Raw genomic sequence first — 71,116 nt, 5'->3', positions numbered from 1 at the left:
GGCATCGACCAGAGGTTAGCATAATAACTCTAGATCACACGTCTTCAGCACCATCATTGGTGAGGTAGTAGCATCCATATACTAGCTCATCGCCTACAAAACTCAACAAAAGCAAAAGTGAGTACAAAGAGTGCAAGTCTTACACATAATACATATATAGGCCAAGGAGGATGCAAGTGAATAATCAAGGATAGGCTACATGGTTATCACAACTAGCATGAAGCAAGCTTGATCAATGACATGAAAGAAGCAACTACAATGATCATAGTAAAAAAGTAATCCTTAAGAACGATAAGTAAGCAGTTGTACATCATCATCCATCATATTCCTCATTTACCACATACACGCCATGAAATTCTTCATGGCAACCCATACCAACATATACCACAATCCCAATCGAGTGACTCTATGATTGATGTCTAATGAATAGTAAGCGTGCTCATAACTGATAGAACGACTATTCGAATAGTTTTTAAACATTGTAGATGAGTACATGTTTACCAACACGATATGAGTCCAACCTCTTGTCTCTCATGACAACCTTTCTTAAACCCACTACTATGCTTTTTAAGACGTCGCCTAGGCATCTAGGCGAGCCGTGCTTCTGGGCGTCGGTATCACCTAGACAAAAGAAGGGAGAACAGAGGGAAGGAGGGAGCACGAAGAAGAGAGGAATAGTAGGAGCGTAACCAGGGAGCCAATAGATGGTGTGGCTCTCCCTCCACCTTACCAAACCCATCCTCGTCAGCTCTGGCATGATGGCCAGCTCAGCTCTGTCCCCCTCCCCCCTGCTCAATTGTGGTGGCGGCAATTTGGAAGGTGGTGGCAGCGGTGCTTCATCTGGATAGGAGGTAGGGGAAGGGGACGATTCATGGCTGGTGGAGATGCTTGGGGGCGATAGGGCTCGTCACTCACGATGGGGCTAGGGGGGTTGAGGACTTAGGAGGTGGTGTGAAGTAGAGGGCGTCAAGAGACGGACACATGAGGGGGGAGGGAGGGGTGCTTTATGGGTTGTTGACATTGATTGCACTTTAGTATGCTAGTGGGCTAACTGCTTGTTGTGGTTATGATCCAATGATGCTCCTATTTTTCCTTTCTTTTCTCTATTATATATGTGTGAATATGGCGTCCGTCTCGCCCGCCTTACTGGCTCGCCTTAAGCACCCATTGTCACGTCTTGCCTTAATGCCTTAAGAACACTACCCGTCACAACCATTTGAACATATGCCTAACAATGCCGAGGTTACCTAGCTCCCACGAGATAGCCCCACACGCTACCCGGTTCCCCGCGGGTGCCTCTATGCCTCGCCACAACTCTTTTTTTCCATCTATTCCTCACACATACCCACACATTGTAGGATCACAAGTCAAAGGTCATAATGGCATAAGATAATTGGTTCGTCCGTACCCTATTTGTATATGTGGAAGTATGGTAAGGTGTTTAAGACAATGACATCAACGATTGGTCCTTAATCGACCAAGCGGGCTAATGCATTCAGGAGCGCACCCTCCAACCTTAACCTATCACCCACTCAGTCCACACATCCAATCCATCTCAGCCAAAATCACAATTTCCTTATCAACAATGCTAAACAAGATAAACGGACCTATGCTCGAGAATGATGCTGGAAATCCATTTATCAACTTCTACAGCTAATCTAAGCAAGGCTAAGCAAATAGCGCAGCCATGCTATCATATGACTTCCATTCTACACAAACCCAAGTTGAAAGGTATAAGGTTCATCAAGATAACAAGGCTGGCTACATGCAACAAATAGGTTCTATCCGAACTCATTCTCGACAACCCTAGGCACGTGCAACTACCACATACGTATATAATATCTCCACTTGGCAACCATCCAAAATCCTAACATGGCTATAACTAGAAAATAGTGGTGAAACATGCATAGATCATTGCCTTTATTCTTAGGAGCTTGTTCCTTGATAAACTATTTGGGTTCAACTTTGTTTCTCTCGGGTACATCGGTGTCTTAAAAAAATATGAGAAAGTGCATCACAATTGACATGAATGCAATGTCACAAAAAATGCTCCAAAATGATAGATTATTGAGTTGTGAACACAATGCAATAAGAATCATTATTCATTCAGTTGAAGTTCATTTGCTCATGTTAATTAAGCATGGCGATTAAAGATATCGTAAACATCTATTTCATGTTGGCATGTATTTTGTATAGGTATAGAATGTCAAAGGAAACTAGAAAAATTGGTTTCACAAATTGTAAAAAAATCTTGAATTAAATATGAATTATTCTTGATAAAGAATATTAATTCAATTACAGGCACTCCATAGCTATCTAATGAGTGCACATATTTTTAACAACTTGGTCATAATATAGGGAAACAAAAAAATTGGTTTCATCCAGTTTGAAGCTATATTCATTTTTATGAATTTTAAAATGTTAAGGAAATTTCCAATGTAACAATTAATACTTTCTGATTTTCTAATCAATTCTTGGGTTTCTTTATTTTTTTTTTAAGTCTTTTCTTAGGCCATGTTTATTTTCTGCTTCTGGCTCTGCTTCTGCTGCTGGCAGAAGCCAGAAATCAGAACAAACGGAGTTCTAAAGGAGTGGCTTTTGGAGAATCCAGAAGACTGCTTCTGAGGAAAATAAACTAAAGCTGAAAAACTCGCTGAGAGATGCTTTTCTGAGAAGCTATGTGTTAAGAAACTAAAAATTTATTGTAAAAACCAACAAACTATTTTCAAAAATAACTTTTCAGACAAACTAAAAGTATAATTTTTCAAAAAAAACTTAAAAACAAAAGCTCAAACAAACAAGCCCTTAATACTGAGAAGCTGAGATCCACCTTGACCCGAGTCAAAATGTTGACTCCGGTCAATCGTGAGGGAGCCGGCGGAATCAAGCTCGCCGGCAGCGAAACGACGGCGAGGCTCGAGTCAATACTTGCTCTAGCAGCCCTAGCTAGATATGGCTGAGGCGATGACTGGAGTAGCACAGGCGACGGTAATGGCGGCACGACGGAGCTAGGCTACGGCGGCGGCGGTGCTAGCAGTCGTGGGAAGGAGAGGGGAGGGGCGTGCGAGCTTCTGCATGCTCCCAGGAACTCACCAGCGGTTCACCTTGGGCGGAGGAGGTCCGTGCTGCCCCGGCAACGGAGATGACTTCCGCGGAGGGGAGGCTCAGCGGAGGAAAGAAGACGGTGCGCCGGCTCGCTACAGAAGGGTAGAACGGGAGCTGAGCTCCGATTAGGTGCGTCCAGGTGTGAGATTTCCGCATCCACGGAGGATCGACGGAGAACTCACCGTGCGCGATGGATTTTGGCGGCGGGAAGCCTCTGTGCCTGCCGGCGTCGGGGAAGACGAACCCGAACTCGGCCCACACGGCGGGGCGACGGACAGTGGCTGCGGGAAAGAAGAGAGGGGGATCGTGGCTAGGCCCTGGAGCTAGATCTGGGTGAGGGAGCTGCAGCTGGGGAGGAAATGCGGCTGCTTTGCGTTGGGCTCGGTCGAGAGAGAGGAACTGAGAGAGAGAAAAGAATGGAGCCGGGGAGGGGTTTTGCTAGTGCGGTTTCTTGACGGCGAATGTTGACGGCGTCGTCCTGTTGTGTTGTCAGCGAGAGAGAGGCCGGGACGGCATACGTACGGCGGCCAACGGTGCTCTGCGGCGGGCAGGCGGCCGGCGACGTGTGGTGACCACGCTCTGCACGAAACAGAGAGGAGGAAGAAGGGACTGACCAGTGGGCCCCGCAGTGAATAGTGCTCTTAGACTTTCTGCCGTGCGTACGCCCACACGACATTACATCTTAATATAGCATAAAAGAGGAGCCTAAAACAGTATGTCAACTACTCCAAGATCTTAAGACTTGCTACAGTATAAACAGATAACCAAAGCTTCTAAAAGGTGTGTTTGGTTAAAGACATCCAAATGGATCAAACCTATCGTATGGACCTTATAAAGGATGTGTTTAGTTAAAAACGTCTAGATAGATCGTGTTTATTGTGTTGGTCCATAGCTTGGAACTGTAGGCACGATCCAGGCATGGCCTGACCCAAGACGAGCTAGGCTAGATCGGTACGGCACGAGACCACGAGCTATATCTGGGCTGAGCTTATCGACACAACATGGCCCGACTGAGATGGGTCAACATGAGCACGGCTCGGCCCGGCTAGGCACGGCTCAATCTGTCTATGCACAACATGTCTCGGCTCAGCTAGGTACGATCGGCCTATCCAGGCACGACATGACATGGCCCGCCCGAGCCAGTCGGGAGCCATTATGCATAAGACTGGTCCAGCTAGGCACGAGCGGTACGGGCGGCACGAGAGGGCACGCGGGAGCATGCCCAGTTTAACGGGTTAAACGGGTCGTGTCCCGACCCGTTTAACCCATTAACCTGTTATTTTTTTATTTTCTAACTGTCTTGTTACCGTTTGGGCTCAAAAAAATTTAAAAAAAAATCATCATTTTCACATATAAATAGAGGACCACCATGTCCATCTATTCAACACCAGCAACAATATTTACTCTCTTATTTCCTCCTCTCATTCTTGTCTCAAAGTTCTTTAGAATTTATGATAATTTGGTAAAAGTAGTTTGAATTGTTGCCAAAAATCTAAGAAAATTCAAAACCGACATCCTGATGTCTTGAAGAAATCTTGGTGAATTTTTGCATCGTTGTTTTATCTTGTTTTATTATTTGATTATTTCTAACTCCGAATATTTGAATTTTTTAGTGTCATTCGACATTAATTATGGACGTCGATGATCATGATAATACGTCTATCGATCATGATTTTTTTCTTCAAGAACTCACAGGGGACTACAACCCCTTTGATAGCAGTGCTACAGGTGAAGGACCTGAAGGTGAACCTCCGGTTGGTTCACATGCAGGAGCACATCCATCGTCAAGTTCTACAAGTGCACACATATTAGCAAGCACCGGCTCTAAAAGATCAATAGCTGGTACTTTTGAAGTTTGACAAGACTTTAAAAGGTTCTATAAAGAGGAATATGAGGTAAGTGTTAGGTATGCTATGTGTTATATTTACAAATATGAATTATCTGTAAAGCCCTCAGGTTGAACAGGGCACTTGAAGAGGCATGCCATAAGTTGCAAGCGAAAGAGTGGAGAAGTCATGAAGCAGGCGGTGTTGCAGTACAACCCTAACCACTCTGTTCGTCATTGAGAGTATGACTCCATCAATGCTTGAAAAGAGCTATGTCGCTTCATTGCAAGAACAGATCTACCACTCAACATGGGTGAGTCTGCTACTGAAAGGATCGAATGGCTCAAGAGGGGGGTAAATTGGGCAATTCAAAACTTCTACCAAAAACTAGAATAAATAGCAACCTTAGCCTAAATGAAAAGAAATACGACTACACGAACAAGCTAGGAGAAAGCAACAAAACAAGCAAGCAAAGACACTAAGAAAATGCTGAATTGAAAGCTTGCAATAATGTAAATGCTCATATTAAATAGCTGAATAGTAAAGAAATGGATAAAGAACACAGGATTTTTTTCGATGTATCGAGGAGTTATCACTCTCCCCTAGTCCTCGTTGGAGCATCCACCAAGGATATTGCTCTCCCTTGAGTCACTAAGACTCATGTGCTCCCTCATGATTTCCACTTCTCCATCTCCGGATTGACGGACATCAAACCAAGTACATAGTTCTTCCTGGGGCTCGCACAAAAACTCCAAAAGCTCACCGAGACACCACCAATCACCAAAGACCGGCTGGGTATTGCCAACCACTAAAAGTAACAAGCCAATAGCTTTACTTGACCAAGATCAAACCTAGACTATAGCTAGATACACACTTGCTACTCTCCAAGCCCTAATGATGTCCTTAATCTTCAATTAGTGACTTAGAAATTAACTCAAGTGCTCTCTCTTGCTTCTTGATGACACACAGTGTATGAACTCCTCTGGGAAGCAAGAGTGACAAATGAACCAAGTGGAGGGGTATTTATAGGCTAGAGATCCAAATTATAGTCGCTGCCTAACCACCTACTTTTTCTGTTAACACTGGATGCTCCGGTGAGTATCTCCATGCTCATACCGGACAATCTGATGAGTACAAACTTCCATTTCCATTGTGCCAGCTTTCATTAGTTGTTACTGCTCCCCATGTCAAAGTATCAGAACAGATGCTTCTAGGAATTGGTACAGCTGAAATCTCTGCAGGGGCCTTGTGCAGTAAACAGTCCGATGACATCATCCGGTGAACACCAACCTAACACCAGACCATCCTATGCGTACAAACTAGCTAAATTTGGTCGTTGCAAGTCTCTCTGGAAAATATGCTCCGGTGATGATTTCATTTCCATCACCGAACTATCCGGTGGGTTAAACTTCTTTTGCCCTCAAAATCTTCTCTGGTAGAAAAGCTCCGGTTAAAGGGAATCGAGGACGTTCTAAGAGGGGGGGGGGTGAATTAGGACACTTAAAACTATTGACTTCAAAACTTTCACAAGATAAGCCTATCTTAATTTCTATCTAAATATGCTCTAGGCTTATCTAGTGTGTCTACTTATACCGCTCATAAGGATTGCAAGGTAAATTGCAAGTATGTAAATGCGGAAACGTAAATGAGGTAGAGAGACAAACTCGGCACGAGGGATTTTTATCCCGTGGTATCGGTGGCACACAAGCCACCTCTATCCACGTTGGAGCTCCACAAAGAATATGCTCACGGTCGTCAAGTCTCTTCCGGTCACGGTTCTTGAGATACCAAGTCACCAAGACAAGGTCTCAAGCACAATGAGCCACCAAGCCACCAAGGCGAGGTCCCACCACTAACCTCTCTTCTAGTCACTTGTACGCCGTTTTCACTTCAGAGCTTTAGTCACAAAGATAAGGGCCTTCGCGTCCCCACACAATCCTCTTGTCGCCGCTCCACACCAAGTCGGAGGGTCAACAAATTACCGGTGAGTCACAAAGACTCCAAGGCGTCAGTGTACCTCTCAGTACACTTTTGGATCACTCCTTGATCCACACTCTAAGTTGCAGCACCTAGCAACTCTTCTCTCTAAGCCTATAAGCACTAATCACTCACTAATGGTGTGCTTAATCGTCTTAGATGAACATTTTATGTTCTTGGATGGTTTGGATGTCTTCTTAGGTGTACAAGAGTTTCTCTGGACTCTAACACCTTCAAATTACTGAGTGGAGGGGTATAAATAGGCTCAACTCCGTGAACTAGTCATTGCTCCAACGGTCACATTCTTTTTTAACTCACCGGATGGTCCGGCGTGTGCAACATTACAAGCACCGGACTATCTGGTGTGTACTCTCTAAAAACTAGCCGTTGGACTCTGCTGTCATTTTTGTGAACACCGGAGTATTTTTCATTGTGAACACCGGAACATCCGGTGTGCATACGGTGTCAATCGAGCCATTTTGCAACATCTCTTAAAATAGTCTGGTGAGATCATTTTTGTGAACACCGGATCATTCGATGAGGCATATAGACTTTGTTGCAATTTTTTTTAACACTGGACCATTTTTCTCTGTGAGCACCAGACTATTTTTGTTATGAACACCGGATCATCCGGTGAGGCAAAATTTAGCAGAACAATATTATGTATTTTAGGCATAACTTTTCGCTCCGAACTCCGATTTTAATGATCTTGGGCTCTATAGAAAGCTTGTGAAGTGCTCTACATGATTGTATAAAAATCGACCCTATTTGATCATATCAAAAATTCCTGAAATAAGTCCAATTCTTGCCTCTTTGTTCCGGCTTCAGTGACTTCTCTTTTGTTGCATCAATGAGATCTACTAAAATATATACTTGACAAACATGTTAGTCTCATTGACTATGTTGTCATTAATCACTAAAATCGCATACATGCCCTAAGAGGTCGATGTTTGATATAATCTCTCCCTTTTTGGTGATTGATGACAACACAACTAAAGCAAGAGGCAAATGATAAAAGATACCAATTGTAAAGGAAATGATATCAAATTTTCAAGAGCTCAATGCATTACCTCTTTGCTTGGATGCATGGTAAGAACAAACTATGATACCAATTGTAAGGGCAACCATGTTTTTACCAACATTATGTCCCCCTTTTTGTTGTGGTTGCTATGGAGATAGTTCTTCCTCTTTCTTCATTGTCACTATCTCTCTTTATCGACCAATGCAAGAGTTTCTTCTTCTTCTCCTTTGTCAACTAAATTCTCCCCCTTTGTCAACCCGATCATCTTGCATCTTGCTTATCACTCTTGCATTTTGCTTTGGTCATAAAAATTCTCCCCCTTTGTCAACAATCTCAAAAAAGCTAAAAACACATACTGAACTCAAGGAAAAACGTTAGAGCACATGGGAGAGAGCTTCATGAATCATGATCCGATAAAAGATGGTACCACTTGTAGAAATGCAATTTAAAGGATTATGTGCATACCAATTGAAGATAATGAGCAAATGGATCAAAATTTAAGAAACTCACATAATATGATCTAAACTCTACTTATATGTGTGCATATATATGATGAGAGTAAAACATATGCACAGCTAGACAATATGACAAGTTAGGAAGATTAAGCCATATTATGCATGGAGGTAGCTTAAATGTACGAATGAATTGACAATGATACAAATTGAAACGCTTAAGCATTGCATACCTCCGAGGACTTGTTGATCATTCCATGAGAATACAAAGAATATCACTTGAAATACATGTTAGTCTCAAAATCACAACCCATAAGATATACTCCCCCTAAAAGTGTGCATACAAGTGTTGAATACTTGTAAAAGATATGCACTTGTTATTGATAACAATGGAGAAGTTATCCTATGGATTGGTCCATAGCATATAAGGAATACTAATTTAGGAACTAGTGATTACCAATTGAAGGACTAGTGCCATGAAAGAAACCTATAACTAATAAATCATATAGGTTGCTCATATGATAAGAAGAAAATACAAGCAACCTACCATATAAAAACCTACACTAGGTATTACAATAAATTGAAATAAACACATGCAATCCTAAACAAGGCAAATATACTAATTGAAAGCATTTTATATCTAGTACCTTTCACCTTTGAATGGGGATTTGGGTATAAGATGATAATGATCTTCATCAATGCGCTCAATCTTGTACACTTGGATTTTTGCTTGAATTTTCACTTAATCTTGTGTGCCAAGTCTCCAATTCCCTGAAGACCCGTGAACTTTAAGTCTTCTTTGTAACCCAAACCGATTGGGGCCATTTCATGTTGATGATGACTTCCTTAGCATCCAAATAGTTTGGTTTCACCCCCGATCCTTTATCCCAACCATGTCCAATCTCTTTATATTACGCTCAAAAGATTAAAGAAAAACAACATATACTATTCTAAGTGTCCTTCATCTCTGTTGTGACGCTTAGAACTAAAAGATCCTTAATTTTAGTGCACAAGTCCTTTGATCGTTCACATAATCCTCTTAGGGACCAAGAATACCCAATTATCATTGTGAACTGAATTTTTTATTCCCTTCAAAACAAATTGTTAGTCACAATGATAAGGTTGTCATTAATCACCGAAACACTTACCACTTATCTAGGGACCTAGATGCTACAACTGCATTTGAAAATTATATTAAGTAATCTCATAATCCTAGGTTCACGTATGTTTCTAGACAGACAATTAGTAGGAATATGGTAAAATACTACAATCCGTGTCGTAGCAAGTTTAAATAAATTTTGCAAATATATACGTTTTCAATTATTTTGACCTCGAACATACGGGCAGGTAGGGCTAGAGAGGATTATCTTAGTATGGTTGCTCATTTTGAATAATGATTGGAAATTAGAAAAGAGAATAACATGTTTTTGGTTGATTAACAATGCGCATACCGGTGAAAATATTGCTAAAAAATATCTCAAGTGTTGAAGACTTTGGTCTCACAAATAAAATATTTTCTATCACTTTAGATAATACTGGTACAAATTCTAGAGCAATGGATATTCTTACTCCATTGTTTAGTACCTATGCTGAATCTTTCTTGTTATATCAACGTTATGCTTATCATATTATCAATCTTATAGTAAAATCCAGTTTGAAGAGGTTGTCATAATACCTAGACGATTTTCGTACTTCTATATCTTTTGTTAACTCCTCTAACTAGCGAACTGCAATGTATAAATAGTACTATGTTACAATGGGTATGTGTCCACGTAAGTTTGCTGCGAATATGCCGCTAAGATGGAACTCTACGTTCTTGATGCTAAAAACTATTATACCATATAAGAGCACATTTGGTGTGTTTATTCATATACATTATCATCACATGGGGTCAAACTTTACTTACGAAAGCATATTAGTATATTGCCGAAATGATACTAGAGTTTTTTTAAAAAAAATTTATGATTCAACTGTGAGTTTATTAGGAGTTTATTATCCAACATCTTATTTAGTAGTGTATAATATTATTGAAATTACTACTCATTTAAACTGTTATGAAAATGACAATCTTCTAAGAGATTGTGTAGTTCCTATAAAATCTGAATTCTTAAAGTATTAGCAAGAAATTCTTTTGTTGTATGCCTTTGCATTTATTTTAGATTCTAGAGTTAAAATTGTAGCTTTTTGTAGAGTTCTCGTAATTCTAGGTGATGCTCTTGGCCACGATTATTTCGTTCTAAGTTATTCGAAGTTTATAGTAAATAGTAAATAAAATATGACGAAGTTCGTCTGCAACGACCTCTACTAGCACCTACAACAAGTAAGGAGACGACAACATGGGGGGAAATATTTAGTGTAGGTTCTTCATCAAAAAGTTCATACTCTTCGTCATGATCGTCTACGAGTGCTGGAATTCTAACATCTGAAAAGGAGTTAATTGCCTTCATCGACAACGACGTTATTAGCCATGAACAAGAAACTTCAACATACTGTAATGGTGGCATGAACACAAGATTTATTAACGGTTACCGTATCTACAATTTCTTCTGAGGCTGCCTTCAGTCTTACTAGAAGGATAATCGAAGAGAGAAGAACAAATCTATCAAGTGATATGGTTGAAATACTCACTATGATAAAAGATTGGGAACAAGCTGAAGCATGAATGCAACACACTACAAAAAAACACTGAGCTTGAAGATTCATTCCAAAATTGATATCTAGATGTTGATAAGGACGTGTAATTTCTAATTTTTTGAACTTAGGTTGTACTCTTTTTTCCTTTGTTAAAACGGTTTCTAATGAGACAACCTATCAATAAATCTCATTTTTAAAATTAATTATGTATCCCTATTATTTCAAAGTTTTCTATTTTATTAATGATTTTTCTTTATTTTTTTTAAAACGACCCACCATCCACCTCTCGTATTGGCCTATAAATAACATCTCAAACTCCATGTGATCTCATCAATCACTCATCTCTCTTTTTCTACGTGCTAGCTAGTAGCCACTTGCCCACTTCAAGAAATCAATTCTATATTTCCATTCATGGATCAAGATGTCAAAAACTTGCGTGTATGGTCATGGGTGTGGTAATATTTTGAAAATGTCTTTAGAGAAATTAACGGGGAATATGTAAGATTTGCTAAGTTAACTCGCGTGTATGGTCATGGGTGTGGCAACATTTTAAAAAGGTCTTTAGAGAAATTAACGAGGAACATGTAAGATTTGCTAAGTTTAATATATATACAGCCATGAATTATGTGCTAGATCTTTAAATGGAACAGGACACTTGAGGAAACATATTAAATATTGCAAGTAAAATTCTGGAATTTCTAATGAAATCATGTAATTTTTGAAGGATAGCCATAGGTTGTACTCTTGGAGAGTTGGTTGATGATCCATAGAGTTGATTTTTTGGGTGCTGCCCTCTCCCTCTGGTGCACGAATGCACCAAGTTAACTGATACTAATGTTGTGTTTAGTTCTCTGGATGAGGTTTTATAGAGCTGCATCATATAAGCAGATTGCAAAGCCATATTTATTTTTAAAAAAAGAGTATTAAATTGATTATATTTATCTGAATAGGCTGAACTGAGGTTGATTGTATCTTTGGCCATATGAGCGGATGTAAAAGTTAATATTGTGATCAGTTACTCACATGAATAATTTTGTGATATTGATAAGTGGGTCCGTTTGCATAAGCAGTCAATCCTGAGCGAGGATGATGTTATATATTTGAACCCGTCGGGCCAAGCTGCAACAGTAAATGCAGACAATAAACAATTTTTTTTTAAGATTCTACTCATCCGTTAAATCAGAATTGAGGAGGTGCGGGTAACCAAATACACCCTAGCTGCATGAGCCTATACTACATCTAGCAATGGCAACCGGAAATAGGGATGGATGAACTATTTTATTATTGCTGTGCCACCTTAAGGGAGGGGCACCTACAAGTAGAGATAAAAATGGTAATTCTCGTAATTAAAAATGTCGACTGCTTTAGCTAGAATCAGTAATTTTCGAAAACGGTGTCGGTAAAACGTCATGTAAATGGTATCAATATTGGTAAAATGTTTTGGAAATGATTTATGCCACTCCCGACCATTTAGTCGGTTTTCCCTTTTGTGCCGGTAATTACCAAACTCGTATACATCTGTAACATCTCGGCCTACTTCTGTAACCGAGACTTTCGTGCAACACCGAGGGCAATGGGCTAGCATTCCCGTGCGTGGCACAGAATAGTCACCCAGCTGGGCACGTCACAGAACACTCCTATGTGGCCAGCTCCATAGCTGCAGGGATGGCAACGGATTAGATGCAGGTTCCGTTAAAACCCACCCGTCATAAAACCCGAAAATCAAAATCCGACTTGCATCTGAACCCGACAGAGACCCGAAATCCAGCGGGTACCCATCATATCTTACAACAGAAACACTTATTCACTGAAATGCAGCCAGTAGATTCAGTTCTCCTTGAACAGCAACAGCTGAAGATTGTTCAATGTTTCTATCAAACAAATAAATGATAGCATAAGCTCAGGACTTGTCCAAACTACAAACTACTTTTCAAGTACAAGTGTACAACCCTTACACTCACAGCCACAGAAATGAAACAACGAAACAAGCATGGTTTGCAGCTAGTTGAAGGCCCGTAGAAAATGTCAGGAAGACAAAAATGACATGGGTGACACATGATGTGTTGTAAGACAAGCAGACCACCAATAAAAAATGAGATGTGGCACCATCTGGCCAGCTCCTATGAACCAATCGAACCACTTCTCGTCATGGAATAATGGCATTAACCTTGGACTACTGAAAGTAGAGTAAACAACTCTACTCACTGTCATGCACTAAATGGTTCGGACACTCGCAAATCCAATGGAATGGAGTAGACCTTCTGCTCACTTGTGCGCATTAACAAGTAATCTGGGAAAATTTGGCTGATTTACTATCTACTACTGATTGGGGTGCCTATTCGATTTGTAGTTCTTACTAGAGCTGACAAGCTGCCTGTTGCGCGCAGCACTCACGCGGGCCACGCTGACGCCGCACTCGTAGTCGTAGAGGCTTCGGCTGCAGCTGAGAAGACGACGAGCACCGAGAGCACCGAAAGCTCGATTGGACGGCCGACGACGAGGCCGAAAGGGGCGGCGTGGGCGGCGTGGGCGGCGAGGCCGAAGCGGCGGCGGCGCGGTGAGCCAGCGAATGGGAGAGGTGAACCTTAGATATGAGAACTGGTGGGAGTACACGTGAATTAAGGGTACACGTGGCCACCCATTAGCAAAGTTAAAAACCCACGCCTAACCTGATACTTAGTTTGAATACCCAACCTGTCAAATCCGTTGTTGAAATTTAGCATCTGAGCTTGTATCCACCGAATGTAGAACCTATGGAGACTTAGACCCACAGGTCTAACTACGATTCCTACATAATTGGATCGGATCACGTCTGAGTCAAAAGGAGGAGACTAACGGTCTATTTCCAAAAAACTTTCAAAAAAAAAGGAAAAAACTTATTCTTGAAGAACTCGCCTGCTTGGTGCTCGCCGCCTACACCAACCATAACAACTAGTAATCTCAAATACTCGTGTGTGTATAAACATGTATGCGTGTGTAATATAAGTGTGGAGTGCGTGTAAAATGTGTCGTGGGCCCTTGATGTACCTTAAAAATGACTAGCAATCATAAACACTGCATACACATTAACAATAAGCAGTTGTGGCTATAGTAGATTTGTGAGGGTGCCTCTCAGCGTCAAGGGGTCCAATCCAACTGAGGGTGCCATCCTGTCACGTTTGTCGTCCACTAGTCCCATTTAGCATTTAGCTAGGTTACGACTGGTCATCATACAGTTCTTCCATGGGAAAAGAATGTTGATCAGGACTTATGCATTCACTCCTACGTACCCAAGTCTTCCACTCCTGACTCACCAAGTCACCAGTTATAGGAATACCGTTCTTTCCCTCCAAGTGCTGGTATAATCTGAACTTTGCTTTCCAGAAAAGATTGAAAGTGACTCGTGCCCTCGTGTACGTTTCTTTAATCAACCAGCCCCCCCCCCCCCCCCCAAAAAAAAGAGTGATGAGGTGGGTCCCACCTAAGGTAGCCTGGACCCACCACCCATTTTGTGTAAAACTTTGGTGTGAGCTAAATTTAGTATTTTTTCAGAATTATCGATTCCCGATCGAAAATATTACCGATCCGATAATGCCATTTTTGATTTTTCGATACAGCCAACGCTATATCGTTTTTTGATATTATTACTTTTAATTTCGTTTCTGAGAAAAATATGAAACTAAAAATGATTTTTAGAGTTTTATCATTTCCAACTGTTTTTACCCTTACCTACAGGTCATAAACTCTGATACTGAGGGCACACTGGGAACCCATTCAATTTATGCAGATTATGGATTACTAGCTAAGTGCTCGTGCGTTACAATGAAAATATAAATATTGGATGTAGTAATATCAACTATAAACTCAAGTTATGAAGATATAGATGCGCTATAGGAGCGTCATCGAACGAATATATTGGGAGCGATGTATTAATTTGATTTTATTAGTAAAATGTTTTATATCCGTAGCCGGTAACAAAACGAGGAGGCTGGAGGACGAGAATAAATAGTAAAAATGGATAAATTATTTGAATTTTAGAAATTTTATTAGATAGGAGGAGAGTATGAGAATAGCCATGGTACAAAGATGGACCGGGCTTCTGTTCGGTCCTGTCTCTACCTGGTGATGGAAGTGGAGCCAGACCACCGTCCCAATCCGACAAACTATGTCGCCGCTGCCGGCAGAGTTGGATGGTGAAGTCTCATTGGGTAAGGCTCCTCCATCACTGTTCTCTTCCATCACTGTTCTCATTGGGTGAAGTCTCATTGGGTAAGGCTCCTCCATCACTGTTCTCTTCTTCCTCTTATGTTCTACCATAAATTGCTGGTCCCTGCTCTGCAAGAGAGAGATACTGGGGATTCCCGTAGCAATTACAGCCCTGGGGTTTCTTCTCAATCGCTCATGAGAGCAAGATTAGGGTGGGTAATCTGATAATCTCGCCATCTTGCAGATTGGCCGGCATCATAGTTAGATGCAAGTATTTGCTGGCAGAGCAAAGGAGGTCCAATCAACTCCCAGTGGGTATATTCCGGCCTTTGAGGGAGGGCACAGTTCAATGGGCAAGAGCACTTCTCCCATCTTCTGATGACAAACAACACTAGGTTACAACTCTATTGCATAACAACCTTTTTGCAAAATGAGAATATCACCGAGTTGAGTTTATTTGCAAGGAAAGATTTCCTCCTCCTTGGGTACATTAATATGAATCTTCAAATGTTACAAGCACCATATTTGTTTTGTAAGACAATATCTCCTCTCGGTTACATAGAAATCTAGCATGTTACAAATGCCAAGTTTTGTATAGGATATAAACTACAATATTCTCATGGATTGATAAAAGTTTTCGTAAGTATATGCAAGTTTGAGGTAAAACTGAAGGTCACAGTCATATTGGTGACCCTCCTGTGATAGCATTGAGTAGTCTTGGCACTGGAGGCATGTGGACCTCAAAAAGACCCTCAAGAAACTGTACCACCTGGGCCATGGTTGGTCGATCAAACTCACTATCTTGAATGCACCAACATGCAACTTTGCAAACTCTTTCAACCTCCTCGAGATTCACATCACCATGCAAATTTGCATCCACCAAGCTTCCAATCTCTCCATTGAGAAGCTTGCGTGCAACTTGCACAGGAAAGAAGGCTGAATATTCACCATCCCTAAAGTAGTCTGGACTTGAGTTCCTCTTTCCTGATATGATTTCAAATAAAACCATCCCGTAGCTGTAAACATCGACTTTAGATGTAACAACTGTCCCGCTAATCCATTCAGGCGCAAGATATCCAATAGTTCCTCTCATTGTAGTCATTGCATGGCTAAATTCTCTCCCCAAAACCTTTGCCATTCCAAAATCCGCAATTTTAGGTACAAAAGACGCATCGAGAAGTATGTTCTCTGGCTTGATATCACAATGTATAATGCAATCCCGACAACCAGTGTGCAAGTAGGCTAGGCCTCTGGCAACTCCAATAGCTATTTGGTACCTGAGATTCCAAACCAATACTGTATCATTAGACTTAAATAAATGCACATCAAGGGAGTGATTTGGCATGTATTCATACACAAGTAACCTCCTATCGCCTTCACAACAAAATCCAATCAGTTTGACTAAATTGATGTGCTGGATGATTCCAACTGAATTCACTTCGGCTCTGAATTGCTTCTCTCCTTGATGGGCTCCGTCAAGCCTTTTCACTGCCAAGGTTACCGAGTCACTTAGGTACCCCTTGAATACAGAACCAAAACTGCCTCCCCCTAACTTTTCTGAGAAGTTTTTAGTTGCACGTTGCAAATCAACATATCGAAATGCAATTATCCCAATGCCACCCTGAGCATTTTCCAGTGTGCGAGTAAAGCACTTCCCTTTTCTCCTCCAAATCATCAGACCAAGGATCATCAGACCCAAAGCAGCAGTGCTTGCACCAACGGCAACACCAATGGTAATTCCACTCTTCTTCCTTCCCACACTTGGCACCTCTTTTGCATCGACCTCTTTTGCAGCAAGGCGGATGTAAAGTATCTCCCCATTTCCATCAGAAGAAGCATCAGATTGTTGTTTTACATTGTTCAACTCGCCATTCCAAACAGAGCAGCCTCCTTCCCCGTAGGAATATGCAGTGCAAGAGCAGTTGCCCAAGCAAACCTGTGAGCATTCATCTCCACTTGTAGCAGCCTGCACTTTCTTGGCGTCGTGGGGCAACCTGACGCTTTGCAAGGAGTAGAACTTATCTGTGAGACCTGCCTTGTTTCTGTCACTGCCACAGCCTAATGGAGTATTCCTCATGCACCCATCTCTTCGGTCCCCCAGCTCCCAGTCCTTGGGTGATCTTTTAGAGAAACCCTTCATGCAGTCGCAGATTGGATCCGCATCGTCTTCGCAGATTGTGAAAGGTCCACAGGTTGCATAGACATCGCATTGAACCACAGGCTGCCTGTAATTTATCAACCAGTCCTGGAGGCTGTCCATCCATACACCCACCAGGCCTCGGCCAAAGACATCTATTCCAGTGTGCACGATGGCCGCCTCATTCCGCAATGCATATGTAAAGTAAACCTCTTGCTCATTGTTGACAAATTTGAAAGTTGGCATGACGGCGCCTATCATCTCCGGCGCTAAGCCGAAGTATCGGCCGTTCCAATCCCCGGTGGACCAGTACTCTATGGTTGAGTTCCACAGGAGATGACCAACCCCATTGGGTTCTAGCTCCAGAGAGAACAAACCAGGAGCCTGATCAATCAAATTCTTTCTGGAAACAAGGCGGCGGTTCAGACCAGTGATCTTGTTCCAGCCAATCTTGGCACCGGCGAAAAGGGTGTCCGTTGGGTAGTCAAAGCTCTGCCAGAAGATGTTGGATGAGTTTGAGGAGCTCTGCAGGACGAGGTTGCCATTGTTCAGAAGCACAGCGACGGTGCCGTTGGTTGTGATGTTGGCATGGGTAGACCATATGACGGATTTGGTGGCCTGATCTAGGATGACCAAGTTCCCGTCACTGGAAATTGCAAGCTCAGGTGAAATGGGGTCGATGACCGGGCTATCGCCATTGGCGGTCCAAAGCGGAGTTAGCTTGCGGACCTTGTTGAACCATATGCCGAGGTAAGAGTTGGGATTGGTGTCGGAGGACTTACTGTCCATCTTGAAGAAGCCAAGCGCGAACTTGCTGTTGTTGGAGACGAGCCTGTCGCTGCCGGCGAGCCCATTGCCAGGTGACACCGTGTCCGTGGCGGCAGAGCACGACGGCGTGTGCAGGGAGAGGAGGAGGAGCCCAAGAAGGACGTCGAGGAGGCGCATGATGGACTGAGGGATGAACTAAGGGGGACGAAGCGTGGTGGAGAATTGGATTGGAGGAAAAGGATTGATGCAAACGGGTCCAGTTGTTTAGAAGTGCCACCACTGACGATCAGTCCAGCTCGCAGGTCAACGTGATGCCGTAGTGGGTGCCAACAAATGATATCTTGTCTGAAATATAATCTTCATCGGTCAAACGTCAACGTTTGGGAACGCCAAATGTACAGTAAGAAATGTTGTTTGTTTTATAATATCTACTCCAGCTGTCCACTGGAGAGTATTATCTTAAGTGAACTCTTTTTTAAAACCTTGCAAAATACCGGAACACGCAGAAGAGAAAGTTAATTCCAGGTAGTTTCCAATGGGCACTGATGAAATCAATCTGATGTTCCTTCTCCGAAAATAAAATAAAGCAGTCTGATGTTCCTTCTACACAAGAAAATCAATCTGAAATGCCATGCTGAGTTGCCGACCACAGATTCAGATCACTGTTGAGTCTTGACCAAGCGATGATGTGTCATCATATCGTTGCCTTGCCGCTATAAGAAAAGCCCTTTCACACGGGAAAATACAATGCTCACCAAAAGAGTAGTCCAAAAAGGATGCGGAGGGGAGAACATGGTTGCATGCAGAATGAGGCATGAATGAGAGGGAATAAAAAACGAGTTAAAAAAACAAGTACATGCATAAGAGTGACGCTCAGTGTAGTTTCCTATGTATTTAGGCTGCAATTGCTCGGCTAGCTAGTATAAACATCAAGCAGCCAGATTTCCTATGTAATTTCGTGGGTAAATTACAGCCTATTTAAAGTATAATTGTATTTGCTATACAAATCTTAAGTTTATTTCCAAAAATACAATCGTATTTCTCATACAGTTGCTTTAGCGCTCTAATATATAATTAATAAACTTACATTGGTATAACCTGGACCCACCTTGATCGAGGGTGTAAATCTTCTCCTTTTTTCCCCCATGGGTGTAAATATTTTTTTTCCCAATTCATGGGTGTAACAAGGACAAAGATGGTATCAACATCTCAACCACTCTTTGACTTCGTCTATAATATATAAGTCCTCATATTCTTTTTTTTTTAGTTTTAGTGACAACTTCATATCCGTGAAGAGACAAATTTTAGAAGTAACAATTTTATAGTGTCTAAGTTTAATACCTAGTGTCTACTTTTCAAATGTAATGCTATGACATACGCCTTATATTTAAAAAAATATTAGAAAATATAGAATCCCTTGTATGTAAGGAGACATATTCATTAGTATATTCTTTTTCTGTCACGCACTAATGCACTCTATATATTGCCCATAGGTGTATTCAATACAAGTGTTATTCATAACAGTTGACCGATACATGCTATGCTCTTTAACTGATATAAAGCTGATTGCTGCCTGCGCAATGCATTAGTCCATATGATGGCAACACTTGTCAATTAGTCGAATTTCTACCAAATATTTCGACAGGACCTCTTTCCCCTGTTGGGAAGACTCCTTCGGTCTCTTCTTCATTCGGTTTCGTCTCAGGCACAAGTCCGGTTACTTCACTGGTATCCCCAAAGTAAAGATAAGCAACCCTGTTGTCGAGCTTCAACATCACCTGATGAGCAGCGAACCCTTCGTAACACTTCTGATGTTTAGCAATCCAGATGTCAATTATTTTCTTGCACATTTCATCCTCTTGATGGATCGGTTGGCTGAGAAATTCGTCAATTGGCATCCACTGCAAAAGGAAAGCCCAAAAAGATCATTGATAACAGAGACAATGCGAACATAAACATTGTATTCAATCTGTTGTATCTGATCTGTTGTATCTGAACCATGACGAGTACCATTGCTGCTTCAATCTCTGACTCATCAATTGAGATGTCAAATGACAATGGCTTGAGGGTGCAAAGAAAGAGTATATCTGATTTCTCAAAAGGGACTCGATGTGCATGCCTGTATGAGTAGAGTAAAATCACAAAATATTTCTCGAAAAGAAATGCTTGGCGAAAAGGTTCACATGACTTAATTGAGTTTTTTTTTATATACCTGAATGCAACCACATCCAGGAAAGAAGTTTCTATCTGTAAATTAGCAGGGAAGTGTCAAAAAAGACATCATGCTATATAGGTGTCCATGCTTTTTAAGGCGTTGCCTAGGTGTCCAGGCGAGATGCAGTAGCAAGCCGTCGCCTCCACCTTATGTGCATGCCTTGATTTCACTAATGCTCGCCATCACCCATCCTTCTCCAATCGATTCCACTATCACCCACACCTCTCCGACTCGATTTTGGCCTCACCCGCCCCTCTCCGTCTTGATTCCAGCACTATCCGTCCCTCTCCAGCTGCCATATCCTCGTCCAGATAGTGGGGCCCTCTCCAACTGCCATATCCTCGTCCAAATCGTGGGGTGGATGCCTGGGAGACAAAGATGGATGGGGCATCGACGAGGTACAGTCGAGCAGCGATGAGAAGCTTGGACCTTGGAGATTGAGGAAGTGGAGGGGCAGGACGGGAGGGAGAATAGGAAGAGAGATGGCGGTGGCTGGAGAGGGGACGTGGTGAGGAGGACAAAGAGAAGGGGTGCAATTAGGTTTAGTTGTCTGTTGGGGTGGGTTGGGGGCAAATTGGGCTAACTTGGTCGAGTGAGATGTGCTTTAAGCTGGCCCATCTATCTTCTTTCCCCCTTTTCATTTCTATTTTCCCTATAGAAAATACACCCTGCTGCATGTATGACTCTGTGTATGGCATCGCCTTGCCTCTCCTTATCACCTCGCCTTGAGCGCCTAGGCAATTGGAAGGGGGTGGGTTGCCACGCCTCGCATTACTGCCTTAAGAACAATGAGTAGAACAAGACAATTATGGAGGAGAACAATTTTGAACAATTTTATTACCCCAGTTTCTTCTCTAACTTCCCTTATGGCTCCAGAAAATAGGTGTTCAAACTGAATAGCAGAAAAAAAAGAAATATATGAATGGTAAAGCCAAGTAAAATAGCTCTGATAAAGTGTCAGCATATAAACAATCTAAGCAAGTATGGCCTACGTTGGCTATTGCATTACCAATCGTTTATTTTATTAGGGTGTTTATGGCTGGTACCTTATCGATAAAACCAATAGGGATCTTCCAAATGCATGAACAGCATAATGGGCATTTCCATTCTTTTACAACAAGCACCTAAACCAGGAAAACATATACTACAAACAGGTGCATAAACAGTTAAAGTTTTCTTCAGAGAGTAATACTAATAAGGAAATGAGTACAACCCAGAATTATTATAACCTTTCTTTTGTCATTCATGACAAATGCTCCAACACCAATTTGATGCAATGCAGTAGAAGGCAGAGCAGAAGGCCTGTCTGGAAGCCAGAAAGTTAGCATCACATACCCTGGTTCTGCATGATGATAAATGAACCCTTCCTGAAATTTAAAATGAAGTAAATCAATCTAAGGTTAACTGCACTAGCTCAAAATTTTAGAAGTTTAGATTACAAAATCCATGGATTTTAAAATGCTGAATCAACAAAACACGTATAACCATCAAGGGGAGAAAATTATACTTGGTACCATTTTCAAACCAAAAAAATTGGAACAGAAGTCAAAGAAGGGTATTTCCCCCTAAAAAATGCAGCGCATAGTGACCCTTCAGATTATGGAATATAAAGACCTTTTCAGTAAAGCTGGTGCTAAACTAAGATAAATAAGACTATCCAGTTATCATAAGGTTAACTTGCCTTTATTGCAATAGGAACTAGATCAGCTTGATCTTCCAGTATCTTCAACCAGACCCCTCTTTTTCCCTGACGTATGAAACTCATCAGTCTCTTTCTACATCCATTAGTTTATTGATGTGTGCACGCATTACATGTTGACTCCAGTAAGACAGTGAGGACTGAAGTGACGCATCAAATGCATTTGATGTATTTGGTAAGAAAGTAGGGTTAAGCACAACTCCCTCATTCATCTTTGAAGGCATTCAGCACATCAATAGCCCCAATTAACGGTGTCACAGGAATAGCTGCATGAATACCCTTGGGCAATATCTTACCAAAGAAACATGGTGCTGATCCAAATATTGATGATTTCAAGCAAGGCTGTCTAAATGCTGAAGCTGCAAAACTACAGTACTGTGAGGGAAAAGCATGGAATCCTGAAAGAAATAACTATGTACACTGCGGCGATATATTGCACAAATAAAAAAAAAGCATCACCATATACAATAATGAAACAGTTATGAACTATGGAGACTATCGAATTGACAGAGGCGTGGAGTTTGCTAAAATAGACAAGTAAAAAAGAAAATTTGTGCATGCAAGGCATCTAAACTGTTGCTGCTTCAACTTTCTCTGATATAACATTGCACTCTGTATACAGCTCAGGTTTTTTTGCCCATTAACATAAGGTAGTATAGAATTGGCAGATTGTCACCTGCTACAGGCCTGCCAAAATCAACTTGTTTTGCATCTGAAATCTTTGGACGAACAAAAAAAAAGATAGCACCTCGAATATGTTGAGGGCACAGCAAATGCTATTGTTTTATCACTCAGCGAACTTTTAAGTCAAAACAATAGGCAATCCTAGAGGCCTGTCTCTTAAATAGAACAGGGAAACTCAAATCTGTCACAGACTAATATAATATATGATTATGCATTCCATATCTTAAGTGGGGATCTGAACTATTTTGTTTCAGAAAGGAAGAAAAGGCATCTGAAATTTATAAACCCCATTTGAACCAGCACATAACCTTGTTAAGAGGGACTGCACGAAAAGATGCCAGATTGGCCTATGGAATTATTCCCAGCTTCTTTTTCACTAAGCTCCTATTTGATCACAAAAAAATTTGGGAACGAAATTCTAGAGCAATATGCAACTATAATGGAAAGGTAAATTCCAAAAGAATCCAAAATAAATGGGAGTAGAGTATAATTTCCAAGGATAAAAGTTAAGAATTATACTTTGAAGTATCTGGAAACATAAACATCACAGGCAAGTTCTACATATAGAACAACTGCAAAATGGCTCCACATGACATTCTCGAATGACAGATTTCAACTTTCAAACTATATGATGACTACAAACATGTAACAAGTGTAGATTTAAATTGATTTGACACTGATAACAATTTTATCAATGTTAAATTTTAGTTTAATGCCAACATCAATATGAATTTGGAAAAGAATAGTTTCAACTTCAATTTTATAAAAACAGATTTCTTGCATCAAAGCATTACATAAGAATAAAATTCTACTGTACTGAAGTAACAAAGTAACATTTATTTGAACTTCAAGGCGTGAACTACTTAGTAAACTTCCTTTCAGGATCCTCAGCTAGGTAGTAAACATGACTAGAATAGGCGTTGGTTAATATAAAATGAAATTCTTCACAATTCAGATGATGACAGATTGTCCAACAATTTGAAGCACATTCTTATGTTGCTCCAAACTGTTGACAGCAACAGATCATATCCACTGAAAATTCATCCATATCTTATCCTGTTGAAATGGAAAATTCTGCTCACAACTTGTGAGAATACAAGAATACAATGAATTGGGAGGTTCACAAATTGTTTGGAATATTCTTTCTTTTCAAACTGAAATTGCTATTGAAGGAATATAGTTTAATTACTCCAGATTGCCACCTCAGTGGTGACATAGACTGCGGCAGACATCAAATTAATGGATATTGCCATACTGGATAGTTGAACAAGTGGTGCACTTATTCTCAAAACAGCCAACTTGAGAAGGGACCTTATGAAAAATATAGAGTGAATTGCACAAAACTATAAGTATTGTGCCATTTGTAACACAAAACTATAAGTATTGTGATTAGTAACATAAAACTTGTGAACCAATTTCACACAAAATCCGATTTTAATTGGATTCACCAAAAAAGTGGTCTTATATTTCTCAAAAAAATCATAGAACTTTTTGTACGTGTTCCATAATCCATGTGCAACCCATTTTAATTGGGTTCATAAAAAAACATGTGTAGACTTTAAACTAAAATTCTCCAAAAAAGGCTACTTTTATAAACCCTAACAATTGTCAGGGCCTCAAATAAAATCCCAAAAATCTGGAACAATTCACTAATATTCTTACTATATGATGTAACAATTTCTAAAATTATTTCTATCCCTATGTTATATGGTGAAAAAGTGATCCTTTGTAATGCTCCATTTATATACTTACAAAGGAACTTACTTGTTCAACATATAACCTAAGGCTGAAAATAATTTGATAAATTAGTCCATCATATAAGAAGAATATTAGTGAATTTCCTCAGGTTTTTGGGATTTTATTTGAGGCTGTAATAATTGTTAGGAGTTATAAAAGTAGCATATTTGGAGAATTTTAGTTTAAATTATACACATGCTTTTTGGGTGAATCCAATTAAAATGGGTTCCACATGGATTATAGAACACATACAAAAAGTTCTAAGAATTTTGGAGAAACATAAGACCATTTTCTGAATAAATTAAATTAAAATCGGGGTTTGTGTGAAATTGGTGCATAATACTTGTAGTTTTGTGTTACAAATAACACAATACTTATAGTTTTGTGCAATTCACTCAAAAAATATATGGAACGATGTTATAAAAATGTTCCCTGATGGCACAACCATTTTTCGCTTTTCAAGGATATTTTTTCCTAAGCTATTGTATTACTGTATACATCAAAAGATTAAAGAAAAAGTATTTCACTGTGCTAACGTTTGTTACTGAGTAGCTCCAAGTTCCAAAACAGAAGCTCTAAAGAGAGCAAAAAAAAAAGTATGAGACAAATCGGAACTAATAAGGAACCAAACAATCATGAACACCAAGAACAAGAAGGAAACATATGAAAATAATGTAATTTTATGATTAGCTGAATGCAGTAGACACTAGGCAGTGATTACACACGCACTAGCATGAGTATCAACAACAAAGCCTTTGTCCCAAACAAGTTGGGGTAGGCTGGGGATAAAACCCACGAGATTCAACTAAAAAGATGATGGGAAAACAATAATAATAATAATAATAAAGGCACTATTAATAGTAAAAAATAAAAGTAATAACGGTACAAGGAGACTGATGCATAAGTTATGGCTCTGACACGTGGATTGCTAACTTCCACGAGCTTCTATTCATAGATAGTTCTTTAGGGATATTCCATTCCTTCAAGTTCTATCCATAAACCAGCATGAGAATAAGCAAGCATAACATGCTTAGAAGTTAAGTCCAATTCTTGGGTAATTCTATATGGAAAAGCAAACTCACAAAAGTGAAGTGCGCAAAATTACTCTTCTAAAAGAACAATAACAATGTTTTTTGGCACCTTCACATTAAGTGATATCACTAGAAATGATGCATTCCTGATCCATGTACTTTGAAACAATGCCTAGTACTAACATGTCAGGGTGCATGCTATACATGGTTGACAGCTTTGTTAGTCTAGTTTCCAAATTCCAACATAACAAACACTGTACCTTAACACACAAAAAAACTGCTCAGGGTGCAAGGAAGGTTCACACACACACACAAAAAAAAAGGGGGGGGATTGCTATACCTTAATTGGGTGATTCTTCCCTCTCTAACTGGATTTTTGCTCTTCCTCTCTTCTCTGATTCTGACCAAGTCCGCTCCCGTCTTCTCCATCTCCGGCGAGATCCACCCCGATCTACTCCCTCTCCGACGAGCTCGGTGAGGCCGAGAGCGGGATTAGAGGGAAGGTTGCCGGTGGCAGGTCGGCTTGGCAGTGGTGGTAGACGTGGTGATGTCGCCGACCACGAGAGGCGGAGGACCGCCAGTTGGGCGGTGTTGAGGTGGGGGCGTCATGACAACAGTCCGACGGAGCCGGGCTAGTGCGGCGGTGGTCGGCGAAGGAGGATATGGCGGTTGGAGGGCGGGGCGGGGGCGTCACACGGTGGAATTGCTCACTGGCGAGACAGATGCACGTCAGGAGGAGGAAGGATAAGAGGTAGAAGACGAGACAGGGCCGTTGGATCCTGATCCGATGGCTGAAAAATTCGAGTGAGAAGTTGGGCTAAATTGCCCGGGTGATGTATATACAGCCCCCAAAAAATGACACTTTTGTCTTCTTCATAATTTCTGTCTGCAGTGTGCACGTCCTCCCACCCCGTGACCCACCAGCTTTAATTTTTAGATGGTTCTTCGAGAAATAGCCGGTTCAGCAGCGGTTTCTCTGGTTCAACAGAAAACGATCCAATAACTAGACCGGGCCGGACTGAGCCCTGTTCTGTTTTTTTTTTCAGTTAAACTACTGGCCCAATCTGGTTTTAATAAATTATGAACTTAGGTACTAACTCTGAGCTTTACAAGATAGATTCCTCACATAATAGTCTTCTCACAAGATGTCCAAGTAGAATGTTCTTACCTCTTCTCAAGATGCCCATGGTCCATGAATTGTTCAGAAGTGAGTATAGGCAGCCATACAATACACTTGATCCTTAATTTATCATTCTGTCCGTAAAAACCGCCAGTTTTGTTTTCATTAGTGATCGAGTAACCATTTGGCGACATTATAGCATTGCAATACACATGCAACATTGCATACAGATTATGGAGTCAGTTTCACCTCATAGGAGGTACGCAACCGCAAGAACCAGGATAGGTCATTATACTGGATTCACAACCCAACCTGTAATCCGACTTGGCTTACGTATTCTTGCTGTTCGTTGAGATCTACTTTCCAATCGCTCAAGTATTGAGTATGTTATCGAGTCAGGAGTCAACCCCTGTTGCTTCAGTGTTTCATAAAGTTTATGAGCTTCTGCTGTCTTCCCACGTCTCTCCAAACAATCAAGTAAAATGTTGTAAGTTACAATATTAGGGACACATCCCTCTGCAATCATCTCGTCAAACAAGCTGCATGCCATATCAATCTTATTGGATTTCCCAAAGCACTCAATTAAAATGCTGTAAGTAAAGACATCAGGATCATATCCTTTTTCTTGCATCTCTTTGAAAAGTATGTGGGCTTCATCAAGATCTCCATTTTTCCCAAGGCAGTTTATCAAAGAATTGTAGGTGATGACATCAGGTTTACAACTGCTAGCCTCCATTTCTTCAAAAAGTTCAGACGCCTTATCAACTAAGCCAACCCTACCAAAACTTGAGATCATAATATTGTAGGTAAAAACATCAGGAACAACCCCATTAGTTTTCATCTTATCATAGAGATTGTTTATGAAAGACACCTGCTTCAGCTTTCCAAGAGCTGAAAAAACCAAATTGTACATTCCAACATCTGCAGCAATCCCCTTTTCAGGCATCATTTGTAGTAGATCAATAGCCTCTGATGTTTTTTCTGCATTGCATAGCACCTCAAGCATTGATACAAAAGCATCACGGTCTCCTTTTTCATGGGAACTCCACATACGACAGAATACATTATGCGCCTCACTTGCATGCCCAGATTTGCAGAGTGACTTGACCAAATAAGAATAGATTGACCTGTTCAGATACCCACTACAGATATCTAGAACCTCATCCAGCCTGTGTAGTTGCCCTTCTGTTGCCAAAACATCCAGCATAATGCTATATGTGAATTGATTGGGCTGGCAGCCACTCTCAATCATTTTAGAGAGTATAAAAATTACCTTGTCAACCATCTTGTTCTTACCAAGAGCCTCAATAACAGTATTATAAGAAATCAGGTTAAGAACACATCCCTTGGATACCATTTCCTCCAAAAATGAGAGAAATTTAGAGGTCTTCCCAGCCTTTCCAGACATTCTAATTAGTATAGTGTATGTGTATGCATCCGGCTCACAGTGCTTTTGTTTCATATCTTCAAAGACTTGGTAAGCTTGGTCAACCTGCTTGAAACAAATTTCTACTTGTTAATACATGATATGCAGTTAGCTTGAAACAAAAATTCACTGCTATAAAGGAATCAATTGATGATTCATGGTACAACATCCCCTCCCACTCTCTAAAAATCTCTAACAAATACACCTCCACAACAAACAAATTAACTTGTAACAATCTTTGTATCAAAACAGCATCCTCTTCCCTCTTCCAATCCCCTCACCCTTTCAGTTTTCATAGTTGCCCATCCTCTTCATTGTCAATTCGCTATTGAGTTAGGTCACCTCTCCCAGTCCATACAAGGCCTAATTTGGCAACGACGAGCAGTGTCACACAAGGATGGTAGTGCAGGACGAAACAAGCAGCAGGGCCAAGGTGCAGCACAGGCTGGGGTATAGCAGCGAAGGCACAAAGCAGGGTGCATCGGAGCTCAACAGGGCATAGAAGTAGATTCCTATGGAGGCATGATTTTGGTTGTGGCCTGAGCGTCACGTGGAGCCAAGGGTGTGGCCAGGGTCGATCCCCACACCAGTAGCTCAACATATTGGGGTCATCTGATTCTTTATATATGTAGCAACACACTGGCAACTAGTAGTTAGAGAAAAAGGTTCAACAATGGCAGTAAAAAAAAGCTTTCTACTTGAGGTTCCAATTCTTCCAGATATGCAAGTGCCTAAGTCCAACATTAAATGGTGTCGCCCAGCACTAGAATGGCTGCATCAATGCTTCACAAAAATTTACCACATACACAATCTTATAGCTCAGCTGATTCATTCATATAGCAACATCAACTAGTGTACAAACCACCTATAAATCACAGGCATTGGAAGCTCATCTTTACCTACTCTATACAATCTAAGTTGCACCAAAATTTATCCTCTGAAAATATTTTAGGGTAATGTATCTCCCATATTCATTGATTCCTAATGGCATGGTCAAATGATCGGGGCAAAACATACCAAGTTGGCACAGTATCACAATATTTTCACATGACCATTCCTATCTCCTAAGTTGGCACAGTATCACAAACATCATCTCTAAATATAAGGGAAATGTACTCATGGTCATACCATTCCAGCCTTGGCAAGCGCATCCAGCAGCATGTTATACGCAAAGATGTCCAACCTGTAGCCCTTCCTCCTCATCTCCTCATACACCTCGAACCCCTTCCACACCTCCCTGCTCCTCAAATGCGCCTGCACAACACACTTGTAGGTGTACCCATTCAGCCTCAACCCCCACTTCTTCGCCAGCTCCAGGCACTTGCTCACCTCCGCGCCCATCCCGATCAGCAAATTCACCGTGGAGATGTTGCCAGGCACGCTGTCGCGCTCCATCTCGGCAACGAACCGCATCGCCTCGGCGGGGTCGGCGCGTTTGCGGAAGAGGAGGACCAGGATGCGGTTGTAGGAGAAGGCGTCGTGGCGGAAGCCCGGGAGGGAGGCGGCGGCGAAGCGGAAGAAGGCGAGCGCGAGGGCCGAGTCGGCGGGGGAGAGCGCCTTGACGACCTCCGAGGCCTCGGCGGCGGTGAGGGTGAGGCGGAGGGAGCGGAGGTAGTCAGCGAGGTCGAGCAGCGGGGAGGGGGAGGCCGGAGAGCGGAGGATGCGGGCGGCGGCGCAGACGAGGTGGCGGCGCGGGAGCGGGTACCCGCGCGGGTCGAGCGGGGCGGGGGGCGGGGGCGGGGAGACGGTGACGGTGAGGGAGGGGCCCGATGGGGACGGTGTTGCGGCGGCGATGCGGCCGGAGTAGGTCGTCGCCAGGCGGCGGGGCATTTTGGCCGGGGTAGATGCGGGCTGAGCACGCGGGGTTTGGGGGTGCCTAAACCCGAAGGCGCCGCACTTACAGATTTCACTGACATGTGGGACCATGCGGTTTACCCAACGTCTGGGGCCACCTGTCAGCGATGTTCTGTAGTCGTAACTGGAGTTCGAGTTCGGTTAAACCCTATCCTCCTGCTCCTGCTCCAGCTCTCTACCCATCTGCTAGAACTTTCTAGAAACTTCACCATCTGCTAGAACTTTCTAGAAACTTCTGGTCGCCTCGCGGGCACAACGCTGCTCGCGCGCCTCCACTACCTCCTCTCCCGCGCGCTCTCCTCGCACCCACGGTTTAAAAATGCAATGGTTACCGACGAAAAATCGTGGTTACCGACCTTCTCAGTGCGGCTCGGTTTCAAAAGTCGAGCGGTTACCGAATTTGAATTCAAAAAATTCAAACCGATTTTGAAAAAAAATAAAAAAAAATCTTAAAAAAATCTAATAAAAAACTAGAGGTAATTTCAAAGTATCTGTGAAAACCAAACTTTAAACAAATATCGTTTGGACATCCAAATTGACGGGCAAACTTCAGATATATTTTTAATAGGCTATTTTCTGTATTGGGCTAAATATACAGTAGCTTCCGACCCGTTTGCAGCCCACGGCTAGTGAATAAGGTAGCGTCGGTTTGGAGCTAGCTGTGCACTGCACACTTTCCCCACCCCAACTCCCGCAGCTTCACGCGTGGTGCCGGCGACCGCCCAACCAAATCCGGTGAGCTCCGGCGCAAATCCGGCGAGTTTTCTTCGGTTATTGAGCTCCGGTGGGCGATTACCGACCACATTGGTGTGGTAACTGAAGGTCAACCCCAACTCGTCGCCAGCTATCGTCGCTGCTCGGTAACTGTCGACCACGCTTCGGTAACCGCTTCAATGACCTCGATTTTTAGTGCTTATCGGTCGGTAATCGATGTAATATGGTCGGTAGTGATAGATTGCGTGGTATTTCGACAATGCACTGCGTTATGAGTTTAGTTGTGGACTGTGTATCGTCGATGAGCTTGGCTGATTCGGTTGGGTTATAGACCTTATTACATTGAATTGTCCGTGTACATGCGAATGATGGTAATATTCGTGCTAGATAATTGGCCATTTACTATCGATTTTAGGTGCAAATGGTGCTAATATTCGTTCAAATAAGTTTATTAGTTGGGTAACCATTGATCATTTTTGTTCAATTGAGTTGAGTAGAGATTTGAACATATGTGGAGATATGTATTAGTAGGCTAACCATCAAGATTTCTTCTTCCAACAGAGAAATTGCAAACTAAACGATGACAGATATAGATGTGGTGTGGCAGCATGGGGGATAATTTGGCCCCGGGTTTTAGGTGTAATTATTGCAATAAGGAAAAGAGAGGCGGTGGTGCCACAAGGTTGAAAGAACATTTGGCAGGGCGCGGATCGAATGTTGTACATTGTGATAGGATGCCTCCAGATATACGTGATTATTTCAGACGTGAGCTGGATAGGGTAAGAGATAAGAGGAAGGGAAAGGCAGACGAGAGGGTTCGGAGGTAAGAATCAGCTAAAGTTCAAGTAGATTTAACAAACGACAATAAGGACACGAAAGAGGAATAAGTGTAGCATGCTATGGCTCAATCGAGGGACGAGGAAGAGTTCAGGAGGAGGGCAGGCAAGTCCTACGAGCATGGAGGTGGTAGTGGTAGTGACAGAGGGGGCTCTGTATTAAAGCGGATGCTTAGGAGAGCATCGTCAACAAGGGAGACACCACCAAGTGTCAGGGATTGCAATGTTGCTTTAGCAAAAACCCCTGTGCAACCGAGGATTGACACTGAGTCATGGAGTGCTAAGGGAAATAAAGCGAAGGAAGCTATTGGTGTGGCATGGTCCAAATTTTTCCACACTTTAGACATTCCTGACAGAAGGACGGACGTTGCATTCTTTATCGCTGCAGTTAAAGAAACACAGAAATGCAGCCTCTGAGCTTGACGATGAGGACACAGATAGCGACATACCCCTGCATACTCACCTGGTGACAGACACAACGAACACACCTAACTTACAATAATGGACTGCTACAGTGGTTGGTGACACACGAGAAAGAGAAAGAAGCAAATGACATATACAAAGAAGAGCAAGAGGACTAAGGGCAAGGGCAAAAGACAAGTGTAAAGCGATGAGAGCACAGATAGTGATCCAAAGAGCCCAACTTACCAAGAATCGAATAACAGCAGCTCAAAGACTGATAGCGGTGATGATGATGGTCAGGACGGTGATGTTCCTCCATGCCAATCATCTGTCGTTCCTCCCGTGCAATTCACTTGTGAGAATCAGTTTTCGCATGCCACACAGGATCAGGACCACACTGCTCCATCCTCACCAAGGCATATAATATATGGTGGCCACGATGGACCACAAGATAGTGCGAGCTATTTCAGCAGCTATGGCATGGAGAGTAGTTCTGGATCGTATCTGTACCATTATCATGTCCCCGATACTCAGTCAGAACCTCCTATTCAGTGGGTCTATAAATGGTAAGATCCTGAGTTCTACGTCATTTTGCAAGGACAATGGTCAACCACTTCTGCATAGACAGTGTAAACATAGGCTGAGTTTAAGACAGAGTTACTATCGACACGACAGTTAATTCTAATATCCATCGATGAGTACAATATGACCGAATGTAATCGCCCCTCAAGCTGGTGGTTCTAAATGTGATGCAAATTTACCTTTTGCAATTACTTTATTTCCATACCATATTGTTACACTAATTTTTTCCATCTCGTAGGTTGCACGTGGCGTGGATACCATGATAAGTACCGAAGGATGAGATGTAATTGCATTTTTAGCTTTACTACGGACAATTCAATATATATTTATTAATTTTAGGCGTTGCATATGTAATATACGCATATATTCGAAGCAATAATTATATGTTCGTGCTTGAATTTCTATTACTATCTGTTTATTGCCTTCGAAACTTCCAAAATATAGCAAAGATCATGCCAAAATTTTATATTATATTACAAAACATATCATGATTTTATACTATTTTTTTTCATGATTCAGTGATCAATTTTTTGTTTCTTACGATTTTCCTACATAATTATTGATAATACTTCCATACATCTCGGTAATCGCTTAAAATCGTTGGGTTATCGCATTAATTTGGACGGTTTTCGATCCCTCGGTTACCGACCAAACTGTTCGATTTACCGAGCAAACCGCTTGGTAACCGGTCCAAACCGACAGGTTACCGAACGGAAGAAAATCGATTTTTACTCTAAATTTCAAATTTTATCAAATAAATTTTCTATAAAATTTTAAAAATTTTTGTCCGATATCTGTGATAATTTTGTTACCGCTGGAGGTCGGTAGCCGAACTCGGTTAGGCAACCCGAACCTTTCGCACGACCTCCTCCTCAAGTCTCCGACCACATCCAGCGTCCGCCGCCATCGGCCATTCCCTCCGCACGTCAGCGCGCCCGCTTCTCCCTCCACTCTCACCGCCGCCTTCTTCACCTCTCAATGACCGTACCCTGCTCCCGTTCGTCGCCGCTGCATCCAGACACTACGCGTCGACGTCCGGGCGGCGAAGGCGCTCGTCGTCGTCGCCGCCGATTTTGCTGAGGCGGAGGAGGGCAAGGAGGCCGATGCGGAAGGGCCCCAGCGAGCTCAGCGTGCAAATTGACATCGAGGAGGCCCTCCCCGACGATCCAGAGATTCTGGTAGCTTCGGCACCCTAGTTTTGAAGCTTTGAACTGATAAAGTTGGTGTTGATCTCAAAATTTCCGGAACTGTACATGCATTTGAAGCCACATTGTTAAATCTCCCTTTGCACTTGTATCAAATGTCAATTGGCAATATATATACATGTCTCTTATTGTGAATGACTATGCAGAGCATTGCAGAAACGCTCCAAACTGATGTTGGGAAGGCAATGAAGGTGGCCTTCGACGACCTTGAAGGCTCTGAGTACGAGACCAGAGATCTTTGTATAAGCAATGTGAACAAGTACCATAGGATTGAGGCCTCTCTGTTGCTTTGTGATGATAATTTCATCAGGAAGCTGAACAAGGAATGGAGGGATGAGGATTGCACTACTGATGTTCTGTCAATGTCACAACATATCCCAGGGCTTGATATTCCCATTGTACGACCTCCTACTGAATCAGTCTATTTGTTTTTTATGCTTATTATTTGACCTTTTTTTTACATGTTTTGTTTTTCTCTAACAGCTGCAGTTGGGTGATATAGTAATTTCTGTTGAAACAGCCCGAAGGCAGGCAGAAGAAAGAGGCAACACACCTCTTGATGAGATAAGAATTCTCATGGTTAGTTTGTTTTTGTCATTGCTAGCGTTTCAACATTTTGGTATTGTGGTGCCCTGGTGCATATCAATCGGCACATTTTATTTCCTAATGTCTAACTTCCATTTCAGTAGAGCACAATCAATTGATCAATACTGTAATTCTTGTCAGATGTATCATCGTAGAGATGTTAACCTCATGCCATATTTTTAGCCTTCGCAATAGACAAATACAACATGAAGCAAATTGAGCCAATAATAAGAACATGCCAGGTAAATAGCTAAATAGGTGCTGATTTAAACTGTGCTAAACAGCTCATTTCTAGCTACCTTTGCTTATTTAATGGCTTGAATACCCCTTAGGAAGTTTCATATGACAGTCCAATGTTGGAACAGCTTGCCACTCCATTCAATGCTAACCAACTTAAGCTTCAACAGGTGCATGGATTATTGCATTTATTGGGATTTGATCATGAACTTAGCAAAGAGGCTGAAGAAGAGATGGAAAAGGAAGAAGAACATGTACTGAGGACTCTTGAGTGGAAATGAAAATGAATAATTAAGAGTGCATATGAAGTTGCTACCGATGTGGAACATTCAGAAATTTCCGTTGGTAGGTTAGCTTTGCACTTTACTCAAAAGACAATGAACATCAGTCTATTCCTTCTCACTGGAGTACCTATGGATTCATGCATTATACACAGAGGCCAACAGCGATATAGAGAAAATGAACCTACAAGAGGATCATCTGCCAAAACTAAGCCATATCGTATGTGACATAGATGGTGAGTTTATGAAGCATCTAAAAGTGTACGGTTTTTATTGAATCCTGTCAAGTTCTAAGTTCTAACCATACATTTTCCTTCATAGGACACCTGCATGAAGCATCAATGGAATCTTTGAGAGAGGCAATTTCAAGGGGAGTAAATGTTATCATTGTTACTGGAAAGGTGGGACTTATGTATTCATGGTATATGTCCATGCAATGTTAATGGCACTGATCTTAAGTGGAGGCTAGTCTTTAAGAATTTTTAATATTGTCAATCCTATACTAGCTTTCCCAAACCTGAAAAGAGTATGTGGAGGACTCTGGAAAGCCCTCATGAAAGTTTATAGTTACATACGTTTTATTGAGTGAACAAAACTATGAAACAGGTACTTTAGAAACTTCTACTTTACATTTAGGTAATTAGATAAACCTGGTAAAGGAAAATTCTATGGTACAATAATTACTTAATTTTTTTTTACTGAAGTCAAATAAGAAGTAATATAATATCCTGTGATGAATCCAGAAGTGAAGCATGTAAACAACCTCCAAAAGTTGACTGTATTTTTGCTTGTCATTTGGTATTTCTTTTTCTAATGTGTTCTTGATATTTTTTCTTAAACTAGAGACGGACTTCCACCATTAGAACCCTCAAACTTCTTGATTTCCATGGAAAAGGTGATTTTGTATCAGAGAGTTCGCCTGGTGTATTTTTTCAGGTATATTCTGTCCAATTACACTTGAATAAAAACTCTAGAAGTGTGGAGGTTTGTTGTCAAAGCTGTGTGTCATCTCATGTTACCTTGTTTTTTCTTGTGATGTAGTTGTCAAGATGTTTGCAGCATCAATGCTTTCTTTCCCCAAGGCATATTTTAGGATTGGAATTTTACTCAACGTCTCAGTGGTCTAATATGTGGTTCACTGGTTTAGCATAGCCAATTGAATTTCCTTTGACCACACACTATGTATATGACGTGCAATTATTCTCCTACAAGAGGAACAGCTCGTCAGAAGACTTGCATATTTATATAGGATGCAATCAAATATTACTTTTTTGTTGCACAAAGGACATGGTTAAATGTTTAGATTTTGAAGTACTCAAGCCATTGTTAAACTTCTTGAACTGTTCCCCAATCCATGCCAGTTGTTTCTGCAACTATGTAATATGTATTCCATCAGCAGCATGCAAATAAAAATAGGGTTAAACTAAGATGTTTCCACATGCCTATATATAAGGGTAATGTAGAAGGAAGTGGGTATCAACTGTTGAGCTCTCCTGTTATGTGGGGACGCAAATACATCCGACGCCACTCGAAGATCGAAGATCAGCGCAGGATCATATGCAGTTCAGCGTCAATTGCTTGCCATCCAATCCGATTCAGTTAGTTTGTTTAGTCACGATTAGTTGTTTAGTCATTCGGATAGACATGTTAGTTAGATTACAGATTGCTTTGTTAAGTTTGTTAGCAAGGTTTGTTAGGCAGTGATCTCTATATAAGGAGACATCACACTGAGAAATAAAGGCAAGCAAAAATTTACCTTTATTAGGGGGATCTATTGGGTTTTTTGTTGAGATTAACTGGAGCATTTTATTCTTAGCTGTTATTTATTATTGGTTTTGGATAATAGGTATGAAACGTGCTCCCCTTGAGCATGACCTCTTTTTCACACCAATGATCTTTTCGCCTCTGTTAACAATTTCATATCTCTTTTAGGTATTAAAAAATTAGTCAGCTATGTTTCTATAAGTTTCTTTTGCTCCATTTGCAGGCATTTTTGTACTCCTTAAAGCATAAAATTCCTGTTGTTGCGTACTGTGGGCAACAATGTTTGACCTTGTTTGAACATCCTTTTGTCGACTTGCGCACACTGTGCATCACCAGACCAAGGTATGATCTTTAGCTGTTTGCTAGACAGACTTTTGTTCTAACTATGCTAGGCTTTAGGTAATCGAGGCAATTGTGAATTTCATCACAGGTAAAAGTGATGTGTTCAATTGAGGACCTTTTGGAATATTCATCTATTCAGGTTTGTCTTATTCTCCTACTGCAATGTTGGCAAGCACATATTGGTTGGAGTATTGATAAGGCTGGCAAACTTTTTTGTCTTTCTGGGCAATTTTGCAAGTTTTGTTGTATATTAGTTGAAATTTATCAGGTTTTTACTAAAGTAGGATAAGAAGAAAACAGTAAATTTGTAAATCTACAACACTTGATGAGATCATAAGCTCATAACTGCGCACTCATGTCAAGTAGTCCAAATTTTAGTTTTTGGTTGAATTTATATATTCTGATAATCCAAAGCACTAGCAGGAGCAGGAAGACTGCCCTGCTTTATGCCATTTGAACTAACACCAATCTTGAAGCAACGTTATTAGTAGTTGAGTAGTGGGTGTGTTGTGGACACGGTTGTGGGTTGCCAATACAGCAGAGGGCCCGATCTTCTAGCACCCCAGCACAACCGGCCGAGGAGGCAGCATCAGCAGCAGCTGAGGCATAGAGATTAGCCTCTCAACTTATTCTGAGCTTGCAAGTACAAATTAAGATCCTTAATATCGATTTGTTAGGAGCCTTATGATCTCTTTAGTTGGTAAGATACGATTGTTAGGCCTCTATATAAACAGAGATGAAAGAAGAAATGAAGCAAGAAAGAATTGATCTCCTTTCCTCTCTTCTAACCTCCATCTGTTTTTCCTCCCAACCCCCACTACCCTAACCACGCCAAGAGGCTTGCAACACTGCTCCCCGACATCAACTTCCTCTTCACCCTCATCCCCCAACCAATTACCAGTACAACCTTCGCTGAAGACCTATTCACATCAGTGTGTATAACCCTTAGTACGCTTTAAAATTTGTGCCTACACTTTCAGGTAGAGTTCTCTCAGTTAGCAGTTTAGCACTCAGGAATGCAGATAAAATCTGCCAGGCAGGTTTCTAATCACCCCAGCCACTCTGCTAGCAGTGCTAAATGAAATAGAATTATCTATCCTTTGTGTAGTGAACTACAACATAAAAAATTGTCTTCAGCAAATCTATGATGGTATTGTTGGAATAACTGAAGAACCTCTGTCAAACAGCACTCTGTAAATCTGCAATGAATCAGATAGATAGATATTAGATCAGTTTGACTTAAAGTGAGCTTACACTATTCTTTGGTACTTGCAGCAGAAGTTGCTGCCCTTTGACAGTGCTGAAGGGGATTCATCTGTCCTGAGGCAGCATTGTTCAGAACTAACTGAAGGGAAAGCACGTGTTATCATAATGCAGCCAAACACAATTGATATCATTCCCTTCAATGCTTCAAAGGGTGGTGGCATAAGAATTCTACCTGATAATCTTAGAAGGCGTAAGGATTCACTCCGATCGAAGAACTGTATTTAGTGTTCATTTTGTGCCTTATTTTTGTGGCGTGCTCTCTTAAATGGTGCAAAGTGCTGACGTTAGAGTTTCCTTTAAAATGTTGTACATTCCTCCGCAGTGTATTCAACTGACATCATTACTGGAGCATTCTTACACAAAAGCATGGTGGTTGAGAGCTTTAGATACTAGACGAGGAACTATCCAATTTGGACATGTTTGGAGAAAGAGAACAAAAGAAGTATTTTATGTGACTTAAGTTGTTACATTCATTCCTATGAGAACTCGTCTATGATTAGGTTTATAAATAACGCATATATCTTTCTATTCTTCAGAACAGCTCGCTTCAAGAAGGTCCACTGGACAAACATTGGATGAGCCCAGCCATGACATCATGAGGACAAACACCAGGTGGAAGCACATTTTGCAACTTGCGAGAACCATGCGGCAGCATCATCTCTTATGGCGCTTTCTTCTAAGCAAGCACTTAACTCCATGGCAAATTTGATTTCCCTTTGTATATTTGTACAGATGTGCTTCGAAAAACATTACTGACTGTTGCTCGGTTGATGGTTTCCCCCCACCTGGTGGATATGTATTCATTCACATGAAAAGAACAGTGAGGTGTAGATTCGTGAGCAGGAGTATCGGCGGGCTAAGAAAAAGAGTCTTATCCCCGCGGATTAGGAAGGATAAGATAGATTATGACAGCTAGAAGGTGCTTTCTGTTAGCTAGGGATCCTGCCTTGGGAGTCGATTACGGTAATTAAGTGTGAGATTAGCTTCTTTATTGTGATCTGATAGGCTGGGACAGCCAGCCGTCTCTGTCAAGTCATCTTCAGTAGAGCCAAGGGAAGCAACCCTGCCTGCCCCCTTAACCCTGTACGTGCTGTCACGCATGGATCGGTTCCTGGAAGCTTGGCTGCTTCCAGAGAGAAATGAAAGTGGTCTCTATGGCACCAAGACAAACTTCTGAGGAACAGCAATGAGCACGCCCAATTCATGCTGTTTGCGCCCAGGCATTTCTTAACGTGTCGATGCATTCCTGCTTTCTAAGTCTGCGCATTCGACAAGTATTGTGATACGGAGGGACTGCCTGCCAACTTCGGGCAGGAGTTCCTACATAGGTGTTCCAAACGAGGGCTTAGCGAAACCATCTAAATGTTCCAGTGTATTCACAAATCAGCTTCTGAGTCCTTTCAGAAATAATTCAGGTGCACGCTCTACCTTCGTAGAAGCCGTATCCTTCCTAAAAGATACCAGGAATTATCCTTCCTAAAATAATTCAGTTGTATTACCAGGAATGAACGCTTACACACAATAGAGTTGTAGTAAAAATAATTCTATTAAATCATAATTGTGATTTTGATGATTAATGATAATATAATAATTGAGATTAACATGTTTATCAAAAATATATGTTAGTATGTCTTATAGATGCAATACATCAAGAAACTACCATAGCCGAGACAAAGTTCGGTTGAATTGAAGAAGTCTCAGGAAAGATGTACTTACCGGCTGGTCTGGTGCTGAAAGAATTATACACACTAGAGCTTTGTGTCCAGAGGCAGCTTTACCTCACCGGGTAGTCTGAAGTCAAATAGGCAAAAGCAGCAGAGCATTGTTGATAAAGGGGAGAATGAAGATGGCTTCACTGAATGGTCCGGTCATCATTGGAGGATCACACCAGACTAATTCTTGCAGAGAAGAATCCAAGCATAAAAGAATGAAGATTAACTCACTGGAAGGTCCAGTACCTGTGTTGTACATATCGGATGCTTTGTACTGGAGTATTTTCTGCAAAAGCGTTTCCAAGAGTTGAAGCTCAAAGAATACCTCACCGGATGATCTGATGATATATATTGTGTACACCGAAGATTTACACCAGAACAATTTGCACAGAGAGGCTGCAGAGGCTCGGATGGCTCAAATGTACTCACCATATAGTTCGGTGATGGAGATGATATATACACCGGAGTGTCTGTGTGAGGAACCGTCCAAACAGTATTCTAATTAATCATCAGGAGGATCATTATTCATGAATACTACCTCAATGATTAACTAGAATACTATCCCGGTAGTCCCGGCACGTGTTTTGTACTCAAGATCGGAACACATGCCATTCCAACATGCATATCACAACATAGCTTAAGAAAGAGCGAGTAATTAAAGTTATATTACAAGTTCTTAAGCATACAACTATTTGCAACAGTTTACACAAAGAGAAACTACGCAGCGAAAAAATAAAACCTTAACAACAACGAAAAGAGAGTGGAACCATATGCCTTTAGGCTCCACCTCAAAAGCTACGTCTCACCAAAGTAGGATGCACTACTCTTACCCACCATCTGCATCGGCGGCACGAAGTAGCCAAACACCAAATCACCCTCATCAGCAGAACCTAAAAGCGTAGGCATGAGTACGAAGGTACTCACAAGACTTAATCCATGTAGAGCACATATACTTAGCTCGACTTCAAGGATTATGCATTGAGTTGTTAGTAAGAGTAGACCACAAGGTTAAGTAAAACATATACGGTAAGCAACCTAGACAAATATGTGTGAGTATCTATACTTAACTCAAAAACAACTACCTTTCTACCCTGCAGTATCCACAACTTGAACCTATACTTATAGTAACTATAGTATCTCATCAACAAACCACCAATCAAAACCATCATACCAGAACCTTAGCCCACATTCATAAACTCTACGACTGACACAAATGAAACAATATGCTCATGACCGAGAGCGCGGCAATTCGAATTGTTCTTACACCCTGCAGGGGGGTACAACTACCCACACGACTCGAGGACCATTCGGCTAGTGCTACTCACGAAAGTACACACAAGGGGGTACTCGAGTCAACCTTTCTCATACCCGGAACCACCCACTTGCAATGTCCCTATAGCACCGGGGTTACCGCGAGCGTGTCCCGGACACCTCCGGCTCCCCGCCACCTTGCTTCTCCTTTTCTTTTTTTCTTACGTGTCATAGAGCCATAAGGCAAGTGTCGGCACGGCATATGATAATCGGCTTACCTTACCATTAGATCAGTATATGGTGAGTACGGTAAGTGCTAGAGCCAACTGTACCGATGGACGCTCTTAAACGATGCAAGCTGTCTATAGCATCCAGGCTCCTCTCCCGAACTACCCAGAGGACTCCTCCTGGGCAGAAGATACCCCTAACACCGCCCACATCTTGCCTCAATCTCACATCTGAACCATCCTTCTCAACCTCATATTTGTATCTGTAAACAATGATTGAGCCCTAAGCTCGCGAACAACGGTAGCACTGTCGCTCGACTTCTACCGAGAACCTAAGCATTGCTAAGCATTTCGAATAACCCTTGAAGCTAGACACCAACTATATCATCAAGGTTACAAGAATACAAATTTATCAATAAGTCAAGGTAGAGACAATGCATCAACATAGGTTCTACCCATATCAGCCCGACACTGGACTCAACACATGCAAACATACATAAAGCATAATTTATCAATTTTAGACTCTATTCAATTTGAACAAAGGGTGCAGTATGCTTAGATGCTTGCCTGGCTGCTCTAGGGTTTGCCCGATACTTCCTGAATAGAACTCGCAGAAGTGGTGTGCCTCGGTGTCACACTCACACCACGCTCCGGTTCTTCGTTCACTACTAAAGAATGCATGCAATGATGAGCATGACCTTGAGGCCATGGCGCACTGCCGGTCGGCTCGGCTGGCTTCGTCGGCGGCGAACGGAGGTGGACTCTGGCCAGCCGAGGGTAGCACGAGCATCAGCGCGCCAAGGGGAACCCATTGGTGGCACATGTCGTCGATGGCGAGGTTCGGTGAGCGGCGGCGCACGACGAAAACAACACGACGACGACGCGGTTCGGCGAGCCGATAGCGAAATAGCGGTGAAACCCGGATAACCGAGGGCACCAACAGCTTCTACGCGTGCTAGTGAACTCAACGGAGTGGTTCTCGGCCAACGAGCCCGACCAGAACTAGGCCGGTGGCATGCGGCCATGGGCGGCGGCGACGCGCCGATGAAAAACGGACGCACACTCTAGGATCTACAGGGGAGGAGGAAGCTCACCACGGTGTCGATTGGGCCGGAGGGGCGGTGGCTCGACGGTGAGGTGCGGAACTTGGCCGTCGGAGATGAAGAAGAAGGTGCCCGCACGATGGGCCGGCGGCGGATTCGGAGGGGAAACGGCCGGGGAGACTTCGGTGAAGCTCCACACGAGCTCCTGGGGGCTTGGCCAAGGCGGAGGTGAGCTTGACGACTCGGATTTTGCCGTCGGCTGGTGTGCTGCTCAGCTGCGCTCTGCGTGCTCTGCTCTTGCATGCGCATGGCAAGTGAGAGAGGGAGGAGAGAGTGAGTAGAGGGCAGGAAGGGGAGGAGATAAGGACTGCGGCCACTCCTCGATGCCGTGCTCCGGCTTTCCGGCGATGTGGCTGGCCATGAAAGTCAACAAAATCGGTGCTGCCCACGAGCAGTGCTCGGCGAGAGAGAGGAGGTGAGAGGCAGAGAGAGGGATGACAGGTGGGGCTGATGAACAGTGACCGACTAAAGAAAATAGCATCTCCACTTCTTCTATTCAAAATAATATCTTCCCGTGGTCCAAAAATCATGGGACAATTTTTGTGTGAAACTACAATTCATGTACAACCTATTTTAACTAGTTTGACCCATAATGCCTAAGCCAATTTCAAACTAAAATTCTCCAAACATACAACCTTTTCTAACTTGTGGTAATTTTTATGCCTTCAAAATCATCCCCAAAAATTTGGGAAAATTCATTTATATTCTTCATATTGTATGGACTAATTTCTAAAATTGTTCCCAATACTATGTTGTATACTAATATTGTGAGTTGCTTAACAATGCACCAATTAACATTGATTTTCATAATCTATGTTTAACTGAAATGCATGTTCATAATTCACCAAAACAATTAAGCACGATGCCAATGATATTTATGATGCTTAATGACATGCTTAAGCCTTCTGGGCTGTTACAGTCTGGTGTTCAGGATGACTTTGAGTGGAATCCAATAGCTAGTTTCTGATGGTGTACTCACCGGATTGTCCGGTAATTGTACTACTGTTGTCACAGGATAATCCGGTGTTAAAAACTTTCCTAAACCATTAGATTAACAGCTAGTTGGTGAGGTTGAGACTATAAATACCTCTCCACTCGATCATTTGAAAATGTTGGAGTCCAGAGAAACACAGAGACACTTGAGAAGATATCTAAGCCACTAAAGTGCTAAAAGTGATCATCCAAGATAATTAGCATATAGATTAGAGAGTGATTAGTGTTATTAGGCATAGAGTGTTCCTAGGTGATTGCTATCTAGAGAGTGGATCAAGGAGTGATCCAATCTTGTACCGAGAGGTATGCCAGTGTCTTATAGTCTTGGTGACTCACCGTCATCTTCGATCTTAGTGGCTCAATCTTGTTGACCCTCCGACTTGGTGTGAAGTGGCGGTAAGACACGCATACGTGGATGGGGAGACCCTTTCTTCGGTGGCTTAAGCTTCAAAGTGATCACAGCAGCAAGCGACTGGAAGAGAGACTAGTGGTGAGATCTTGTCTTGGTGGTTTGGTGGCTTATCTGGCTTGAGGTCTTGCCTTGGTGGTTGAGTGGCTCAAGAGTTGTAACGAGGTGCCAACCGGGAGCATATAATTGGTGGAGCTTTAACGTAGACTAGGGGTGACATTTATGCCATTGATACTATAGGATAAAAATTCATTATACCGAGTTTGTGTCTCTACCTTATTTACATTTTCGTATTTACATTTTAGCAATTTACCTTACTAGACTATGCTGCAATCCTCTTGAGCGGTAGAGTAGACATACTAGATAAAGCTAGAGCACATTTAGATAGAAATTGAGATAATTTTATTTTATAAAGTTTTTGAAGCTAATTTAGTTTAGTTTTTAAGTGTCCTGATTTACTCATTTCTTAGGACGTCACCGATCCTCACAAGAGTGATTCTCAAACTAAGGTTGAGCCAATTCTAAAATACCGTAATTGCATTGTTTCTCAAGGAGAGGGCAGTAAAAGAGGAATCTTGATTCTTGCGTGCCATTTTCCTGAGGAAACCAGGAGATCCAAGTATTCCTTGCAGAAAATCCTTTTGCTATTGCTGTTACTTACTAATACAAAACTCCTTCGCTGTTGCCAATTGGTTCACTTGCGCCGTCATGTGCAAACTTGCAACGAAGAAGCCGGATAGGAATGGATAAGGCCAGACAGAAGAGCAGACCCTGATCAAGCACCGATTTTCTTGTTGTGTCAAAACAGAGCACCATTGCGGTAGGCTTCCAATGGGAGCGCATTATAGGATTACGAAAGTAGTCTAGATAAACCATTGCCATGCTAAATATTTTATTCTGAATGTGTTAAACTAAAATGAAGCGATTCCTTATATGCTACTCCGTACTGAATAAATTCATATGTCCACAAGGACAGTAGTCTAGCTAAACTGCTCTGCGTTGCTCACTGTAGTTGCGATTCTAATCCTCCATGCCATTGCCGGCTGTTCCCCAAGACAGGAGGCTTGGTAGAGGCAGCGACGATTGAGGAAGAAGCAAAAGAGCAATGTTGCAGCCCAAGGTCAAGAATCTGACAACATGCAGGGTACAAAATCGAAAATTGAGTTGGACATCTAGGTTTAGGGTTGCAGTGCCTTTATCTAATATAATGTTCTAAACAAATTAACGTGCTAATCATACTGTCCAAAATGCATGTTCTTCCCAAACACAACTACTCATACCTCCACTGGAGCTGTCTATAGTGATGTGCTATGTAAATTTTATACCTCACTGCTATGTTGGTCCTGATCAGTTTCAAGTTTTGTTAGTTGAGATCATTTCTACTGATTACGATGGACAATTATAATCTTAAATATTTGCAACAATCACTACGTGAAAAAAAGTCATAGGTGACGGGTGATAATCATCATAGGTGACGGGTCCCGCACTCGTCACTCCAAATACGTCACTGATGATTAATCATAAGTGACAGATACGGACACATCATCAATAAAATCATAGGTGACGGGTTGTAACAATGACGGGTGTATGGTGGTTATTGGTGACACTGCTAATAAAAATTTTTACTGTTAGATAAAAAGGAAAAAAACAGCAATAAAGAGCATTTGGTAATCAGTTTAGTAGCATTTACCATGAACATGGTCTTGTGTGTCAGTCTACAATCGTCTTTCGCGTTGTAGTTAGGATCAGCTCAAAGGTACTTGATAAAAACCTTGTATAAAGAGGGATCGATTAGGGAACATTTGAATGCTAGAAAAGTAAAAATATGTAAACTAAGTCAGATAGAACTTACGCGTTGAGGAGTCTTTTTACAACGCTATAATCACGCTCTCTAGGTTTGCCTTTTGGTCCTACTGGTCTTGATGAGTCGAGGTACAACACCAAGTTCCCTTCGAGGTAAATGACCAGTAGAACCTAATGGCCACCAGTGTTGTAGGCTCCCAACTGGTAGTCTATTTTGGAATATTATTGCATTGCCTTGGTCACATAGTCTAAAGCGTAGTCGCTATGAAGTTGGATGACCGAGATTGTAATGGCCCCAGGGTCAAGAAATCTGATAGGCACTTTGTTCTTATTTGCTTCTTTGATCAAGTGTCTTTAGATAAGAATATAGTTAGATTCAAGATTTAGTGGTATTAATTAATGAATATCTAGTTTCAAGGGACTTACAATATGAAGATCTATAATAACGATACATCCATAGCATCAAGGTTAAAGAGATCATATAAGTCATTGAAAACTACAAAGAAGTAGCCGTCTTCAGTTAAGAAATGGCGTCATTAACCTTTGGTGTCTCTAGAAGTCTGCATGTGGTAATTATGCAGCTCGACACATGCTTTATCCTGCCCTTGTTAGGCCATCTACTGTCATCAAGGGCTTCCCATATTGAAATTTCGTGTTGGCACTAGTCCACGCTGCTCCAATGTCTGTGGACTTCTTCGCTGGTACAATGGCCTTCGACCTCTTCGCAGGTGATTATTAGAACCTTTCTTCTCGGCTCTATTTTCCTTCTTCTTTTTTTGCTCTTTTGGGGAGACAGAATTGGAGTTGGAAGCAAGGCCACTGGATGCGGAGGAGAAGGTAGTGAAGCTGGCTTCTTTGGAGGAGGAGAATGCAATGAAGCTGCCTTCTTTGGAAGTGAGGAGCATCACTGTCGGCTGGTGGTATGAGCCGACAGTGATGTGTTCGGTATAAAAAAGTGGCACTCCCCTTCCTCAAGCCCGAGCACAACAAAGAGGACCTATATTCTTGCTCGGTGGTGGCCATTTTTGGTCATCTAGCTCTTGGGGCTTCAAAATTTTGAGGAATCCTCATGTCCTAGGTGTTTCAAGGTATGTAACTTTATCTTTAATCCATTTCTAGTTGGATTTTGTTTGCTAAATTGCACTAGATTTTGAAATAATGGAGATCAACCTATGGCCATGATGTTTTAAGAGAATGTAGATGCAATCATACATCATTTATGATATGAAAGCTTCAATTAATAGCTTATGGTGGAAAGTGTCTTTATTATTGATTTACATTTGCTATAGGTATGAGCATATTTATTTTTGTTTTTTAATTACTTAGAACAATTAGCCATTTGGTGTCTCTAGAAGTCTGCATGTAGTAATTATGTAGGTCGACACATGCTTTATCCCGCCCTTGTCAGGCCATCTATTGTCATCAAGGGCTTCCCATATTGAAATTTCGTGTTGGCACTAGTCCACACTGCTCCAATGTATGTGTACTTCTTTACTGGTACAATGGCCTTCGACCTCTTCGCAGGTGATTCTTAGAACCTTTCTTCCCGGCTCTATTTTCCTTCTTCTTTTTTGCTCTTTTGGGGAGACATAATTGGAGTTAGAATCAAGGCCACTGGATGCGGAGGAGAAGGTAGTGAAGCTGGCTTCTCTGGAGGAGGAGAATGCAATGAAGCTGCCTTCTTTGGAAGTGAGGAGCATCACTGTCGGCTGGTGGTATGAGCCGACAGTGATGTGTTCGGTATAAAAAAGTGGCACTCCCCTTCCTCAAGCCCGAGCACAACAAAGAGGGCCTATATTCTTGCTCGGTGGTGGTCATTTTTGGTCATCTAGCTCTTGGGGCTTCAAAATTTTGAGGAATCCTCATATCCTAGGTGTTTCAAGGTATGTAACTTCATCTTCAATCCATTTCTAGTTAGATTTTGTTTGCTAAATTGCACTAGATTTTGAAATAATGGAGCTGAACCTATGGCCATGATGTTTTAAGAGAATGTAGATGCAATCATACCTCTTTTATGATATGAAAGCTTCAATTAATAGCTTATGGTGGAAAGTGTCTTTATTATTGATTTACATTTGCTATAGGTATGAGCATATTTATTTTTGATTTTTAATTAATTAGAACAATTAGCCATGAAATTAAGGTATGTAGCAAGCTCCAATTATCATTGCGTCTGACTATTTTAATTTTCTGCTACATACATATAAATTTCCTACAGATAAGCTCGAGAAGGACAATCTCATGTATGTTCAAAAACGGCTCATCCATTTCATACATGTAGAGATCATAAAGGAGAGCGACGAATTTTATGATCATGACAACTTTCGGAGCCAAGGTTTGTAATCTCAATAGAACCTGGTCAGTTCAATATATTGAATATACCTACATCTTGCAGTCTATTGATGTATTATAACTTTATGGCTAATGATATAGAAAATGAAGCAAATGAACTCATTACTTATTTTTAATTCACTGTGCTAAAGCTAATTTGTTGGTTTATATATTGTTAGGTACGAGGTTGACTCAAGAATGAAGAATGCTTTGCTTTGAATGAAAATGACAAATCTGAAGGTCAAGTGCATGATATGTGTATAACTTTGTGACTTTGTATAAATGAATGTGTATGACTTGGTGAGTTTCATAACGATTTTGCATTATATGGGTATGCCTTTGTGATATTGAATGAATATGTTTGATCTGATGTGAATCTATTGTTGAATGATCTATGAATCTGTTGTTGAATGACCTGTGTATATAAATTTAGTAATATATAAATCTGTTGTGAATACATGCAGTAATATATAATTCAGTACTGTATAAATGTATGTACAAATGCTTCTAAGCCTACAACCGTATGTACAAATGCACAACAAACGACTCCCATTCTAGATCACAGACGGCTCATAACTTTGAGCCGTATGTGATATTCTAATAGTACAGACGGCTTTTGATTGAAGCCGTCTGTATTGTAACTATACATAGACGGCTCGAAACTAATTTGTATAGACTCTTTTTCACATACAATTAAAAAAACATTTTACGTGGAGTTTTTGAATCGTCTGTGCAAATGTTTTATCTAAGTAGTACCTGCATGTGTATTGTATGCAGACATGAGACCTGGCAATTTATTTGTTATCAGGATGTGTAGCTGTTCAGGAAGTTATTTTTATTGGAATGCATGCCATACCATTTTCCAAGTAATTCCAGAGATTATCCCTTCAGGTAGCAACTTTCATTGCGTTATACTCCTTTTTTTTTATTTCTATCTCACCGTTCAACGGGCGATAAAGTCAAGTTTTTTAATTTTTAGAAATTGTCATATATTTCTACTCATTTTGAAAATAAATATATATAAATAAAAAAGTCATATACATTAGTACTACATATATAGGTATAGTCAAGCTTGTCTTGCAGCCCAACGTATGATTGCCAGCCCAGCCCATACACGGTCAAAAGTTTCTCCAGGATACACCCAAGCCCAAGCCAGACATTGGCTAGCTCATTTTCTCGTCCAGCAGTCCACCACCGCTGCTTCTTGCTTGTTCTCTTGGATTAGTTGAATGTCCGTATGTTATAATAAAAGTTAAAAATTTGTATATAATAACATTGTTAACTTCTCTAAAACTAATCATCATCTACTGGCGTTCTCCTCCTAAGCCTTCGTGGTAGACGCTCAGCCGCGATTTTGTAGCCATGATATGGGGAGGTGAGGAAGGATAGCACGAGCATTCACTAAGCATTTCCTAGTGATTGTCCCTTGAACACAATGCTACTATTCATTCAATGTTGGTTTTGCCAATAAAGTACCCAAGTCAATAACAACACTAACAACTATTAATTTTGAGCTAAATATATCAGTTGCTAATTTTAGATGTGTTAGACACATAGTTACCATTGCACCGACTAACTCATAAGGCATAATTTTACGTACTAGATAAGTTGATGCTTTTACCGGGCCAGACAATGTGAACAACAATAAAACAGTAGCTACATGGTGAGACAATTCAAGAATCAGTTACATAAGATGTGGCAAAAGAATATATCAAGTGAACTATTTGGTTGGACTTACCATAGTTTTCCTGCCAGCTTCTAGTCCCCATCTTAAGGAGGAAATTGCTATCGACAATGGAAAAAAGCAACTAAAGTAATTCTTCAAGAGAAAAAAAAGTAAATTTGCTTTTTACAATTAATTCGCAATCGAATCCATGATGTTAAACGCCATCTCGAAGAGCCATGGCTTGCAAATGCCATCGCAAATGACATGAACTCTGGAAAATGTCCTTCTTATTAGGGTTTCGTCAGTTGCTGCCATTAAGTGTATGGAGGGAGAGAAAAGAGAAACATCAGAAAATACAAAAGCTACCCATGCCTCTCCTGCCTCCCACCACTCCACACTAACACTCCCATCATTGGAAACGTCTTCTGCATCATGCCATCGCCTAATAGCCACCTCCTGCATCTGCCTCCTATGTGCCTCTCTCTCCTCGTGCCTTCCGCTCTCTACTCGCCCCCTACTGTGATGTCTCATCCCACCTTTCCACTAACCCTCATGCCACCATGTTTGACATCCTCACAAATTTCACACCTCCGCTTGTTCACCCCAAGACCCCATGTTGTGGCCCTCCTCACCTCCAGGCTCAACACCACCATTTTCAACAACCCCACCATTAGCATCTTCGTCTTCATTGCCCTCATCGATGTGCATGCTTGTATCGGCTGCCACATCATGAGGTGTTCTCCAGGATGGATGAGGTCAGATGCCCCCTCACCGTCTCCATCTATATAGCAGCATCCTCAAGGCCCCATGAGGCGAGTTAAGATTGAGAGCACGACAACTGCTTTGCTACTACCCACTTGGTATGCCAAATAAACACACCAAAAAGAAACAAGCCATTGATCATTTGGGTAATGGTGTTTGGTTGATACGATATTTGCCCCTCCCACAAATACTGCTATGCAATGAAAAAGTCAGAAATAGCTAAATTTCGCTGCAATCATGCTCAAGATGTTCGACACAATGCTCGAGAGGAAGTTGTGCTTAGGTAAAGCCTTGCTCGCAAGGTGGTAACAACAGCATGAGACACACAGACGCAATTTCCGCAGGGATGAATAGATGTGTGAAAGAAAGGGTAGAGAAAGTGTGGGGGAACCGTCTAAATAATATTCTAATTAATCACCAGGAGGATCATTATTTATAATCACAACCTCGATAATTAAACAGAATATCATCCCGGTAGTCCCGGCACGTATTTTATGCCCAAGATCGGAACACATGCCTTCCAACATTTAGCATCACAGTATAGCTTAAGAAAGAGCAGGTAATTAAAGTTATATTACAAGTTCTTAAGCATGCAACCATTTTCAACGATTTACATTAAAAGGTAATAACATCTACACAGCGAAAACATAAACCTACAACAAAAGAGAGTGGAGCCACATGCCCTTAGGCTCCACCCCAAAAGCATGACCTCCAAGGGTAGGATGCACTACTCTTGCCCGTCACCCTGAACGGCAGGTATGAAGTAGCCAAACACCGGCTCTTCCTCACCAGCAGCACCTGAAAACGCAGGCATGAATACGAAGGTACTTGCAAGATTTAAACATATAGAGGACATATATATAGCTCGACTCCAAGGATTATACATTGAGCCGCACCTGAAAACGCAGGCATGAATACGAAGGTACTTGCAAGATTTAAACATATAAAGGACATATATATAGCTCGACTCCAAGGATTATACATTGAGCCATTAGCAAGGAAAAACCACATGGTTAAGTTAAATATAAGCAGTAAGCAACCTAGATACATATATGTGAGCAACTAACTTAACCAACAAAATATAACTCTACCCTACCATAACCAACTGAACATAAATAACTGGAACCATTATGAACATACATGTAACAAAGACCAACTCAACCATCTCCCACATATCCAACCATCAACCACAAGCGAAAACTCTACGACCTATGCAGATGGATAGAAGCATGCTCATGACCGAGAGCGCGGCATTTTGAAATGTTTTTACACCTTACAGGGGATACTTCTGGACCCACACGACTTGAGGACCATACGACTTGCATGACCACACAGATCCATACAAGGGGTACTCATCTAAACCTTTCCCAATAAGCCTTGATCATTTGAAACATGTATCGCTTGGCGCGGCAGTACTAGAACTACTCTCGGAGCAAACTAGTACCACTACAAACCCGCCCGCTCACACCGTCGATGTTCAGACCCCAAATGATCACAACTACAAAGGTATTCGGCTCGCCTTACCATTAGATCGGCATGTGGTGAGTATGGTAAGTGCTAAAGTCGACTACACCGACGATCAGTGCTTAAACGACGCAAGCGGTCTACGGTGTCCAATTTTCTCTCCCGACCTACCCAAGGGAACTCCACATCCGGGCGAGATAAACACCTCCTAGCACCGCCCACATCTCGTCTCATACTCACCACTCATAAAACCATCATCAACCCATATCCAATATTGTGATCATTACGAAAGTAAATAACGCCTATGCTCGCGAACGATGAAACAATTCACTGCTCGACTTTTACCGAATAACCTATGCATTGCTAAGTATTTTAATTTAACTTGTAATCTAGACATCAAAAACATACTCAAGGCAACAAGGAAAGGATGAACAACAATTCAAGGTAGAAGTAATGCATTCAACATAGGATCTACCCACTTGTACCCGATCTCGACTCGACACATGCAAATATACATAAGCATAGTTTATCAATTTTAGACTTCATTCAATTGACAAAGGTGCAATATGCTTAGTTGCTTGCCTTGCTGCTTAGGTAGCTGCCTATAATTACCCATGCACCACATGCAGAAATTCGGAAGATTGGAGTCGTCTTCGACCACGGGCGTCTCCCGCTCCGGCTCCTTATTCACTAAACAAGAACGCGTGCAATGATGAGCATGAATGAATGCAACAAGGTATGCCACAATACTTAACAACATGCTAGAAGTATAAGACATGTGAATCAATGCCACACTAAACGATCTAAATGAAATTTGGAAAATAACAGCCACTTGGAGTATCCGGGTTGGTTCGGAGTATCCGGGTCTGGACCCTCCGAGTGAACCTCCAGAAAAGGCGCTCGGTTACTGCCTTTTTATTTGACTAGCCCGGAGTATCCGGGTTCCGGAGCCTCCGGGCCATCCTCCGGTGAAGGTGCTCGGTTAGCCACTATTCTAACTTAACCCGGAACCTCCGGGCTGGTTCGGACTATCCGGGCTGTGCCGGACACTCTAGGTGAGGCTCCGGGAGAGGCTCTCGGCTAATCGTTAATGCAACTACCCAGAGTCTCAGGGTTTACCCGGATTATCCGGGTGAAGCAGACTTAGGTTCTTCCACAACTTTTCCTTCGATCGATTCGACTCACTTTACAAATCTGTGCTACACAAACGTGTATATGCCCTATCCAAAGGATTCTAAACCCATCTTGCACCCTAAACCCTAACCAATTTTGAACACAATTCGGCGGACGATTTCTGTTGAACCTGGAGTATCCGGGTGAGGCCGGAGTATCCGGGTCAGCCCAAAAAGCTGCTCTCGAGTGGATTTTTGGTCGATTTGAGTTGCGATCTTCTCTAAGCCTAAAGGGAACATGTCAGGGATAGTCCAAGGGTCCTGAAATTCACTCATCAACTAGCAACACGACTCTATATCTCAAATTTGTCAAAACTCTATTTTTGCTCCAAAAAGCTCAAGAACTTCAAGAATTTCGAGAACTACTTGATTCCTCCACGAAAACAAAAATGAATCAGATAGATGAGTAGCTCATGAGCTAGAGAATGCAATAGTACTACATGCATACCTTGACCTTGCTCCTAGAGAGAGAAATCCAAAGGAGAGTGAGAGAGCTTGAGAGGGGAGTGAGAGGGGTAGCAGCTGCAGCTGCTGTGTGCTGCACGGGTGGGGGCGCGGGGAGTGAGGGAGGAGAGAGAGGGCAGGTGGGGCTACCCATTCGAGTGGTTGAGATGGTGGGGACACTTGTGGGGCCCACATGTTAGAGAAAAGAGGTATTTCCAATGCGATTTCTATTCTTTTCTCTCTAAATTTTCTTTCTCTTATCCAAATAATTTTAAACTAATTGCTTTATAGTTACATAGCAAAATCATGCAAAATTAAACATAATGATTAAGAAGCATATTTATGATTAATTATGCAATTACGGATTTTGGGACGTGACAGAAAGGTTGTTGCAGTGGCAAAGGCAAGGAAGCCATTTCACACAACTAATGAAAAACTGACAATAGAGGTATTTTCTAGAGCTTTTGGCATTTGGGATGTGAATTGTATGCCCAACTTCTTTGCATTGGTATTTTGCAGCTCTAGGATTGCTGCAATGGTACATATCATATTTACCCAAAAAGAGTATGAAAGATATATTTCCATCATAAATTTGAATAAAAAGAATACAATTGTTTAAGACCTTTTGAGAACAGACAAATATGCAAGAACAAGTAGGAAAATTGGGATTATACCTACTTCGGACAGTAACCATAAAAATTGTGGCTATGTTACTCAAGGCTAACCTGTTCTAGTTCAAAATTTGGCCTCGCAGCACCATCCCTCTTCCATGCCTACAAAGTACTTCCCAAAACTACTCAACAACTATTCAAGTAACTATGACATGATAATTCTGGACCCAATGTTTTGCTCAGAACTTGCTTGTGTAGGTTAAATTCAAACCAGCTGAGTGAAACAAAGCATTTTGTTAGTGCTTCCCATTTCCCAATTTCTATCTTTAGAAATTGTTTTTGAATCCACTTCCCAAGTTATTAAAGTGATGGTCACCAAAAAAAATCTTAAAGTGCTTGGATCATTCAGAGAATATGTATTCTAACTCTAACCCAGCTTATGTTATAAGTAAGTATGTCCATGCTTGACATATAATAATAACCATAGATTGGTTTCTTAACGGATCTTGAACAATAGTGACTAAAGGGCATGTTGCACCCATGTACCAGCACGGGAGCACAATATGTTAGATGAAAACTACTTAACAAAGCTAAGCAAGGAAACACTACAATCATGAACTACGCAAACCCCTCAATCCTCTTTAGATATTTAGAAGAGACGGTTCAATTTGATCGTACAAATTCTCCGGTGAGGTCTTGCTATTCACAACGCAAATTAGTAATCATATCTATGAATCCTCGAAAGTGCCATGTACCAGTATTCCAACAAATCGATAAATAGAACAAAACAAACAAGAATGCATTGCACAACATATAGAAAGAAGCAAGAAAGTAGACCGACCTCGATGGTGAGGAAGTTATTGAGGAAGTAGGCGAGGCCCACAATAGCGGCAAACATGGCGCACTCCACGAGATGTTGTGTCCTCGCGAGTGCCTCGCCCAAGTCCTCCCCGTCATCATCGCCTGCGAGCCCCCGTTGCTGCTGTTCTCCACTCACCGCCTGGCTAAAGGCGGCCTGCCACGGAGGGTCTAGCGGTTTTGCACCCCACTTACGCCGGTCGCTTGGCACCAACGAGGATGAAGTCGTCCTCCTCCTCTTCAATGTCGGTCGAAGGGGGAGGTCGGGACGTCACCTGTGACCACAATTGCTCGTGTTGCTGGCCGTCGATGAGGAATTCATCATCGTCGTCTTCGCCAATGCTAAGAGAAAATGGCAGTGGGTCAGGCACCGCGTATCCTCGTGGCTGCTCGCACTGGTCACTCACGGCGGTGGGGGAAGGAGGGGGTCGTCGTCTTCCAGATCTAGTTCTACGGAGAAAGATGACACCGAGGATGTTGATGCGGTTGTGTGGGACTCGGTGATGCGTGGGCGAGGGCGGCGCAATGGAGGGTGAGGGCGTGTGGTGGAGAGCGAGAGCATAGAGGCAGCGGCCTGGGGGAGTGGGGCAGTGACATGACACGATGGATCAGACGCCGCAGAACAAATAGGTAGGACCATAGAATGGATACCAGTCGTCCGATGATGCAAGGATTTAGGGGTGGACATGGGATTCAGGGTGGTCGTGGGATTCATGGGACTCATGGTGGGCGTGTGACTCATTAGAGACTTTTTAAGTAGTAGAGAAGAGATGTGCAGCTCTTTTGTGACTCTACCCTGTTTTCCAAAATTGAAGCGACTAAACCACCTTGACAGTAGTTTGGTATCCCAAAACTGCTAGCAATCGGATAGGTGGGTAATGTTGGGGTGACCTAAAATAAGTTTGGATAGAGCCGGATCAAAATGTTGGCCAAGTGAACACCCAATAGTAAGAGGGCTAGTTATGAACCCTGTGGACCACCTCATGGGGTGATGAAGGGAAATCCCCCATTAGTAGGAAAAAACTCATAACCCCTCGAGGTTATCCTCTTCACAAATTAATTACTGCAATTAGATCTTCAATTTCCCCATCTCCCAATGGATTTCGCCACTCATAAAAGATCTGTCGATTAGAGTTCAACATTTATTGCCCCTTTTCACGTATCAATACTGTAGATACTTGGCATACATTAAACAACAACTGAGATTCGCAAGAATCAAATTAAGAAAATATTTAACTTTATGCAAGCAATCTTGGCCCCTTGGTTCATCCACGTTTTACCTTTCTAATTTCACTTGTCTTTTTTTTTCTGTTTTACAAACCGTGTGCACTATCTTGTTTAGAGCCATAGGGGTAATGAACGGATGACATCTTCTTGCTGTCCAGATTGTCGATTTATGCGCATATTTCTGGTTTTCTTTTTTTTCTTAAGTTTTTTTTTTATCTTATTTTGTTGTACGAATGTTGCTGAAAAGCATTTGTCTGTTGTTGAAAGAAAAGGCTGAGTAGATTATATTATTGAATCACAAAGGGGTACTATACATAAGTTTTTTTTAAGTGATGCAATCCCCAGTGATAATCCTGGTGAATTAGACGATGATAGTACCGAAGAACAAGAGCAATAAGTCGATGGTAATTAAAATGAGGAAAATTATGATGAAGAGGATAGTAGGAATTTGCTTTTCTTTTATAATTTCTACTGTAATATTGTTGATTTGTGGTCAAGAACTAAGAACATGTTGGAAGTTGGAACTCTTACCACTGAGTTTATGATACAATGTTCATTTTTTCCATGATTTAATGGGCATATTGTCCAAGATAAATTATATATATAACCGTTAGGCCCACTATGTCGAGTTTGCTTAGGGCCTTCTAAAACATAGGACCATATACAAATTACACCGCCACCATTCCACCACCACCTCCTCAGAGACGTTCAACTTCCTCCTACCCAAGTGGATCCCTCTCATCTACGGTCTCTTAACTGGGCCAATTACTTGTACAACGAGAAATAAAAAAAAGATAAATTTCAATATTATTGGAACTTGTCTTTTCTATTTCTTATTTTACAGGTTACATTTCTATCCAAAAATTTGTGTAGCACTAGATGATAGTATTCTCTACACTATACTTTTTTTTTCAGAATTTTTTATAACTATTTCTATAGTGTTTTGAAGGTTAAGAGCGTTAAAATGCAATGTTTTATGAATTTTAAACCTCCCACCCCTTGGATGTGCTTGAAGTTCTTGTCGCCTACCTCCTATTTGTGCAAATTTCAAAAACGACCACACAATTTTACAATTTTTAAATTAATATATATATAAATAAAAAAAAGGTCACTACAAGCCACTTACTTGGGCCAACTCACGCATTCACCATGAAACGAGGATTAGGCCCTTCGACCCGTTGCCTCTGGCGGCAGAGCTCCAGCAGCTTCCCGTGTTCCCCTGCCCTTTGACGAACTGCCTCCAGTTCCTGCTTCTGCGCCTTCGGCTTCTGTGCTGTCCTGTCTCGTGTCTCCCCCCTTGACGTTCCTCGGGGTGGCCGGCCAGCGCACGCGATGGGTTAGTCATGCTCCAGTGTCGAGGTCTATCGATGCGTGAAGCGGCGGCAATGACCTACCATGGTGGTGCTTTGGTTGGGGGAGAAGGACCAGGAGAGGAGCATGAGCATGCGAAGGAATACTAACGTGAGGCTGAGAGCAGGCTCACCAAAGTGTGGGCGAAGATGTCCGCAGTGGCAGGACATCGGCGGACTTTGGCTGTAGAGGGAATTCCTCGGCTGTGGACTCGAACAAAAGTCTCCAGCCTGAAATTGATGGGGAAAGAATGTTCACCGAACCATTGCGGCGCTCATTGTACCACTGGATCGGATAGATCTCATTGGAGTCGCAGATATCCTAGCGTTGACCAGTCGTCCAGACTCTTGGTAGATTTATCCGAATCATGTAACGGTTAGATTTATCCGATAAGAGTTTTAAGATTTAGATTACGAAAGAACTTGTTGAGATTCTTATACTTAGATTTAGATATATCTTTATTGTAATTATATTTTTTAAAAATTAATTAAGACTCAATAGGACGTACGACTATTATTCTAAGTGAGATCCAAAACTATATAAAATCTCGTATTCTATTCTTCAATACATATAGTTGATGGTCAAAAATCCATACTTTAAATTAGTATTTGCATAATCGACTTTAACAATCGTCGACAATAGTAAAAAAACATAGCAAATATATGGCTATCCTATAGACAGGTTTCCTGGTTTCTGGAAACCGATTCCGCGTTGAGCCAGATCCTGGTTGCGTCGAAGTCGAGCCGAGCCAAGCCAATTATGATTTGCCGGGACTAATCATCTAACTGACGAGGAAACCGGATCTGATCAGGCGGTTTATCCAATCATTGCGTCCATGGGTCGATCATAAATGGCTGGGGGAGAAATCACTAAAACCAGGTCGCAATTTCGGCGCGCGGCGGCGATCCTGTCGTAATTGGAGTGACCTTATCCAGCTGTGCCGGACGTGAGGCCAACTGTTGGTTCTGCAGCGAGCACCAAAGTCGTGCTCGACGAGTGTCCTGTCGTAATTCCCCAGCGAGCGCGTCAGGAGAAGAACTGTTACTCCAGATCGCGATTGCTGTACCCCAGGACGCGACCCTCAGCGCGCCTCGACGTTCTCATCGTAATTTGGTTCTGCTGCGAGCTGATTTCATCGCTCCGGATGAGGGGCCAACATCAGTTCTGCGGCGAGCTCCGAAGTCGCGTTGGACTAGTGACATCACCGTGCCTGGAGTGGACGATGGTTTGTTCTTCGGCTCCTCATGCATCCCCCATTTCTCATAATACTCCTGCACTTACTGTGGTAAATCTGGCAAGCCTATCCACCAAGAAACCTTCCCAACGTGTCTCGCTGGCAACAATGGAGATACCTGATCTGGAGAAGACGTGTGTGCATGTAAGTGCGCTGATTTGCTGTTAGGGATGTCAACTTTTACTACTGTGGATTGTGAAAGTTACTACAACTTTTGTTGTGGCTCTGTTCGTTTGTAGATGTACAGGAAACCATTCAAAAGAGATGGAATTTGAGTTACTGTAATTTAATTGTTGATTCACAATAATTTGTTGAGATAAGTATGTCAACGTAGTGAAAAGTAATGTGATAATTTGGTTCCATGCCTGCAAAGCTTTAATTTTGAATTAAAGGGAAGTTGAACGAACAATAATAAGTTTGTATACTCCAAAATTATCATCTACTGGCCGCAATAAGTTCTGTGGTTTGCGACATGTTAGTTTACACATTTTGTTAATAATGGCTTCCATCAATTACGACAATGGAGTGTAACATTTACTACATTATATGTTGAGGCCTTTGCGTATTACTATAATTGACATGTTGTTAGACAATAATATGTAGTAAATCAATTGTATGTACGTCGTTGAATAACTACATTCAGTAATTCATACATGCACAAATAATTACTAGAATGAAGTGCAATACTTCTTACAATATTTCCTGCATACTATTCCAGTGGGCCCCTAGCGACAGGGCTAGATTTTGGGCGTATGCAATGATAACAAAATTGATTTCCTATAAATGACACGTGGAAGTACTATAAAATGTAGAAACACTTACGACAGCCGCTAGGATTCTAGCAATGAAAGCATGAAATATATATAAAAATAATTCACACATTTTGTGAATAATGCCTTCCAACACTTACGACAATGGAGTGTAACAGTTACTACAATATATGTTATAGCAAAGTACTCTGGGAGTTCACAACACACATGACGATTCAGTCGGTTAATATGGCAGTAAATAGGAAGTTGTATTAACAGTACAGAGAAATTGTAAATTAAGTTTTGTCATCCTAATTATTGATGAAATTGAAACATAGATGGGATCAAGGACGAGGTCTATGTGTCTCCAGGCTAGCAGGTTGGTTCTTGATCTATTCAGAGGATAGTAAAGCGTGTAGAATAGCATTCTACTCCTGTTCCAGCGGTGCTTGTGGTCCACCAGATGAAAGTGATATGCCTTGGAGGTAATAATTAAGATGATTGTATCACACATATATGATTATATACTTCTGAATAATGTGTTATTTTTTAGATGACTATTATTTGCATTGATTAGCAAGTATGTGACTTGTTTGTGGAACTTTTTATATATATCATGATATTATTCTAATTTGATCTCTGATCATATATCATTAGGATGATTTATAAGACTAGCACATATATTGATTGATGATCACGTTTCACGGATCATAAGTATAGAGATACCGAATCAATAATATGAGTATTCATGTTAGAGAACATGATATTGGATATATCCACTTTGAGATACTGCTAGGATTGTTATTTATAATGTGCCATCAGTTGTTATCTCAGATGATGTACCTACATGATCCTTAGATCTGAGATCGTCAATGATTCACAGAATGTCTAATGACATACTTTGGAGCTGTCAAATGTATTCCGTAGCTGGGTAGTCATAAAGATAGTTTTCGGATTTCATGAAACATGTCATGGGGTGTGAGCGATCAAAATAGAATTTGCCCCTCCTTGATAACGGAAGAGATATCTTTGAGCCCCTCGAGGTAGTTGGATTGAGAAAGTGTATTGCCATGCCAATATAATTAAAGAGTTAATAATGATGAATCCACTACTTGATCGAGTGAATGGTCGTGTTATCACAAGGGTGTCACATATCTCGTCTTGAGCTTGACTAGTATCGTGAGGTGAAGGGATCGATGCATATGTATATCAAGGTTCAGCCGATATGATCTTTGTGTATACTCGGGAGTCAACATGTCCTACTAGGGACTGCTATTGACTTTAGTTTAGAAAGGGTTTTCGAGTCATAGCCATTTGTATATGAACCTAATGGGTCACATATTTAATAGGTTGGAACAAGATACACAAATTGGATTTGTATATGAGTTTGATTTGATTGTGATCTATGAGGTGTTAGAGTCTTAAAGGGCTTCCAACATGAGAGCCCATTAGCAAGCTCTATATAAGGAGAGGCGTGGGGTGGGACGTGCGGGGAAAAAAAGAAAAAAAATCCTCCACACGATCTCCTGAATCCCTACCCGTAACCCTCCACACGATCTCCTAAAACCCTAGCCGCGCATATAATGCTAGCACATTGGCGCTTGGTGATTCTGCTCAGTACGTGTGAATACTATAGAGGCATTGCTGCTATTGCAGTACTGATCTCTTTAGCGTGTAGATCTTAACGGTGCTGCTCGGCTGGTCGAGGACTTACTCGGCTGGTCAATATTCTTGCTTGGCGCTGGTCGCGGAGCATGACACGACCACTCCGAGCTGGTCGAGGACGCGACAGATCTGCTCGGTGGCTGGTTGAGGAACACGACCACCTACTCGGAGTTTATCGAGGTGCATGATCACCTGCGCGGGGCTAGTCACAGACCTGATCAAGAAGGTGTTCGAGGAGTTTGACTACACACAACGTTGGATTGCTCTACTCCAACTCTTCTTTCGCTGCACTGCGTGACAAGTGGTAACGATCTATGATCTTCTACTTGTATGATTTTCTGGATGAATGCGGTAAAAGAATTTTGTTTTATGCTAGCGTAATTAACCCGTTCCCTAACACCAAATGCAGCTGCAAGGTCGACCCCTATGATCAAACTCATATCGAAAAGCCATGCCTCTTGGATGGTCTATCCAGAGAAAGCTTTTAACACCCACCCCAAACCCACCCCCCTGGAGAAGCCGAGGAGGATTCATCTCCTGAAAAATAATCATGAAATGAACAAAAGTAAGAGCTTAGCTACTTGCCACAAGATACCTCCAACCACAAGATCTTGGTGCTGCAATATTTTATTGGACGAACAATACCATTGCAGAGTGTGAGTCACGGCAACTACTAGGTATGGTCTTTGATTTCTCTTAATCAGAAAACAGCGACATTAATGTAACCAGGTGATATGAAAAAGGAAAAATTCAATGGTAGGCTCAGAACTCCAAAATCATCTTGGTGTGGAGTAATTAGTTCTATGCAAAATCTAACAAGAACAACAATGAACAATGGATCAATAAACCTAACCCTACGAAATCAGATAAAATGGAGGTTGTTGTGGGGGATACGCCTATGCGCGTCTGCTCACCAAGAGAGGTTTTGGATCAAATTCGAGATCGCGGATGGCAAGGCACCCTAGAGCCAAGGACACCGGCCGCCAGACGTTGTGGGGGCTCCAAACCCACCACTTTCGGGATGGAACGGTAGGAGGAGGTGACGGGACTCGGAACGCGTGATGAGGCCGGAATGGGGATGCCTTCGATGGAGAATCAGGGAGAGGGAAGGTCCGCCACTGCGATCGATTGCTATCGTGGTTTTGCGATGCGTCTGGGGGCAGCTGCGAATGAAGTGATTAACCCTATAGGGATCGATTAGGGGGCCGCTCGGTTGGTTGCGACGGGAGAGCTGAGCCGAGCCAGGGATGTCGACAGGAGGGAAAAGGGCCAAGCCAAGCCAGAACAAGGTGATCAAGGTGGTGGTGGATCAGGAGGAGAGGGTGGGCCAGGACGAGATGGATTGGTAGGTGCGCTCGCTTTGGGTCCACTACCGAATTGGCAATTCTATAGCCGGCTATATATATACACACACACATACCACAAACGTTTGTGAGGCGTCAAACATGGATGGAGAGGTTCTAACAGATAAGTGTTTGTGTTTCTTTATCCATGTTGAGGTATTCAAGACAATATGTTTTGCTTGATGGTGTAACGGCGTATGACTGCAACATTGTAATAATGAACGGTTTTGTACATCTAAAAACTAGGTGCATTGCAACAACAACTCCTGCCTCAGCCCTGCTCTACATTGAAAGTCATACACCCAATGATTTGCTTTTTTTTTTTTACTTTGATGCGCATTGATTTGCGCCTCTAGTGGACGACTAATTGTGCAAAGTGCTTGAAGATGGTCACTGCCCACCGAACCATCTCTTTCCTCCACCCAACCCACCACACCATGGATGTATCTCAAGCTCCCACCGAATTATGCATGGTTGCACCGAATGCTAGAGATTATTTTTCAGCGGGCTTAAATTTGACGGGCACATTGCACTGTGCAGGCCAAGTACAACCTAAGCATCAAAGTACGTACCTTCATGCATCTCGGTGCACATGTGATACATCGAAACTAGCAACAGCTTGTAACATTGTAAAACGAGGCATGCATCGTGAGATGTAGAGCCCAGATGTTTTACTCCATTATCTGGAAAAAAAATCATGAATTGTAACATGTCACCATGTCTCGTGAGTCTTCTAAGAGGCAAACAAGCTACAGTTTTCATCTCGATTACATGGAACATTTAGCTCGCCAGAAATTGAAAAGTTATTGACGACATAACCCTACCCGCGGAAAGAGTTGTCATCAAACACACCAATCAACACATAAACACTCAATTGCATCCAGTTCAGGGAGTTGTATTGCCTCCCAATCGAGTTCGAGTCACAGCAGTATGGTTACAGATTTGGGGAAAACAGGAACCACGGAGGGGGATAGCTAAGCTAAGCTGGAAGAAGGGAATGGGGATTGGAGAGGAACCACTGAGGAAGAATCGGAGCCGAGGAGGAAAAGGAAGACTTAAGGAGGAAGAAGGTCCTGTGTGGTCTGTTCTTCGATGTTCCTTCTGCTAGGCGGTGACTGCCTCATATGCGCCACTGCCTCCTAGCCGAGTTGGCCACCCAACCCATCGCAGTCAGCTCACCATCTGGCCCATCAGCACATAACCGTGACAAGAGTCATAAGCAGTTGCGTGGACTCCTCGAGCTCTGCTCAGAGCTCACGCAGGACCAAACGAGGTCGAAGAACGCAAGCCATCTCATCGTGGGCTAGAGAGATGACCAGAAGAGATTAGAGATCAAATGATCTATGCCAGCAATTGTCAAATAGTTATCCTACTATTAAACTAACTGGCATCCATTTGGGAGGGGTGTTTACTGAACAGACACCTTCTCACTTATATATATACTCATGAAAGATCAATAAAAAATTAAGTTCGAATCATTGTTATCTACTATTACATTGCAATCCTATCAAATCTCAACACGTTATCAGCTACTTTCACTCTACTGAGTTCGACAAAGAACACAAAGAGAACAGGAGGCACGAAGGCCTCCATCGATCAAGAGATTTCTACATGAGTCAATCCGATGAAGGAGGAAATATACCTTATGGATAGTTGCACCATAAATTTTATACTTAGGGAAACAAATATTTTCAAACTATTACTAAGAGACAAGAAAATATTTTGATAATTGCTGGATACGATGCAATGATTATTGACGCAGATCGTGCCATAATTACTCTTCTTATGGGTACTCAAGTCATAATCAATGATGCTCTATTGTATCCTGACTCAACTCGTACCTTACTAAGTTATAGAGATATCATTCAGAATAGTTTTTATATTGAAACTCATAATGACAACAAAGAGGAATATTCCATCTTAATAAAAAACAACGGATATACCAAACAAGTACTTGAGAAAATTCACTCTTTATCGTCAAACGTGTAGCAAATATTGCATACAAGGTAATTTTTCATAATGTAAATACATTCCAAACTTGGTATGATAGCCTGGTCAATTCCATTGGTCATGATTTAAGTGATGCTAAATTCCCAAAATCTTCACATTTTATGTGCACTGCATGTGCCACATAAAAGTTAATTTTAAGGCTCTCTGACCTTAAAATTCAAATAGAATCACTCAAATTGCTTGAACGCATTCAAGACGATATATGTGGTCTTATACAGCCATTAACTGGACCATTCATGTATTTCATGGTTCTTGTAGATGCATCTACACAATGGTTTCACGTGTGTCTCTTGTCCACACGAAACCATACATTTTGCCAAAATAATGGCTCAAATTATTAAATTACGAGCTCATTATCTTGAACATCGAATTCAATCAATTCGAATGGACAATCCTGCAGAATTCTCCTCACGTGACTTCAATGACTATTGTATGGCTCTAGGAATTTAAGTTCTGCATTCTGTCCCATATGTCCATACTCAAAATGATTTGGCAGAGTCTCTTATCAAGAGAATTAAGCTCATTGCACGATCCTTATTACAGAATTAAAATTTACCAACCTCGTGTTAAGGTCATGTAGTTTTACGTGCCGCTGACTTAACTCAATTGCAACCTAATACATATCATAGTACTTCCCCCCTACAATTAGTATGTGAAAATCCACCAAGTATTTTTCATCTGTGTAAATTTGGTTGCGCTACATACGTATCGATCTCACCACCACAGTGTATATCCATGCACCCACACAGAAAATTTGGCATATACGTGGGGTATCAATCTCTTTTGATCATTAAATACCTCGAGCCCATCACAGGGGACCTATTTATGCCCTGGTATACTAACTGTATATTCAATTAGGATCATTTTCCGGCATTATGAGGAGATTTCTAGTACCAGAAAGAATGTCAGAAAATCAATTAGAATATCCAAGGCATTTCTGTCTCAGATCCGCGTACTCAAGAATCTAAACTCCAACTTTAGAAAATCATCAATTTGTAACATATTGCAAATAACCAGTGTCACACCCGGTTTTAACAAACAGAACCAAATGCAAGAATTGAGTCTAATGACGCAAGAATCAATTAAAACAGAGCTACGACAAAAAAGTTATGATTGTTTTACTAAAAGAGGGCTTTTCTACGAAATTACATGAATTTCAGATTTTAAAGGATTATTTTTATTACCTAAATCCTTGAATTATTGCGTTAGCATAGGGTTTATTGTGCAAGCGTTGGCTAGGCTACTGACTAGGCGTGACTTGGCTGACACGTTGGCTAAAGCGGTGATGTGGCACCGAGGTGGCTTGCTGACGAGGAAAAACAGTTGACTGTGTTTATGTTGACACATGGAAACTTCCGATTGTTGGATGAAGGGGTATCTAATAGATCTAATCTAGACCGTGCACTATAGATCCTACGACTCAAAGGAGGGGTGGCCAGAGTAGACAGCGAGCACGGTAGAGCCAAGGGGAGAGCAGTGGTGCACACGTCGGAGATTCACCAGAATAGCATTCCGGCTCGTGGGGATCTCATTTTGGTGCTTACCGAGGGTCGAGCAGCATTGGAGGGGTGTCAGTGATGGTGGGGAAAATGAAGGAGCTTGGGATCACGTCGGCGGGACTGTTCCAGTGGTCGGGGACCCAAATTGGCGGCGGCACAAGATTCAGGGAAGGTGGGCGGGTCTGTTGGTCAGCTCAGACGGGTCAAAGCGGCAATAGGCACGGCGGTGATGTAGACTGAGGCAGCGGCAGCAATGGCATTGATGGCTCTAGATCTTGACGATTTGGCTCGGGAGGCGACAGATTTGGCTTGGGGAAAACACGAGGAGGAGGCGGTGACCCATATAGGCGGGCGAAAGAGGGTCGGGGAGGTCTGGGACTCCAAGGTGACGGCGGACTCGTGTAGAACTCAAACACGACAGCAGCATCCGACTCGGAGATGAAGGCGAGCGCGAAGGCGGGAAGTGGCTGGGCGCTTTCACTGGTGAATGGGCGAGCGGCTGGGTTGGCGTGGAGTTAGGCGGATGGAGAGTTGGGTCGGGGCGTGGGCTGGAGTGGTGCAGCTGGCGCTGGGCCAAGGCCGAGGCCAGCCCAAGCGGGAGAGGCCAACAGAGGAAGGTCAGAGACAGGCCGGTTGGTAGGCTAGGCAGGCCGAAAGGAGAGAGAGTGGCCTAGGAAAGATTTTCTTCTTCTTCTTTTTCATTTTTTTCTAAACCTTTGGAAAACAAATCAAAGCAAATCTAGCTCAAATCAAAAGCCGCAAATCAAAACCCAACAAAAACGAAGGAAACCCTAGATGACTAATCCAGTATGAATGCATATAAACAAATATAACCTATGTCAAAATTGGATTTAATATAGAAAATAGGTTTTAACCTACTCTATTTGTTTGAACCTTAATTAAATTCTAGAAAATTTTAGGAAATTGTAAAAAATAAGGGTGTTACAAACCTACCCCCCTTGGAATGAATCTCCCCCTCGAGATTCAGATAGATTGGAGAAAAGATGAGGAAACTCTGTCTTTAGATCTTCTTCTCTTTCCCATGTTGCCTCATTCTCTGAGTGATGACTCCATTGTACCTTGCACATTGGTATAACTTTGGTTCTGGTCAATCTTTTGGATCTTTTAATAATCTTTACCCGATATTCTATATAGGAGAGATCTTCTTGAACATCTAATTTTTCCATTGGTAACTGCTCTCCAGGCACTCGTAGGCACTTCTTCAACTGAGACACATGAAAGACATCGTGCACATCTGACAGCTGAGGCGGTAACTCCAGTTGATAAACTACTTCCCCCCTTTTATCCAGTATCTTGAAAGGTCCAATGGATCTGAGTGATAAATTTCCCTTGACCTTAAACCTACGAAGACCTCTTATGGGTGAAAGCTTGAGATAGACAAAATCCCCAACTTCAAATGCCAATTCCCTACATCAATTGTCCGCATAACTTTTCTGTCTTGATTGAGGAATCCTTAGATTCTCCCGAATTATCTGAACTTATTTTTCTGCATCTCGTAAAACTTTGGGACCAAAAACTTGACTCTCACCAGTCTCATTCTAGAATAATGATGTTCTACACTTTCTTCCATATAAGGCTTCAAACAGAGACATTTAAAGACTTACTTGATAACTATTGTTATACAATTTTTTTTGCATATGGTAAACTTTTATCCCAACTTTTACCATACTTTAAGGCACATGCTCTCAACATACCCTCTACTATCTGATTTACTCTCTCAGTCTGATCATCTGTTTGAGGATGATATGCGAAACTGAAATTCAGTTTCATGTCCATAGACTCATGTAGCTTCTGCCAAAATTTGGAAGTAAACTGAGTTCCTCTATCCAAGACAATCTTCTTCGGCACTCCGTGAAAACACACTATTCTTGACATGTACAACTTTGCTAATCTGGCTCCACTATATGTGGTCTTAACCGGGATGAAGTGGGCAACTTTACTTAGGCGATCAACTATAACCCATATTGAATCATATCCTCCTTGTGTACGAGGTAACCTGATAATGAAATCCATACCGATTTCTTCCCATTTTCATTCTGATATCTTCAAAGGTTGTAGCAATCATGCCAACCTCTGATGTTCTACTTTGACCTTCTGGCAAGTATCACATAAAGCTACATACTCAGCTATATCTCTCTTCATTTCATACCACCAATAGCGATCCTTAAGATCTTGATACATCTTCGTGCTTCCGGGGTGAATGGAATATACTGAATCATGAGCTTCTCTTAGGATTAACTTTTTAACGGCCTTCTGATTTTGTACACAGATTCTCTTCTTGAACCACACAGTACCTTGACTGTCTTCTGTAAAGCCTGATGCTTTATCATCCTTGATAAGTTGGTTGATTTCCTTGAGTTTCTCATCATCAAGTTGACCTTTAGTCTAACGTGCAATCAATTTCCATGGTAGTTGCTCCTATAACCACAAATTCAAGGTTAAGCTTTTCAAACTCTTTCCATAACTCTGATTGACGTTCTTTAACCATTATCGAGTTACAATAACTCTTTTGACTCAAAGCATCAGCTACTATATTAGCCTTTCCTGGGTGATAATGGATTCCAATGTCATAATCCTTGATTAGTTCTAGCTATCAGTGCTGACGAAGGTTTAAATCCGATTGGGTGAATATATACTTCAAAATCTTATGATACGTATATATCTCACACCATTTTTCAATGAGATAGTGTCTCTAAATCTTCAATGCATGAACCACTGCTGCTAACTCCAGGTCATGCGTAGGATAATGTTCCTCATAGTTCCTTAACTGTCTTGATGCATAAGCCACAATTTGACCTTCTTGCTAAGAACGCATCCAAGTCCTTGTGGCGAAGCATCACAGTAGATATCGAAGTTCTTGTTGATGTCTGGCAGAACTAGCATTGGGGCTGTGGTCAATCTCTTCTTCAACTCTTCAAAACTTGCTTGACAAGTTGGGCTCCATCTAAAAACAACATTTTTCTGTAGGAACAAGGTAAGAGGTTGAGCTATCTTTGAGAATCCTTCTACAAAGCGGCGGTAATATCTGCTAAACCAAAGAAACTCCTGATCTCTGACACACTTGTAGGTGATAACCAATTCAACACATCCTTCACTTTGCTTGGGTCTACTGCTATACCACTTGCTATTATGATGTGACCGAGAAAAGTGACTTGATCCAACCAAAACTCACACTTGCTAAGTTTGGCATACAACTGATGCCCTCTAAGTGTTTGTAATACTATTCTCAAATGTTCTTCATGTTCTTCTTCCCTTTTAGAGAAAACTAGAATATCATCAATGAACACCACAACAAACTTGTCCATATAATCCATAAATACCTTATTCATGAGATTTATGAAATAAGCTGCTGCATTGGTCAATCCAAAAGACATGACAGTATACTCGTATAATCCATATCGAGTAGTGAAGGTAGTCTTGGGTATATCCGATGATCGAATATTTAACTGATAGTATATGGACCTTAGATCAATCTTGGAGAACACTCGGGCTCCTCTCATCTCATCAAACAAATTCTCATTCCGAGGTAACAGATACTTGTTCTTAACAGTCACATCATTGAGTGCTCTGTAGTCTACACACATTCTTCAAGAACCATTCTTCTTATCCACAAAAGAAATGGAGCTCCCCATGGTGACACACTTGGTCTAATAAAACCTTTACCTAACTGTTCTTGGATTTGCTTCTTTAACTCAACTAGGTCATTAGCGGTATGGCCTTTTAGCTATGGGGGTCGTACCGGGTACCAATTCAATAACAAACTCAATACCTCGATCCGGAGGCATACATGGCAACTCATTGGGAAACTTTCGAACAACTCTTATCTGTTCAATGGGTGTACCTTCAAGTAAATTGAGAGAACATTCTTCTGCTGATGGGACAATAGCTACAAACTCAACTTTGGTTCCATCTCCATTGGTTAGGTGAACTGCCTTCTGGCACACTCTATAACTCCATCGAACTTGGTTAACCAATCCATTCCAAGGATCACATCGATGCCTTTAGATTCTATAACTATAAGGTTTGCAGGGAAGTCTACCCCACTTATTTTAAGACTCATCCTACGACACATTTATTGTGCTTTCAAATCTCCTTCAGGAGAACTAATAAGCATAGAGTGTTTCATCATAACCATAGGCAAACCATGCTTTGCAACAAACTGAGTAGTTATGAAGGAATACGAAGGTCCAAAATCAAACAAAACTGATGCAGGCTGGGAGTTGACGAACATACCGTATACCATGTCCTGAGCATCCTGAGCTTCTTCTGCAGTGACATGATTGATCTTCCCATGGATGAAGTTCTGTTGTCCATGGTTGTTTTGAGTGGGGGTCTGATTTCCATTACGTGTTTGGGATTGAAATTGAGTAGGCTTCGAAGTGTTGGTGTTGACCTAATTTGTGAACTTCTTGGGACATCTGTTCACAAAGTGTCCTTTTTCTCCATAGTGAAACATGCTTTGCTTGAGGTGGGAGTAGCTAGACTATTCTTTACTTGAGGAGTGGCTGGTGGAGTAGGATGGGGTGTTTGAAAATTGGAGTGTGCAACACCCTAATTTCAAATTTTGCAAGTTCTAAAAATTTGCTAGAATTTGATTTAAGTTTAAACTTTGGAAAAAGGCTAAAATCTATTTTTTATAAAATTAAAATCCAATTGACATAGGTTATATTTGTCAATCTTGCATTCATGCTGTTATTAGAAACCTAGTGTTTTCTCTGGTTTTATTTGAATTTATTTATGGCTTTAGATTTGAATTTCCTTGTTTTATTTTGAATTTCAAAAAAGTTTGGAAAAGAAAATGAAAAAGAAAAAGAGAAAGAAACGCTTCTCGGGCCGCCCTCCCTCCCTTCTCTCCTCTTGGCCCAGCCGGCCATCCAGCTTTGTCGAGGGTAATCCCTGACAGTGATTCCGGGATGTGTCGGATGGTGGGTGCGTGAATGGCGTTTCAGGGAGTGAATGTGTCTATGCATGTAGACGAAGAATTCGGTGACACTGGGGGTTATACAGGTTTGGGTCTCCCGGAGCATAACAACCCTACGTCCTATTTTTTGTGTTATAGTATATCTCACTTGGTTACAGCAGTGTTCTAGCAGATTGCCAGAATTGATCTGTCTTGGTTACAACGGG

At 41.7% G+C, this 71,116-nt stretch overlaps 3 protein-coding genes, 1 long non-coding RNA gene and 1 pseudogene across 8 annotated transcripts; 1 reads left to right on the top strand and 4 right to left on the bottom strand.

Annotated features, from left to right (window-relative positions):
* Positions 1-15,639: 15,639 nt before the first annotated feature.
* LOC133918658 (G-type lectin S-receptor-like serine/threonine-protein kinase At2g19130) lies at positions 15,640-18,408 on the bottom strand. Its single transcript, XM_062362634.1, has one exon. It carries the CDS (start codon positions 18,280-18,282, stop codon positions 15,880-15,882), a length of 2,403 nt encoding a protein of 800 aa, XP_062218618.1. The 5' UTR covers positions 18,283-18,408; the 3' UTR covers positions 15,640-15,879.
* Positions 18,409-19,486: 1,078 nt separating this feature from the next.
* Positions 19,487-26,540, bottom strand: LOC133918657 (nudix hydrolase 8-like). Of its 3 annotated transcripts, XM_062362633.1 has the most exons (7): positions 25,812-26,540; positions 21,998-22,378; positions 21,550-21,683; positions 21,162-21,212; positions 20,318-20,352; positions 20,116-20,224; positions 19,487-20,006 (listed from the first exon to the last, which is right to left on the bottom strand). In XM_062362633.1, the coding sequence occupies exons 2-7, from the start codon at positions 22,083-22,085 to the stop codon at positions 19,716-19,718; spliced, it is 708 nt and encodes a 235-aa protein (XP_062218617.1). In that variant the 5' UTR covers positions 22,086-22,378; positions 25,812-26,540; the 3' UTR covers positions 19,487-19,715. The 3 variants fall into 3 exon arrangements, with proteins under 3 accessions (XP_062218617.1, XP_062218615.1, XP_062218616.1); XM_062362631.1 differs by having other exon boundaries at positions 20,116-20,352; XM_062362632.1 differs by lacking the exon at positions 25,812-26,540 and having other exon boundaries at positions 20,116-20,352; positions 21,998-25,802.
* Positions 26,541-26,695: 155 nt separating this feature from the next.
* LOC133918656 (pentatricopeptide repeat-containing protein At1g51965, mitochondrial) lies at positions 26,696-29,958 on the bottom strand. Of its 2 annotated transcripts, XM_062362630.1 has the most exons (3): positions 29,146-29,958; positions 26,841-28,083; positions 26,696-26,725 (listed from the first exon to the last, which is right to left on the bottom strand). In XM_062362630.1, exons 1-2 carry the CDS (start codon positions 29,941-29,943, stop codon positions 26,881-26,883), a joined length of 2,001 nt encoding a protein of 666 aa, XP_062218614.1. In that variant the 5' UTR covers positions 29,944-29,958; the 3' UTR covers positions 26,696-26,725; positions 26,841-26,880. The 2 variants fall into 2 exon arrangements, with proteins under 2 accessions (XP_062218614.1, XP_062218613.1); XM_062362629.1 differs by having other exon boundaries at positions 26,696-28,083.
* Positions 29,959-33,254: 3,296 nt separating this feature from the next.
* On the top strand, positions 33,255-39,302 carry LOC133918655 (endoribonuclease YBEY, chloroplastic-like; annotated as a pseudogene).
* Positions 39,303-50,868: 11,566 nt separating this feature from the next.
* LOC133917418 (uncharacterized) lies at positions 50,869-57,825 on the bottom strand. Of its 2 annotated transcripts, none has more exons than XR_009909668.1 (2): positions 54,875-57,825; positions 50,869-51,140 (listed from the first exon to the last, which is right to left on the bottom strand). It is a non-coding gene; the product is annotated as an uncharacterized LOC133917418 (long non-coding RNA). The 2 variants fall into 2 exon arrangements; XR_009909667.1 differs by having other exon boundaries at positions 57,245-57,825.
* Between the last annotated feature and the right edge of the window lie 13,291 nt (positions 57,826-71,116).

Source organism: Phragmites australis, chromosome 5, assembly GCF_958298935.1.
Source record: "Phragmites australis chromosome 5, lpPhrAust1.1, whole genome shotgun sequence".
Taxonomy (NCBI): domain Eukaryota; kingdom Viridiplantae; phylum Streptophyta; class Magnoliopsida; order Poales; family Poaceae; genus Phragmites; species Phragmites australis.
This window is presented reverse-complemented; position numbering and strand designations above follow the sequence as displayed.

Bases quoted from the DNA above. Each gene is read 5' to 3' on its own strand.
- LOC133918657 (XM_062362631.1), bottom strand. From the start codon at position 22,085: ATGAGTTTCATACGTCAGGGAAAAAGAGGGGTCTGGTTGAAGATACTG. The intron at 21,213-21,549 runs GTTATAATAATT...TCTGCTATTCAG, and splicing joins TCATGAATGACAAAAGAAAG to TTTGAACACCTATTTTCTGG. The intron at 20,007-20,115 runs GTACTCGTCATG...TTCCTTTTGCAG, and splicing joins CAGAGATTGAAGCAGCAATG to TGGATGCCAATTGACGAATT.
- LOC133918658 (XM_062362634.1), bottom strand. From the start codon at position 18,282: ATGCGCCTCCTCGACGTCCTTCTTGGGCTCCTCCTCCTCTCCCTGCAC.
- LOC133918656 (XM_062362629.1), bottom strand. From the start codon at position 29,943: ATGGTCCCACATGTCAGTGAAATCTGTAAGTGCGGCGCCTTCGGGTTT. The intron at 28,084-29,145 runs GTATGACCATGA...TGTTTCAAGCAG, and splicing joins CGCTTGCCAAGGCTGGAATG to GTTGACCAAGCTTACCAAGT.